A 72,089-nucleotide genomic window follows, 5' to 3' on the forward strand; every position below is an offset into this window, starting at 1 on the left:
GCTGTGGTCTCCCCATTCTATGTAAGAGAAGAAAGCAGTATTTCACATGGCATGAGCTTGTGTCAAGCCATTGTCAAATTACAACCCAAAGTTGCTAGATTTTGGAGTCAAAGGTGGGACTTAAGAGATTTGAATTGGTATATAAGCAGTAACAAACACACAATTACTATTTTTTAAAAAAGCTTCTGGATGATCATTTGGAAAGCCATAGGCACTAGAAATCACATGGAAATAATTAATTGTAAAAATGCTTTTCCAAAGATGCTATTAATATCAAAACACATTTAAATCATATTAATTTATTGAAGACTATGTATCAAGAATTCTTCTTAGGTCTTTACATATATTGTCACATTAATGTTCACAGTACCTCTAAAAATAGATATTCTTATCATTATGGTTCCATTTCACAGTTGAAGAAACTAAGGATACAGAAAAGTAAGGCAGTTTCCCCAGGATCATTCAGATAGGAGGCCCAAAACTAGAATTTGACCTTTTCCTGGATAATGTATAAGATTTAGTCCCTGTTAACAGAGGCCCTTATCCACCAGGACTTAAAGATCTGTTCCTCAGGGCAGTTGAAATGCCTTGTTCATTCCAGTGGATAGATGGTCTGCCAGAGTTGCTCCATTCAAAAGTAACTCCCTAATGCTGACCACAGATGGTGCTCAGGCCTCACCTTCGTCTCTTCTTTCCCTCGCTCAGGTGACCTTCCTTTTTTTTTTTAAGATTTTATTTATTTTATCTTAGAAGAAGAGAGTGTGATCAGAGAGAGGAGCAGAGGGAGAGGGAGAGAATCTCAAGCTGACTCTGTGCTGAGCAGGGAGCCTAGGGAGGGCTCTATCCTGCACCCTGAGTTCATGACCTGAGCCAAAACCAAGAGTCAGACACTTTACTGACTGAGCCACCCAAGGACCCTTCGGGTGACCTTCCTGTAGTGTCTCCTAGCTTCTTCCCTTGCTCCTCAGCAGGGATCCATTCACATGGTCACTTTCTTATGGTTTTCAAAAAAGACTTGGTAAATAAACCATAACAAAACCAAACAAAATAGAAGATTAAATATTCTTTTCTTTCAACATTATTGATATAACAATCTATTCTTCACAGGAATTATGGGTGCTGTTGACTCACTGGAAAAGGAAAAGCGAAGGAAAAAAAACAGACAGAAAGAAAAGAATTAAATCATCTATATTACAACCTACTATCATTTTATATGTAGCAGAATAACCAATTTCTACAAACTATTCCTTTAGAGTTTTGTCAAATTTAAATTTAGAAGCAAGAAAAGAATACGAGTGAGTTAAATGTTCATTGGCTAGCATAGATAATTTGATGTATCTAATGTGATGGTTCATAGTATAAATTAAAATGAGGCTCTACACAGAGATGTATGGCAGAGAGCTAAGAGTTATCTTGAGTCTTACCTAGAGGAAGAAGAATTTGCATTTCATAGACAGAAGCAAAATCCTTTTAAGTCCTCAAAGAGGAGTGTCGGAATATATAGTATTTGAGAAAGAAAATTCCTAATAGCTATGTTAAGGTTTGGTGTAAATTGAAAAATCAAATGACTGAAATAAAAGAAACAGATAGCTGATTTCTGTAAAGTAAAATATCAGTAGGTAAGGGATGGCAGATTTATTAAAGACAAAATTGCCAAGATTTATTAATGGGAAAAGTCATGAAATAAATGTATATATGTGATTCTAAGTCAAATATTAGAAAATCAAGACTTAGGCTGATAGAGATATTAGATGGTACTGAAAATTTTAAGGAAAATATGTGATGCACACTACTTTATTATTTTATTGTTCTAAATTTATACTATTACACAATTCAGTCCATTTTGGATTCGTGAATGAATCAATGAAATTATTAATGAGTAAAATAAATGACTCTTAGAAAACAGGAGAGAATATTGTATATTATCAAACCCAGAAAAAAAGGAAGGAAGGGAGGAAAAAAGAAACAGAGAGAGAGGAGGGAAGGAAGGAAGGAAAAAGGAAAGAGAAAGAGAAAAAAAAGAGAAAGAGAAGAAAAGAGAGCTATAAATGGCTGATCCCAGTAGAAAAACAAATATAAAAAGAATTTCATATAGAATGTTGATCACACTACAAGCCTTCAGATGTTTGTCAACTTAATGATTAAAGGAAAAAAAGGTAGCAGTGAAAGAGACATAAGGTTGCCAGAAATAGAATAGGAGAATCAGAGATGTTATCAATATAGAAAAAATAATGACATTGACATCCAATCCTGCAAAAAAATCCAAAAAATTATGGGGAAAAAAAATCCTTGGTGTGAAGTAATTTGGGATCATAGAATGATTCCAGTGACACAGAAAGAAAGAGCACCAGAATGCAAGAGATGAAGCAGGACATAGACAAATGCAATGGAATGCTACATCAAGGTAATTTTACACTAACTTAGGCAATGTGTTTTACCTGATTCATCTTTAAATCTCTCAAAATTCATTGTAAAGATAGTTGAAGAGAGCAAATTATTAAGTAAAGCAAAATGTTTTTACTGAAACAAAGTGAGCAAAATAAATGAAATATCTGATTATACTTCTCAAGGATGACCATAAAATATTAATACACTGTAAGACAAATAATATTCCTCAGTAAGGTTAATATGTTAAAATATATAACCAATTGATATATTAAGGAATTATAGTAGTTTGCCAGATAAACATGAAAAGTCCTTTATTTGTAGACTTCAAAACTTTAACTTTTAGACCAATGAATTTAAGATACGTAATTACATATGTAGTCCATTTTGCTAAGGAACATGACTACATGCATTTGAATAGATTTTTATCTAGTGAAAGTATTAACAAAGTGACAGCTATTGCCTGTGTCCTATGAATTGGAAAAATGGTATTGATGTTTTAAAACATACATTTTATTGTTGCTGTTCACTCAGAACTTTAAATATACTAAGAATTCCAGGCCTCTGAGAAGTATTATTGAGAAGACAGAAGTTATTATTTTAACATTTGAAGCAACTAATAAAAATGTCTATTCTAAACTGAACTTCAGGTCAGTTTAGGGCAGCAATATATATTACGGTCATGAAGGAATTACTTTAAATATGAAGCTATATGTTATTGATTGAGAAACTTAATATATAAAAATTAAAGATGTTGTTACATGCAAAAAATAAGATGGTCATTAGTTTAAACCACTAATCTTTTTAATATGGTTAAAATTTCATTTTATTAAACATCTATATATCATGCTTAAGAAGCATGTTGTTCAGAAAAGATTTATATGTTAAATACTTTGCTTAAGGTTTTAGTTATGACGATGAACGTCCTTGTTATTTTAAAATGTAAAGTTATTTGAACACAAACACACAATAGAGCAATGTTCACTGGTTGAATCATTTTTTTAAATTTGTTTTTGTATTTTAATGATAAAGTCGTAGGTGGTTGCAAGCAATATTTTTGCAATTTTAAAATGGAAAACTTTTACATTATGAATACTAAATGGTCAAGAACTAAACATGAAGGGATGAAAAAAGGAACAGCAGATGGGGAGGATGTGAAGCCAACCATACTTAAGGAGCTGAAACCAATTAGAAAGGTATCACTGAAAGCTATTCCACAGCTGACCTAAAATGGAGAGCAAGGATAATAACAAAATGCCATGGTTGATAGCTCCTAAGGCCTGTGGAATGTCAAGAAGCAGTAAGAGTGTAATGTTAGCACCTTAATAAGCAATTTATGAGTAATTCAATGCAAGACTCTTTCTGTTTTTGGAATCTAGATTGAGCATTGGATGAAATGGAAAACAGTTGGGCAATGCTATTAATCTGTGCACTAACCACATGTTCAGATAGCTTCTGTTGGGCTGATAATTGGCAACAGGTTAAAAATGGAAGATCATTACATGTTAAGGATTTAGAAAATGTAATGGTGTGTTCCTCCAGAGAAAGGAAAAAAATAAACCTATGGAAAAACTAAGGATTGCTGAATAAGTAGCAAAAATCATTTCATTATTAATTTGCTGTGGTAAACTTTAGATTTGTATTAAAAATTAAAGAATCAAATATACAGTTGTGAATTTTACAAGCTACTTTGAAGGAAAGAAAATATTTTTCATCTAATAAAAATCTTGTAAAACACATTTCAAATAATTTCTCAGTAGTTATCTTTGATGTAAATGAGTTCATATATTGTTTGGGTTTTAAACTATTTATAATGTGATTTGCTTTCAGTTTGTGTTCTAAAGCACTTTTGAGAATCATATAATAGCATATATGATGATTTTAGTTATACAGTATGGCTGATTTTATTGTTCAAGAAACTCAATCATTGTAAAGAAGTAAAGTAACAATTAAAGTGTTTCTCTCTGTTAATTATTTGAAACAATTTTAGTTTATTTAATATAACACTATTCACTTTAAGTTCTTCTGTGAAAAATTACTCTAAAGCCATACATTATTCAAATCAGTTGCACATCAGATGCTTTGAAGTATATTTTTTTGAACTATTTATAGGACTGTTACACATTCATATTCATCTACATAGATTGAACATTCATACGTGGAAATAAAACAAGGTAATTGAAATTTAAACATCATTATTGAAGAAACTGTGGGGAGAGCCAATTAGGAAAACATGTTCTGCCTTCTTTGACTTAATATATACTAACAATATATTAACCAAAGATTCTCTTGCAATGGAAAACTTGTCTGCATATGAAGATTTTGAAAACTCTGGGTTTACCTGGACACTCATTTTATATTGAGGACAAAAGTAAATTAATCACAAATGAATGTTAATTTCACACCTAGAACCTGGTCATTACTTTTAGGTTAATCAAGAACTGTATATATAAAAATTCTATATTATAATAAGAATAAAGTGTTCATTATTTTCCCTAAGTGAATACAGATATGTATGAACATCAATGTTTCTAAAACCAGTATTGAATATTGTCTACAAACTACTAAATTTTTCTTGCTTTCTACAAATTGTTTAAAATATAAAAATGCAGTTACACCTGGAAAATATGTATGTTATCACCTGGAAGGTTATGAATGATATTGTCTTTACCTTAATAGCCTAATCACTACTATTGCTTTCAATTGGAAAAGAAAAAAAAGATGTAAATAACATTAGAGTTAGTCATGTATAGTCTTTCTATTAACCTATATTTTTTTTCCTCACAGAAGAAAAAATATGTAAAGATAAGAAAGTCCATTATTCATCTTGGTTCTGTTAATAATTATGCATTTATCTACCTCTGAGAATTTAGACAGCCTCTTCGGGCATTACTTTTGCTTTTAGAATATCTACATTTTTCAAAAATATGTAAAACACAGCAAGTGATTCACCAGCTATGCTGGAGACAAGTGCACCAATTTAAATGGGGCATTATAGCACCGTAGAAATTTAAATGAGACAGAGAAAGCACCAAAAACCATAAGATACCTAGGAATAAACCTAACCAAAGAGGTGAAAGACCTGTACTCTGAAAACTATAAAACACTGATGAAAGAAATTGAAGAGGACACAAAGAAATGGAAAAACATTCCATGATTGTGGATTGGAGGAACAAATATTGTTTAAATGTCTATACTACCCAAAGCAATCTACACATTTAAAGGAATCCCTATCAACATACCACCAGCATTTTCACAGAGCTAGAACAAATAGTCCTAAAATATGAATGAACCCACAAGAGAACCTAAATAACCAAAGCAGCCTTGAAAAACAGAAGCAAACCTAGAGGCATCATGATTCCATACTTCAAGTTGTATTACAAAGCTGTGTTGATCAAAACAGTACTGGCACAAGAATAGACAGATCACTGCAACAGAATAGAAAACCCAGAAATGAACCCACAACTGTATGGTCAATTGATCTTCAACAAAGCAGAAAAGAATATCCAATGTGAAAATGACAGTCTCTTCAACAAATGGTGTTGGGAAAACTGGACAGCAACATGCAAAAGAATGAAGCTGGACTACTTTCTTATATCACATACAAAAATAAATTCAAAATGGATTAAAGACCTAAATGTGAGACATGAAACCGTAAAAATGCTAGAGGACAAGTCATAAGAGACTCTTAACTATAGGAGACAAACTGATGGTTGCTGGAGAGGAGGTGGGTAGGGAGAATGGGGTAACTGGGTGGTGGGCATCAAGGAGGGCACATGATGTAATGAGCCTGTGTGTTATCTGCAACTGATGAATCACTGAACTATACTTCTGAAACTAATAGTACACTACATGTTAATTAATTGAATTTAAATAAAATAATAATTTTTTAAAAAATGCTAGAGGAGAACACAGGCAATAACCTCTTTGACATCGGCCATAAAAACTTATTTCTGGATATGTCTCCTGAGGCAAGGGAAACAAAATCAAAAATAAATTACTGGGACTTCATCAAAATAAAAACTTCTTCACAGCAAAGAAAACAGTCAACAAAACTAAAAGGCAACTACTGACTGGGAGAAGATATTTGGAAATAACATATCTGATAAAGGGTTAGTATCCAAAATATATGAAGAATTTCTACAACTCAACACCCAAAAAACAAATAATCTAATTAAAAAATGGGCAGAAGACATGAATAGACATTTTTCCAAAGAAGACATCCAGATAGCTAACAAACATATGAAAAGATGTTCAACATCACTGATCATCAGGGAAATGCAAATCAAAACTACAATGATGTATCACCTTACACCTATCAGAGTGGCAAAAATCAATAACACAAGAGACAACAGGTGTTGGAAACGATGTGGAGAAAGGGGATCCCTCTCGCACTGTTGGTGGGAATGCAAATTGGTGCAGCCACTGTGGAAAATATTATGGAGTTTCCTCAAAAAGTTAAAAATAGAGGGCGCCTGGGTGGCTCAGTTGGTCAAGCGACTGCTTTCGGCCCAGGGCATGATCCTGGAGTCCCGGGATCTAGTCCCGCATCGGGATCCCTGCTTGGCAGGGAGTCTGCTTCTCCCTCTGACCCTCTTCCCTCTCGTACTCTGTATCTCTCATTCTCTTTCTCTCAAATAAATAAATAAAATCTTAAAAAAAAAGTTAAAAATAGAACTATCCTATATGGCCTAGCAATTACACTACTAGGTATTAACCCAAAGAATACAAAAATGCTAATTCAAAGGGACACATGCACCCAGATGTTTATAGCAACATAATCCCCAATAGCCAAACTATAGAAACAGTCCAAGCGTCCATCGACTGATGAATGGATAAATAAGAAGTGGTATATATATACAGTGGAACAGTCCTCAACCATATAAAAGAATGGAATCTTGCCATTAGCAATGACATGGAAGGAGCTAAAGACTATTATGCTAAGCCAAATAAATCAGAGAAAGACAAATACTGTATGATTTTATTCATGTGAATTTAAGAAACAAAACAAAGGAGCAAAGGGGGAAAAAGAGAGAGAGAGGCAAACCAAGAAAAAACTCTTAACTATAGAAAACAAACTGATGGTTACCAGAAGGGAGGTGGTGGAATGGGTAAATTGGTGATGGAGATTAAGGAATGCATTTGTTGTGATAAGCACCAGGTATTGTATGGAAATGTTGAGCTACTATATTGTACACCTGAAACAAATATTTAAAAAAAAAATTTAAAGGTTTTATTTACTTATTTGAGAGAGAGACAGAGAGTGACAGAGATAGCGAGAGAGAGCACAAGGGGGTGGAGAGGGAGAAGCAGGCTGCTGCCGAGCAGGGAGCCCGGCGTGGGGCTCAATCCCAGGACCCTGGGACCATGACCTGAGCCAAAGGCAGACGCTTAATGACTGAGCCACCCAGGCGCCCCAACCTGAAACTAATATTATACTATGTGTTCACTAACTGGAATTTAAATTTTAAAAAGTTAATAAATGAGATAAAGTCCTTTTTAGTCAAATGCCTCTCAGGGGAAAAGAAACATGTAGCTAGAAGAAGAACTTTGAAAAACCACTTAGGATAAAGGCCCATATGATCCCTCAATGAGCATAGTCAAATAACACCACTAGTTTGCTCAGCTACTTCTAAGAAGTTTGGATTTGGACACCTATGTGACATTTGTTTGGGTAAGTATAGTATGCAGGTTTGGGTCTATATTTACTTTGGACAATATACTACAAGCTGAGTACTTCTACTGGGAGCTCTCTCTCTCTTTCCCCCCTTCCTCTCATGCTCATAGTGCTTAGATTCTTTTCTCCATAAAAGAGATATTTAATAAATGCCACTTAAACAGACACAACCCATTATTAGCTTATTTGAGTATGTAATAGTTTGAATAGGCTCTGAATCATCTCTAAAATGCTATGGGTTGAAGATGTAATAAATGTGTTAACTATATCTCTCTTCATTTGTGAAACATCCACAATTGCCACAAAAGCATTAGATACCTAAAAGACCCGGCCCTGTCCTGATATTTATTTTACCAAATGATCAGATCAGTAAAGCCTGTCTCTGAGGGGCAGGGCCAGCCTCCCTGTGTTCTTCAGATTCTCCTCTCCCACCTTTACCCCGGGGTTAAGAAAAATGGAAACTTCCTGTGGATTTTAGTAGTTTCATACTCTGATTTCCAGAGCCAATCATATTATGCTTTGTTTTATTCTCTTTTTTATGATTTAATGTAAAAGTGTCAAAAATAATCCCTCATTTTTGAGTGCTAATTCCCACACTACTCTGCACATTCCCTTGAATTACTAGCACTAAATACTTACTATGAAGCTGTGTTTTGTATCTGCAATTATTGTGGAGAAGGACTACTGTTATTTGATAGCCTTCATTTAGAAATAATAGGTATACTTTGATTTTCCAGCCATCTGTGACATTTAAGATATTCATGAATTGGACTCTATGATTTACATATAAATATAAAGAACCTCAGATGTTTTCAGTATTCTGTGATTTTTCCCCAAGATTTTAACCACGCCATTCAAGGGAAGACTGCACTTTTTAAAAAATGGAACTTTACTAGAATTGTTCACCATATTGAAAAATTGGTTCACCAATAGCCCCTCATGCAGCAGTTGTCACGCAGCATACCACAGGCAGTCTGCATTTTTACCTCCTTTAGGATGATTCTCTGTAGAAATGCAAGCTTCTGACTCTTATATCTTGTAGTAGAATCATGTCTGAACATTTACATATTGATGCATGTTATTTAATATAAAGTATTTCCTTCTATTTACCCATATTACTCCTAGGATATTGCAGTGATTTTTAAGTTTTTTATATTTTCTATGAATTTGATTTTATAGTATTAAAGTGGTATCACATAATATTTGTTATAAAATGGGACTTTGATACTGATATGAGTCTTGAGAAATAATGCTCTAAATTTCTGTCATTCCCATTTTTCCTCCAAATGGTTCCCACTGTGTCATTTCTAAGTAAACTCCCCTGCCACTCCATAACATTTTTGCTCTAATTTAAATCTAGCTGTTCTTGAATATGCTATTTCATCTACATCCCTCTTAAATAGAGATTATTAGTCTCTTCCTTTCATATTTTATATCAGTGGCATAAAGAAAATATAGGTAAAACCTTGTTTCACATTGCTGCTTGCCAGTGGTCTCACATCCTTCCTTCTTAACATATAGTCCAGTCCATGGAAAGGTCATCAGAGTTCACTGCATTTCATCCCTTCATGTTATTGTCATTTACTGAAGTTCATTTATAAGTTCATTACCTAACTCACCTTAGCTTTCTACTCCACTACTCTTCTTATTGTCATTGATGACTTAAACCATCATATCAATGAACCATCCAAACTTTTAATTTCTATTTCTTTACTTCCTTATCTAGGACAATCTTTCTCGACAAAATCATAGGCCCCCAAAACACTTGTTTATTTATTTATTTTTTTTATAAATGTTTAGCACAGTAACTGGCACATGCCTGAGTAAATGGGTACCTATTATTTATGCCCATTTGTTTTTTTTAATGACTTTTTATTTATTTATTTGACAGAGAGAGACACAGTGAGAGAGGGAACACAAGCAGGGGGAGTGGGAAAGGGAGAAGCAGGCTTCCTGCTGAGCAGAGAGCCTGATGCAGGGCTCGATCCTAGGACCCTGGGATCATGACCTGAGCCGAAGGCAGCCGCTTAATGACTGAGCCACCCAGGTGCCCCTTATGTTTATGTTTTATCATTATTGATTTCAAATATTCCTCTTTTATCCATCATTGTCAAAAAGTGGAAATAACTTAAATATTTGTCAGTTGGTGAATGAATAAACAAAATTTAGTATATTGATAAAATGGAATATTATTTGGAATATTATTTATATTAATTAAAATACAGATACATGCTGCAATATAAACTTTGAAAGCATATGCTAAGTTAAAGAAACCAGACCCAAAAGACCACAGATTATATTATTTCATTTATATGAAAAGTTCAGAAAAATTAAATATTTATATATAAAAATCAGATTAGTGGTCTCCTGGGAATAGAGATGGGAATGGGGATTAATTGTAAAAGAACAGATGGAATCTTAGTGAAGTTCTTCTTTTTTTTTAAGATTTTATTTATTTATCTGAGAGAGAGAGAATGAGAGAGAGAACACAAGAGGGGTTAGGGTCAGAGGCAGAAGCAGACTCCCTGCCAAGCAGGGAGCCCGATGCAGGACTCGATCCGAGGACTCCAGGACCATGACCCGAGCCGAAGGCAGTTGCTTAACCAACTGAGCCACCCAGGCACCCATGAAGTTCTAAGAATGTTCTAAAACTGGGTTGTGATAATGGTTGTACAAATCGGTAAACTTACTGAAAAGTATTGAATTGTACACTTAAAGTGGGGGGAATTAGTTAAATTATAAATTTATACTGTAAATTATACTTCACTGGCCTTATGTGCCCCTTCCTTCTTAACCCAACCTAGAGCTAATTGTCATTCTCTATAACTAGCTGGGAAAATGTGGTTAGCTCCATTACACCTCTCCTCTCTGATGTGTTAATCTAACTTTTTAAAGCTGCTGAATGTTCTTAGAGACAATCACACAAAGTGTTAAGTATTTCAAAATTATGATGAAAAATGTCAAATACTTATCACCACTGCCAGACAATCATACTACACTTCTTTAGTAAAGTTACTTTCTAAATTTCTGTTTTACAACATCTGTTTTACATTCATCACATCTCCTCTAAGCCAACTCCCCCATCACTCTCTGCTGATACCATTGTCATTTCACTCAGCTTCCTGTACCTGAAACCACACACTATTCATTCACTCTGACTAGAATGGAGAAATAAGTGCTTGTCCCAATCTAAAGAAAACTTTTCTGTTTACACCTGTATTACCCATATTACCACCCCATGTTATATTACCCATCCCATATTACTAGCAAAAGCAAAACAAAACAATATTAATCAAACAAAAAATCCTCAGTCCTGTACTTGTATCAATTTTCTCCTTTAGCACCATTTTCTTCCTTTCCACAGAACCATTGCCATCATTATTGTCATACAATTACCATAGTCATATACCATTCCTTAGTGGTCACTACCCACCTAAAGAAAATTTTGTAACCTCCATTATTATTCAGGTTTTGTCCTCTCTCTCTATTCCCCTTTCCAGGGCTCAAAAAGTTGTGCCTGCCCATTGTCTCCATTTCATTTCTTAATTTGTCTTTGGTACACTATAATTAGGCTACCAGTATACTGTAGTTCTTCTTCCATTAAAATTAACAGCCCAGGGGCGCCTGGGTGGCTCAGTCGTTAAGCGTCTGTCTTGGGCTCAGGTCATGATCCCAGGGTCCTGGGATCGAGCCCTGCATCGGGCTCCCTGCATCGGGCTCCCTGCTCGGTGGGGAGCCTGCTTCTTCCTCTTCCCCTGCTTGTGCTCTCTCTTTCAAATAAATAAATAAAATCTTTAAAAAATATATTAACAGCTCTTATTAAGGCCAACATTAACCTATTTTATTTTGTGAAAACCAATGGCTGTTTTCTGTCTTCTTCTTACTTAGCTTCTAAACAGTATTTGACACTACTGGAAATTTCCTACTTCATGAAACTGCATCTGATTTTCAGAATACCATGTGCACTTAATTTTACTCCTATGTCCTGAGTATGCCATTTGAAATTTCAGTGCTGGTCCCTCTTATTCTTCCTCAATTGCTTCCAAATTTATTGGTGTCATAATTTTAAAAGTTGCAAAATAAATACCATTTTAAATATTTACCTTTAAAAATAAAACTATGCAAAAAGTAAAAATAAAAAATAAAACTATGCTACAATACATCCTTTAGAATATAACTGCCATAGATATTCAATATTTATCATCATCCCTTGAAAAAAATACATCACTAAGCTCTTCCTTACAAGTAAAGAGCAATTAAATGCTTTTTCTCCTTGAGCTTAAATGCTTTATTCCACTTCCTCAACAAAATTTTATCCTAATATATCACTTACTCTAGAAATTCATTTATTGATTTTCCTATACAATTTTCAGCCACAAAAATATGTGGATAAATTAAAAATCATTTTTGGGTGAAAGTTTAGGTTATCATAAATTTCTATATATTAAAAATATATCTTCCTGGAAAATTATTAGGTCAGAGTTACTCGAAACAATATAAATATATTGCACACTTTGATATGCAAGTTTGAAACAAAAAAAACAGCATTGTATTTACAACTCACTTCTTATTGAGATGGATGGATCTCTTTAATATATTGGATCATCTATCCATGGGTTAATTTTGGTTATGATAGGTTGATACAAGATTCTATTTTTATGTTCCATTTCTATAGAATTAAATACCAGAAAATTTTATTTTTTAAAAATAAGGTGGGAATTTGAGGAGTTTTTATTGGACACTGAAGTCTTTGAATTGCTTCAGAATTATATGACAAAAGTCACATTATGGCTAATATAAAAAAATAACATTATTTGGCTAATGATTATTTAGGTTTTATTTTAAGTGTTGAAATTAAAGAACTGGAATCCAAATCACAAAAATATTTGAAAACCCAATCATTTGACTTATTCACTTTCATAGTTTCTGGAAGTATATTGAAAAAGGCTTCATACTTAGACTCACCAGGTGACTTAATTTTATCTGTTACCCTTTCATTTATAGGCACATTTTTAAACCTGCCATACTCAAAAAGGATTGTGAAAATTAAAATATTGTTAATTTTAAAATATCTTTAATAATAACATGTTTGATTTAAAATGTTTTTATCTTTTCATGTGCTTTCCATACATTTTTGGCTGAATTTAAAAATGCAGATTTAGCTCTTTCAAGTTATGGGAAGTGTTTGTCATATAACCAAAATTATAGAAATGATCAACCAAAGCAGACTTACTTTTGCAATTTTACTGTTTAAAATATTATCTGACACGGTCTAGTTAGGGAAGATGATCAGGTCACACATTATATTAAACTGCAACTTCATTTCTAGAGTACAAAGTCTTCAGATTCCTTCTATTATACAGATACTGTTTTCTTTTTTATCTGGTATTATTAGGAGCCAAAAGGAGAGGTTGAGAATCTTACCTTCCAATTTAATAGAAATTTATTATATCCCCTGGTAGAAGGATTACTCCCTTGGTTACCAATAAGACCTCTTAAACCAGTAGAGCTTGAGATTCAGGGTCAGACTTCTTAAGCCAGCAGAGCCTCTTAAACCAGCAGAGTCGAGATTTTGGGGTCAGAAAATAAGCATTTTACAAGTGGTTTTTGGTTGTAATAGTGACATATACTACCCCCAATTCTATTCCTTAGTTCCTGGACTCATGTATTCTGGCTCTGGAAGAAATAGCATGATATATCATCCACTGTTTTGGAGCATATAGGACTGAAAACCCACTTCTTAAGGTTATGCTCACAGTAAGTACACTGAGTACTCAATTGGCTGTTGAATAGCTCTGTAATAGAGTAGTTGTTATGGAAAGGGTCTAATCAAATCACTATGCTACTAGATGTAATCCTGGAGTCACAAGTTATGATATTATGTCTAATGTACAACATTGGTCACTGCTTCTGTAAGAAAAGACACCCAGCACAATGTCACCCACCCACCAACCAGGATAGATTTGGTAAAAGGAGGCCATGTCTTTGAGTTCCTGCTTAAACTACCTCCTGTCACCATGGCTACTTTGTCCATGAATTCATGGCTGCATGCTACGGGCCAATTTGTGTTCCCCCGAAACTTAAATGTTGAAGTCCTAACCCCCAGTACTCTCAGAATGTGGCTTTATTTGGTGGTAAGACCTAAGAAGAGGTAATTAAGGTAAAATAAGGTCATATATGTAGCCCCTATTCTGATATGACTGTTGTCCTTATAAAACGAGAGAGATATTAAGAAAAAGAGATCTGAATACAGACAAGCTCAGAGATAACACTACATTACTGTAGTTTTCTCATTCAGGTTTTAACAGCACTGTTTATCCTGATTATATGTACAGGTCAATTACACATCTAATTCATTTCTAGGGAATAGATGATGTCACTGGATCAGACCATTTTTTTAAGATTTATTTATTTATTTGAGAGAGAGAGAGCACAAGTGAGAGAGGCAGAGGCAAGGAAAATCTCAAGCAGACTCCATGCTAAGTGCAGAGCCTTATGCAGACTCAATCTCACAACCCTGAGATCACGACCTGAGCCCAAACCAAGAGTCATATACTTAACAGACTAGAGCACCCAGCCGCGCCTGGATCAGACCATCCTGAATACCATTTCACCTTGCTACTTATGACAGTAACCTTATCCTTCCTGCTCTTATTAAATACTCCTAATTAGCTTCTGCCAATTAGAGAGCCTATTCCAATGGCAGCATCTTTCATTTTTATCATATATGGAAAAGATTCACTACGGTCATTTTTTTTTGAAATGCTGGTGCAGTATTCAACAATATATTTTTTCCAGTATATTTCTTTTAATGAAGTACTTTCTCTAGCCTGTATTTGAATTCCTGTGGTATACTATATATTATATGTGATAAAACACGACAATGTGTCTATTGTTGTAAGTCTTTAGACCTCTTTTTTCTACGTCTCACAAAGACAGGAGCAGCTTCCTGTAGTCACACAAGGACATGAACTCAGAAGGCCCCCACAATTGACTTAATGTTCTGCTGCCCAAGATAAATGCAGCATGCATGTATGCAAAGGAGATATATACAATATTTGTATTCTCTGCTCCTTACCTCACTGTTTTCATATAGCATTTGTGAGGGCCCATGAGCACAGAATTCCAGGTCACCCACAATTCATGGAATTCAATAAGACTCAAAGCAAGTACAAGGTAAGTTGTTACATCTATAAATTAAGTAAGCAGGGGTGCTAACTTTCTGTTCAAACTAAGACTTAATTCAAATGCTGAAGAAGGCAATAGCATTCTAAAAAACATGAATGACCAAGGAACCCTATCCCTTCCTATCTTGCATCTGTTACTTCCCCGTGTTTGCTGACAATTCATACTGAAAATGATGTCATTGAGGAATAGGGAAATATGGCATCATTCAGATTTTCCTTACTCATCAGTAATCCAAAGAAAGAGTGTGTTGAGAGAATGTGCAAAGTATCAAGAAATGAAATAAAAGCAGTTGAGCTAATCTTGTGCAGTGTTTCCACTGTTCTGGGAAAATGAAATGCATAGGTATCAAGAACAATGATATGCATTGAAAACTGGCATTTCACAATATAAAAATGAACTATAAAATCCATGCTAATAATTTAAAGTTTCAAATAGCAAATAAAAAAACACTACAAGTCAAGAGAGAGCCCAAAAAGGGAAGGTCTTTATATTTTAATAGGACAGTTTTTCTACTCTTTGAATGAGGGTACTTCACATTTTTATTTTGCACTGGGTACCACAAATCCTGTAGCAGGCCCTGCATCAAGGTATTTCTGGGATCTCAGCCATAATAGGCCACTATTGAGTACCGGTATCAGACAATCAACAAGCAAACAATTAGAACATAATCGGGTAGTTGCAAAAGGCACGTGAAGGGGTTCAGAGCATGATACCCCCAAATATGTCATTTTGACACAAGAATAATTTTGAACTGAAGGCAATTGAAAAGAAGCAGACACAGGATAAGCTCTCTGCCCTCCCCTTATCTGCTTGAAAGCAAAACATAAATTTCCCTTTAAAGGTGTCCCTCCCCTATTTCCTGTACCAAGATGGAGATAACATCATTCTCACCAGAGTTGAGATGGCACTGAGAAAGAGTTTATGTAAACAAACCTTACTAACAAGCCCTTATCTTCCATAGTTTTCCCATATATTTATTTCCCATGCCTTGCTGTCCCTAAAAGTCTAAAAGCCTTTACCTTTGTCTTGTCACCTTTCAATAAATTTATTGTCCTTTGCTAAGATGCTAATATAAGCCCAAGTTCTAACTATCATTTTGAGTTACTCATCACCAAGTTTTATCTGCTGATGAGCATTGCATGCATTAATAAACTATTTTTATTTTGTTAGTCTGTCTTTCGACAGTCTAGCTTGCAGGGCCCTATCTGGAGAACCAAGGAGAGTAAAGGGAAAAAGTGTTTACTCCCCTACACATATGAGCAAGACTGTTAAATATGTGCAATGACATGTTCAAACTAGTAATATTTTTTCTTATCTTGGTATCATAGGATAAGTATTTGTTCCTACATGTATTTCTAGAATTTTATGGTGATTATACAAAATAGATATCTTTATATCATATAGATCTATCTATCAAGTCTTTTGTTGCAATTTTCCTGGATTTGATTTTGTGTTCAACTATTCAAGGAGTGATAAAATCTGGCTCTAATCCTAAATTCAGAAACTTTAGTGAAGTCATTAGAATGTGTTCCCACCCCACCCCCATACCTCCCAAAAAGAAAAGCTTTATCAGATAGGAAAAAGCTATAATGACTTTTGGGAGCTTGGGATACTAGAGCTATTTGTATCTTCCCTATATCACCATTGCATCTTTGCATGTCCAGATGTTTCCCAGTCAACATTTCCTTCTACTACCTTCACATCTTTGTTTCCACATACAGGAGATTGGTAGTGAGTTACATGGGTTATTGACCCTGATCATCATGAGGATATAGGGCTACTATTACATAAGGGAGGCAGAAAAAATGCTTTACATACAGGTGATCTACTAAAGCTTCTCTTGGCCAAATGTAACTATAATGATCATACAGCAGCAGTGGCCTGCTAAAAGTATGGGAATCAGTATATAGTAGGTATGAAGAAGTAGCACCTAGTTCTCCCTTTAAGGAAGGTTTCAGGAAGTGTAGTTAGCAGATAGCCTCTAGCTGTTAACTCCTTCAGCATTAACTGCAGCTGCATAGAGTCACTTCTCCCAAAATTCCAGTCTTCTGGTGGCTGAGTAAGGCATAGTTATAGAAGGCTGGCCATTTTGTCCTGACAAAGGATAACTCCAACAGGTAGCCTTTGTCCCAGAACGCACTGCTGGGTTGGCCAAGACTTTATCATAACTACATTATGCTCTCTTTCTGCTTAATCCACCTTCTCTTCCTTCTTTCACAAAGGTTATCCTTAATATAAATCCTAGACCCCAAACTTCTTAACTTCTTTTCTGAAGAGCCCAACCTGTGACACAGAATCACTGATTTTTTATTGATGAGAGTCTGGGTCACTCCAATAGTTAAGCTACCTAGACCAGTAGAATTACTAGTTGGGGATCTAGAATGGGTTTAGGAAGGCAATGATGAATGTCAGTTATGGCCTTGGGACCAACTGCAGCATAAGAGGGCTATAGGTCATCTCAGTTGTACTCCTCTTATGCTGTTTGATTTTTTTTCTACTACTGTAAAGAAGATGACAGTAAAATTCCTTTTATACATATTCCCTCATGTGATTATTGAGGAGAAAATAAGTCCAAGAAAGAAAAATTATTGAATCAACTTGAAAAGTATTTATAATGGTTTCAGATTGTGAGAGGAGATATCAATGGATTATTCATTGTACTTACCCATGAAATTTTCTGTGGTTTATAAATATTTAGTTTTATTTTGTAGTACATTTATTAAATCAGTTTTAATATTTACAAATTAATGCAATTTGAATGGCTCTAAGAACTAGATTTTTCAATTGGTGTCCAAAGTAATTTATAACACTGGAGAAAAGTATGAGAAGTATGTAAAACACTTCTCAAATTAACAGAAATTTTGAGAACAATGTTCTTGTGGACTATTCTGAAATTAGGTAAGGTATTTCCAACTTTATGCTAAGAAATAATTTCTATTTTTTTAAAGTGTTGTTTGGGAAAAAAAAAAAGATGTAACATGTGCATTTATTTCTGAAAAGAAAATGCATTCAGTAATTGCCTAATGCAACACATCTCCAGAGAAAACATTGATTATCTTTCAAGGTTGTTATACTTCAAATGGCATGACCTTTAGCCTGGGAACTTGAAATGATCACTCTTTTGAGCAGCATGGGCATTGACATCATGTTCTCCCATTTGGAGACATATTAACCAGAATGATTCATCCATTTATTTTGTTATTATTTATGCATGCATATATTCAAGCATTTGTTAATCGTTTGCTTACCACTCACCTTGACCTGAGCAATGCTGTTGGTGTGGATATATTTTGGTGAACACAACAAAACAAAATATAATCATCTTGTTTATGCTTTTTAAGTAAAGGCTTTTTTAGTTTGGTTTTGTTATTTTGTTAATAAACAATTACTTAAATATGTGATTTACAAAAAGAAAGTTGATCTAACATCTTAATGGGGAAATTCTCTACAAGATCCTTCTCTGTTTTAACTCCTACTTACAAAAACATTAAGCTCTAAGTCTCTAATCTTACCACTATAAAACATGAAATTATTTCATGCTATAAACATCCAGGAGAATCAATCCAGAAAAATAACAGGTGGCAGTGAAAATGTATTTGTACATCTAATATTCAGCCATGGCAGTAAATCAAGACACAAATGTTGCCTGGTGGGAGGAAAGAGCATTCAAAGACAAAGACAGAAAACAGCAGTGTTGTAGACAGACTTCAAGATGGCCCCAGGATCTCTACCTCTTGGTGTTAATGCTCTTGCATAATCGCCACCTCTTCCACACCATCCTGACCTTGAACTTGGGCAGGACTTGCTTCTAACCAATAATATAGCAAAGGTGATGGGATGTCACTTTCATAAATAAGTTGCCTTATATAAGATTCTGTCTTGCTAGCAGACTCTTTCTAGTCTCCCTCTTTGTTGGCAACAAGGAAGCTGTCATGAATCTTACAATCACAATGAAGTGAATGCTGTCAATAGCCACAGAAGTGGCAAAGCAGAAACTTTCCTAGTCATTTCTCCAAATGAGAAACCAGACCTTGCCAACCCCTAGATTGAAGCCATGGGAGATCCTCTGCAGAGAGCATAGCTAAACAATGTCTGAAAGTTGACCCACAGAAACTCTAAGATAATACATGTGCATTATTTAAAGCTATAAATTTTGTGGTAGTTTGTTACACTGTATACAAAAACAATACAACATGTATGGCAATCTCTGAGCTTTCACCACATGAGCCACAAAAATGAGAGAAAGGAAAAAATAAAGGAGACCTGTTTTGTGCACTGAGAGCTGAGATATAAAAAATGGTAGCAAAAAATAAAGAAGGTCCTACTCTCCAAGTCAATGGTCTACCCAAGTAGACAATATCTCATCTTTATAAACCTAATTATGTTGCTCTTGTGGTTTCAAATTCTTACATGGTTTCCATTTATTTTTTATAACAAAATCATTAGAAAATTTCATAAAGGCCTGTATGGAGTTCTCACCCTATCTTATCAAGCACCCTTTGTGCTTCAGCCACACTTCTCTTTTCTCAGGTCTGAGAAAGAAAAAAAAAAAGCATACTCATCTTTCACAAGATCTCATGCTTCTATTATCTTGAGTTAGATTCTCTTTACTTTTCCTGATAAAATTTTACTCACTTTTTATACCTTTATAACCAACTTTTGCTTCTTAATGGATACTTTTTATGATCCTTAAGGCTAGGACAAATGCTCTACTTTAATTCTTATTACATCATATTTCTCTATGATATCTCTTCATGATATCTTGCTTTATAAAATCTGTATCTCATTGCAACATCATAGAGGGTAAGGAAATGAGTGGAAAAGCAAGAAAAAAAGCAAGGTCTTGAAGATTATTTGTTTATAGAAACTAAGTATCCAAGTATAACTCATTAGGTAAATATTAATTAATTATTATGTACTAAATAATGGCAAGGAGACTGCTTTTCACAGTGACAAACCTCTGGAGTCATTGGGAGATTTAGAACATGGAAATTTCCAAAGACTTCTGATGGCAACTCAAATGTTTCACAATCCATTTACTGTGGCAATCAGTATAAGTATGTCTCCAGAAAAACGTATTATATTAGTCATTCAAAATATTTAGGGTCATTTTAACATATGTTAAGAATATTAAATTCAAGGAAATATAAAACATGTATTACAATAGTCTGGTTTGCTTCCAGCACAGCAAATTATATACTTAAAGAAGTAATACAGCATTTTTAGACAGTTGCAGATTAGTATGATTCAGTGAAGTATCCTTTCTCTGAAACTTGTATTTTCCTTTTCTTTCTTAAATATATATAATAAAAACTGACCTTTCATTTCACAAATATTTTTCAATCATGTACTATGTTCTAAGAATTATGTTTTAAATTTAATTTGGTGCAATTCTGTTTTTCACAAAAATAGTATACCCACTGTAGTGAATGACAAATATTAAGAGAACTCCTTGACAATTGTGACCTGAGAATACAACCACTGACAAGTTCTACTTTTTGGGGGTGTATTCATTTTACAAAACCCATTGACTAGCTACTATTTGCTATCTTTTTACACTGCAAAGAGTAACTATTCCAACAGCTGTGCTTTTAAGTAATTTCTTTCCTTTTATACTCAGCTTAGTCTGAAGTATATGGTTCTTCCTGACTTCTTGAAATATGCTGATACAGCAGAAGTCAACATTTCTTGAACATTTGCAGATCTCACCATGCAATAAAAGCATTCTTTTTAAAAGGACCACTGTATATATGATTTATTTTTGTATTTTTATACTACCTTCCCAAGCAAAACCCACAAACATTTGTACATAAAATTTTAAACATGTAAAATATAAAAACAGCAAATGAAAAACCAAGATGAATATGAAAATATTATGCATTGAAGGAAAAAAATGAAGAAATAAGATGGAAGGAAGCAGCCTTGGAAAAATGAGTAGCTATTGCTTAGATTTCGTTCAAAAAATTGTATTATTATTGCCCACAATTTGGCATTTTAGCAAGAGTAAGTAAATGACTATTCTTAGAAAATTAAAATTCCAGGGTGCCTGGGTGGCTCAGTCGTTAAGCGTCTGCCTTCAGCTCAGGTCATGATCCCAGGGTCCTGGGATCGAGTCCCACATCGGGCTCCCTGCTCGGCGGGAAGCCTGCTTCTCCCTCTCCCACTCCCCCTGCTTGTGTTCCTGCTCTGGCTGTCTCTCTCTCTGTCAAATAAATAAAATCTTTAAAAAAAAAATTAAAATTCCAAAATAGTCAGCATTTTTATATGGTGTTCAACAATCCTGTCAGAGCTTTGTAGTATTTACTCTGTTTAGGTTCATATTTTCCATATTCCAAAGCCCATAATCAGGTAGACTGACCAACCTGGTCATAGGTGCGTGTAGTCTCTGAAGTTTAAACTTCATGATAAGAAAACAGAGATTAAGAATATTATAACTCTGTTTTTAAACTCTATAAAAATATTTGGATCTAAATCTAAAAGCTGTTTTCTATTGCTGTCATAACAAATTACCACTAATTTAGTGCCTTAACACTCATTTAATATCTCACATTTCTAGAAGTCCAGTGGGCTCAACTAGGATTTAGCTTAGTCTCCCAAGACAGAAATCAAGGGGTCCACTGGGCTATGTTCCTTTCTGGAGGCTCTAGGGGAGAATATGCTTCCAGGTTAATGAGGATTGTTGACAGAATTCAGTCCTAAGCAGTTGTAGAACTGACGTCCTGTTTCTTTGCCGGCCTTTGCCTGGGGGTCCTTCTAAGTTTCTAGAGGCTGCCTGCATTCCCTGGGTGATAGCCCTCTTCATGTCAGAACTGCAAAACTGCATCAAATCCTGTTACACTTCACATCTCACTGACCTCCCTTTCTGCTTCATCTCTTCTGAAGTGTCTCTCTGTCTGACTCTTCTACCTCTTCCATCTTTTAAGGACCCTTGTGGTTACATAGAGGCCATGGATAATCCAAGATAATCACACTATTTATGTTCAGCTAATTTGCAAATTTAATTCCATATGAAAAATCCCTTCTGACATGTATCTAATGTGTTCCAGTGATTTGGGTTTGGAAATCTTTGGGATGGGACATAATTTAGCCTACACTCATAAGCAAATATACCCACATGTATATCATATGTATATATAGATACATATACACTTAACATATAAACTTAATATTATTAGCCTTTTTTAAACAATGAGCAAGTATCACTTTTTATAATGAAAACATTTTAAAATGAAAATAATTTTCATTTAAAAAATTGCATAGCTATTAATAATTGTGGTTTATTCCATTTCTGATATTAAATCTAATTTAAGTAGAGTGCTTTTCTTTGCAACCACACAGAATCTTAATTATTGTGACAAATTTCTTAAACTACTTGTATCAGCAATATGAATTTCTCCCAGAAAATTTTACACCTGCTCTCCAACAACTAATTTCTTTACCTATAAACAATTTCACATTGAGTTTCTTCATGATATTAATGTAGATAAGCATGCAATTTTAATTGATATTATAGGCAACTTAACTTTAATAAACATTTTAATATTCAATCATTTATTTGATCACTGAATGTGAACAAAATACACTTAAAGTATATATTTGTGTTCTAAAGTATTGGAGAAAATGATGAAAAAAAAAGCTTTCCTCTCAAGAAGCTTACATTTTAGAACATCCATCAAAACTATAAAGTATGAATAAAGATTGATGGCTGGCAGTTTCAGAAACATTGATGAATATGTTGTTATCAAATATAGGCCAAAAGTAATGGATATAAGAAAAAACATACAGATGATCCAAATGGACATTCTTGAGGAAGGAAATGTCATAATCTAAAATGTGAGAGTGAAAAAATATAAAAATAAAATAAAATAAAATGTTAGAGTGAGATGTCTAAATTTGCTAAAGCTTAGAAAGTAGATTAGAGTCATACTGAAAGAAAAGGCTGGGGTTACGTGGGTGGCTCAGTCAGTTAAGCGGCCAACTCTTGATTTCGGCTCAGGTCATGATCTCAGGGTCATGAGATAGAGCCCTGAGTCAGGCTCTATGCTCAGCAGGGAGTGTGCTTGAGATTCTTTCCCTCTGTCCTTCCCCCTGTTGTGTGCTCTCTCTCTCTCTCTAAAATAAAATAAATAAATAAATAAATCTTTAAAATAATAAAAGAAAAGGCTGAAACTTCAGATCAAAGGTTAAAAATATTCTCTGTATATTGTTACTTTCATGCCTTTATAAAGTCTACCTAATAAATAGAAATGACTCTCCTGCCTCAGAAACTTATCTCTATGTTCTTCATTATACCCTTAATATTACATTCAAAACCCTGCTTTTACAATATGCACTCCTTTTCTCCTGTGTCATCAACAACTCTCTCCCCTTTACTTTTCAGAAATCTGGGATTCCAGTATCTACTTCTAGCACCACGATCATCTGCATATAAACTGAGCTTAGTCTTTGCTGAGATCAAGATTATTTGATATAAATTCTTTATTCTCCTAATTTCTATCACAATTCAGATTGGTCATTTTTTAATCGGTTTACACATTTGTTTCAATCCCATATCACATTAATTTTGCAAATCTGTAGCTGTGCTTGATTCATTGCACCCCACTTTTGAACCAATAAGTTATGGCCAAAGTGGCAGAATCATCTGATAGAAAATATCTTTGTTTAAACCACCCCACACAGCAGAGTTTGCAGGTGTGGACTTGTCCATAAAGAGGAATGTGCAAAGTAAAAGCAAATAATTGAAATTTGGACATTTCACCAGCTTGGCAATTAACAGTGTACTTGACAAATATTAAATGATGATGAATATTGGGACCTAGAATTTTTCTCACTGTTCAGTGGTATTCTGAATTGTTGAGAGTAGAGCAAAAATTTCTTTTCATGAATAGAAAGAAAACAATTGAAAAATAATAACACTTTTTTTCAAAGAAGCCTTTTCTTACTAACCAGACTACATTTTCTTAAAGATTTATTTATTTTTATTTGAGAGAGAGAGAGAGAATCTCAAGCAGACTGCCTGTTGAGTGGAGATAGTGATCTCACAACCTTGAGATCATGACCTGTGCCAAAATCAAGAGTTGGATGCTTAACTGGCTGGCCACCCAGGTGCTGCCCCAGCCAGACTACATTCTAAATAGATTATTTCATAGTTAGGTGGTTTTTGTGCACAGAAGTTATATTCATAATTATTGTTACTTTGTTTCTTAGTGAATGTATGAATCATTTTTTTTATTTTATTATGTTATGTTAATCACCATACATCACATCATTAGTTTTTGATGTAGTGTTCCATGATTCATTGTCTGTGTATAACACCCAGTGCTCCATGCAGTACGTGCCCTCTTTAATACCCATCACCAGGCTAACCCATCCTCCCACGCCCTCTCCTCTAGAACCCTCAGTTTGTTTCTTAGGGTCCATAGTCTTTCATGGTTCATCTCCCCCTCCGATCCCCCCCACCTCATTTTTCCCTTCCTACTATCTTCTTCTTTTTTTTTTTTAACATATAATGTATTATTTGTTTCAGAGGTATAGGTCTGTGATTCAGCAGTCTTACACAATCCACAGTGCTCACCATAGCACATACCCTCCCCAGTGTCTATCACCCAGCCACCCCATCCCTCCCACCCCCCACCACTCCAGCAACCCTCAGTTTGTTTCCTGAGATTAAGAATTCCTCATATCAGTGAGATCATATGATACATGTCTTTCTCTGATTGACTTATTTCACTCAGCATAGTACCCTCCAGTTGTATGAATCTTATGAATTAATTCTGTACCAATCTACCAGCCATTAGATCATTTTTAAAATATAATTTCACTTTTATATGATATAATATATGAGATTTTCTCATGAATTTCAGTATCTGAAACATAGGTCTTTTCCAGGATGGAGGTTTACTTTATATTTGCTTTTATATTAGTATCTGATCCATTGTGCTATAGTTATTATTTGATCTCATCTGTTCTTTTTTAACGCTTTTTTTTTTTAATTAGAAGAATCCTCTACACTCTGCTGGGAAATTGGGGCTTATCTGTGGAATTAGCTTTCTTCTAGGAACTAGATTATTTCATCATTTTTGAACTAATTATTGGATTATTTTCTGCTCTTTTCTACATGGATAATGATAAATGGCCACCAAAGCCAATGAATGCTATAAGTCTTAGCATATTACCTTCTTATTTAAGAGATTACTAGGTTTACTAATTAAACAATATTCTTTTTTCTCTTGTGAAGACTAAAATACATAAATATAACTTATCTTAGCTTTTCGGTAACTTAGAACTCTCTCTTGATTTTCTTGCAAGCATACTTGCTTTCTGGCAGCAACAAGATATCCCAGGCTGCTCTACATCGCAATAACTCTTCACAGATTGGCTTTAGCAGTTTAGAAATTGATATTGTCAGATTTTTTTAATTGTTATATTCCTACCTAATAATAACGGCAAAAATAATGCTTTCCAACTTACATAATAAGAATTATAGTAATAGACAAGAAAAGTATAAATATTCCTTTTAGAGCTCTTACTGTATATGAGACATAATCTAAGTGCTATTAAGACATAGTCACATTTGAATATCAGACCAGGCAATGAGGTAGATTAGAAAAGAAGCTCAAAGGCTGTCTGCAAAAAATTATTCAGGTTAAATAATAAAGAAGCAACACAATATTTATTTAGCAGAATTTCTGAGATTCCTAAGCAGTATAGGAAGAGCTAAAGTTAGTAATTACATGCTTCTTTTCAACACAATTTATTAAAATAAACTTAAGATTCTACACTAATTGTGTTAGTACAGGATTGGAGGGGCTGATTCATTTGAGGCCTGAAATTAATTAAAGGTTGATATTTGAAAAGTAAATGATTTGTGTACCAAATCTCTGCAAGTGTTCTTGGCTTTGCAATCTAACAGAGTATCCCTCAACTTATCATTACCTTATTAACTGATTTATTAATTTTACCAGAATATCTTTCATACTTTTCAAAATATGAGCTAATTTTGGCAACTTTAGTCAATGCACACACACAGGGTTCCAAATTTTTTTCATTCTTCATAATGAGATAAAAAATACTTAGATTCAGAAGGAAAGAAGTGAGGGGAGAGAGAGAGAGAGAGACAGAAAAAAAGGAAGAAGAGGAAGGAAAGAAGGAGGAGAAGTAGGAGACTAAATTTTTCTGTAAACAAGAGGAAGCTGCAGATAATGAACAAGACAAGAAGAAAAAATAAAAAATAGCTGTGCTGCTAGTGGCAGCCAAGATTGTTTGTGACAACAGAATAAGCAGCAAACAAGTAGAAGGTAGTTCAGAACGATGAAACAATATTCAAACAGTGGGGGCTCCTGGGTGGCTCAGTCATTAAGCGTCTGCCTTTGGCTCAGGTCATGATCCCAGGGTCCTGGGATGGAGGCCCGCATTGGGCTCCCTGCTCCACGGGAAGACTGCTTCTCCCTCTCCCACTCCCCCTGCTTGTGTTCCCTCTCTCGCTGTGTCTCTCTCTCAAATAAATAAACAAAATCTTTATATATATATATATATTTAGTCTCTCGGCCCAAGGAAAGAACGCAAGGCTGTATTCTCAAATGCACCCAGAACCCACCCTGTCAATCAGAGGAGAAAGGTGAGAATGTGAGAGCAGGTACTTGAGCTTAAACATTTACCAAGGGTCCAAACCTCTAGAACCACCAGACCTTGTCTAGTGATGCTCAATCAGAAGATTAGGAGTCATTTCCAATGGGATTAGTACAATGGCTATCTGATTATTCAAGTCTGTATTACATACTGTCTTCATCGACTTTAATACTATATTGACAAATGTGACACAAGACTGAATGAAGCAAATACAATTATGGTTTTACTTAATATTTTTGCAAGAAATATTAAAGTATTTAAAAAATTTTAGAAAATGCTAACATCCAAACTTACCAACTTCTAACATTTTATACTGGTAAAAATTTTCCTTTTTTTGAAAAGACTTTTAATTTAAACATTTATTCATACAGAAAAGCACACCAGACAGAAGAATGAAATTCTATGAAATTTTATAAACTTGAATAGCAAATATACCATCTCCCATCCACTATGCCTCCAAAGTTAACAGCCATCCTGACTTCCAAAAATACAGGTGAGTTGGATTGCTTATGCATATTAAATAAAAGCAATCACATAATATAGACAATTTTTTGTCTTGCTTACTTTGTTCAATCTTATGTTTAAAGGATTCACCTTTAGTGTTGAATGTATAAATAATTTACGCATTTTCATTTTTGTACTCAAATTTTACAGTCTTGTTTGAATTTCTACATATGTGGTGGTAGTAATTGAATTTCGTATCCCAGGTGTGGTTCAATGATATGAAAGTACAGTTGAACTGTTACCCACTGGTATATGTATATAGTTCATTTTTTAAATGAAGTGCAAGATTTTGGACATATCCCTTCATATTCCATGTATTTAAAAATAATCCATGGGTCCTGTATTAGTGACTAATTTATTTGTTCTACCTTTTACTTAAAAATAGTGTAAAAGTTTTCAAATGAGTAACAGGTAAACAGACTAATTTATATATTTTTTGAGTAAGATACCTGGATCTGAAATAGGTCCATTGAACTTGTGTTTTATCAGACTTCTGTGGAATGGTTGCTATAAAAGCATGGGAACAATAGATGAGGGATTAGGGAGGATGGACTATAAAACATAGATTGGCCTGATGAGCGTGGAGGCCAATAGATTTAGCAATCTATGATTGGTACAAAGAGCAGAATTCAATTGATTGTGGTGCCTGGTTGGTAAATCTGGAATTATGAGGGAACTAGGGAACATGAAACAGAGGCTAAATTCATAGTAGAGAAGAAAGGAAGAAGTTAGAGATGCACATAGTAAGTACACTGAAGTTAGAGATGATCCACCGAGAAAAAACAGTTCCTAAATTTTGGAATTGTTCATGGTATCTGAAATTGTCTCAAAGGAATAGTACGTACATATACACACACATATATACATATGAGCATGTATGAATACATGCACACGTGTGTATACTCACTTGTCGATGCAGTGATTCAAGAGACGAGACCTGTAATTAAAATGCGGTTGGATCCCAGCATAGCCACTGAGCAACAATAACTCTACCTTCAGCCAGGTCACTCTGCTTAGAACATAAGTAACAGTCAATAAGTGGTTAACAATCATTACCTTTATTATTTATTATTTTATTGTTAGCATAATTATAAATAAGTAGACCAAGGAATTTCAATTCTAGGCTTTTTAAAAAGATGAAAATCTTGATACTAATGTCATTAATGATGAAGCCTAGATGAAGGTAGAGATTAAAATTCATCTAATATCCCTGGGGAAGTTAAAACCCTTTGCTACACAAATATAGTCCAGAACCAGCAGCATGAGTATCACCTGGGAGCTTGTTAGAATTGCAAAATCTCAGGACCACACCAGATTCAGTGAGTTAGAATCTGCTTTATGACACGAATTTCAAGTAATGCTTATACACCTACAGATTGCGAAGCACTGAAATAGGTTACTGAATATATTTAACTTCATAACATGTAAAGATCCCTAAAAATATTATAAATTACAGAATTTATAATTAGAAAGATCCACAGAGATCATTTACTTCAAAGACTATGCTTTATGAAGAAATTGAGACCCAGAATGGTTAAACTATTGCTTAAAGCCACATGGCTAGCTAGTTATAACTGCTTTAATAATGATGGATTGTCCCAAGGTAGTTTCAGATTTTTAACTTTTAACATTTGAAAAGCATTGTCATATTCAGTATGAAACTTAGAGTTATACTATTATATATCATCTAGCTAATATACAAATAGAAAAGAGAAGCAATGCTATGATTTATAATATAGAGGAAAATCCAAAATACATATTTTTAATTGACTAATATGTTTAAAACCACCATATAAATGTGTAAAGTATATATATCTAGGTGAATTAGTTGCTAAGGCTGCCATAACAAAGTGCCACAAACTCTGTAGAATAAATAAGAGAAATGTATTGTCTCAGGTGTGGAAGCTAGTAGACTGGAATTAAGGTATTAACCGGGTTGGTTCCTGTGAGGGCTGTGAGGAAGAACCTGTTCCTAGCCTCTTATCTAGCTTCTGGTGATTTGTTGGCAATCTTTTGTGTTCTTTGTCTTGTAGAAGTATCAGCTCAATTTCTGCCTTTATCTTCATGTGGTGTTTTCTTTGTGTGTGTCTCCATCTCCAAATTTTCCCTTTTCTTTCTTTTTTTTAAAGATTTATTTATTTATTTATTTATTTATTTGAGAGAGAGAGAATGAGAGATAGAGAGCATGAGAGGGAAGAGGGTCAGAGGGAGAAGCAAACTCCCTGCTGGGCAGGGAGCCCGATGTGGGACTCAATCCCGGGACTCCAGGATCATGACCAGAGCTGAAGGCAGTCGCTTAACCAACTGAGCCACCCAGGTGCCCCAAATTTTCCCTTTTCATAAGGACACTAGTCATATAGCATTACAGGACACCTTAATGACGTCATCTTAACTAATTACATTTGCAACAGCCTTATTTCCAAATAAGATCATATTCTGCAGTACCCGGGTTTAGGACTTCAACAAATGAATTTTGAAGGGACATAATTCAACCCAAAACACCAGGTTTTAATCCCCTTGAGAAAAGGAGAAGACCTGTTATTAAACTTAAAATTTGAAATTATTATCAGTGCCTGCTAAAATAAACTGGAATCATGAAAGTTTTTTTTTAAATGAACAACATTCATTCCTATTTAAAAATAAGTATATTAAAAATAAGAAAACAATTATTATAAAAACTTTTGAAAATATCTCTTAATTTATCCCTAAAATATCTTTATTTATGTATGTAAAAGAACAATATATAATGAAGCAAGTGAAAGCAATTGTGACATAATTATTTAAAATTCAAGTTTTATAACATTTTAGCATATTTTGTAATCTGAAGCTTCAAAACTGATTACTCTAAAATTTCTTCTTCCTATAATAATTATGGTAATAAGAACATTCATTTCTCTACCTAACTCCTTGCTAAATCAAATTTCACATATTTCGAGAGGAACAGAGAAAGTATCCACCAACTAATAATCAATGAATAGATGGTAATCTTATGTATACATTTTCCTAAGGGATTTTAGGAGGCCAGCCACACTCCCTCTCCTCTCCCTTTCTTTCCACTAATATTTAATCAGTATCTAAATCCATATTAATTGTACCTCTTCACTTTCTTTCCACTTACACACTCTAGACCCACCATAATTCCCTCAACAATATTGTAACTCTTCTGTCTATGTCAGTTCTTTACCCCTCAAGTTTTTCTCTTCATTAGAACTAGATCAGCTTTCTAAAACGTAAATATGGTCTTGTCATCCTCCTGATAAAATCCTTCAAGAGCCTGTGGTATACCATTTAAGAATGTGGTTTACCTCTCTTTCTCTCTCTTTTTCTCTATGTTCATTTGTTGTCTTTCTTAAATTGCACATATAAGTGAAATGTTGTATGCAAGTGTTGAATCACTAAATTGTACACTTGAAACTAATATTACACTCTGTGTTAACTAACCCGAATTTAAATAAAAACTTAAAAAAAAAAGAATGTGGCCTGTGAGAAACAAATAAAACTTCAGCTTTTGAATCTTAGCTTTAATGCTAATTAGCTAAATGAAATTGACTTCAGAGATATTTATTTATATTTACCATGTATCAGTTGTCTTATCTGTGAAGCAGTGATAAAAATATTACCTGCCTTATGGGGTTATTGTGGGAAATAACCCATGTAATAGGTATGACTTATTGAAGGACTTTATAAATGTCATCAATTATTATTGTCACTACTGAAAACTTCATGTAAAATTTACTAAAAGGATGTGATCAAGGAATTTTTGGATCTTAGAGCAACAAATTTAACATCAGACCTATTTCTGAAGGCACAAGTTCCCTGTTTATTGAAGGTAGTCCTACTGTCACTATTCTTCAACCCTAATTGTTACTAACACCCACTTTTGTTGTAAAAAGTGTCTCTGTTTAGGTAATAAAGTATATGGTGACCCTATTTATATACTCAATTGTTCATACCACAAGGATTTAATACACATGTACTTAAGAATTTAAGGACAAATTCATTAGCTAGGGATGATGTGATAAATAATTTCAAAATGAGTTCACCTAATCTACTTCTCAGATCCTGAAATAATAGGCATAGCTTAAATTTAAGTTGAGTCTGCTTCACCCTGTACTCCACATACTGTTCAACATCTTTACAGATGCCAATTAATCTAATTATCACAGTAATCCAAGGATGAAATATGTGCTATTATTATCTCCATTTTATAGAAAAGGAGTTTAAATAATTCAAGTCTCATAGGCAGTCATTTACAAAGCCAGCCTTTGATCCCTGCAGTTAACTCCTGAGTCCACAGACAATATGCTGCTTCACTACACTGTCTGTGTAAATGGTTTACCACCTAATGTTCTCTACCTAAAAGTAGTGGTCGTGGATGCCAGAATAGACAGTCTCCAATGACCTTAGCCTTGCCAACCCCTTCTATCTCTTGATCCTAGTTCCAGAGATGATTTACTCGGTTTCACATAACTTCTGTATGGTGTGCCTCTTCAGTTGTTAGAAATTGTTTATTTCATTCTCTTTTGGAAACCTATAAATTACTTTTTGAATTCCATATAAAATAAGCATATAACTTAATTATTAATAAATACTTGTTTTCTATGTTTCTCTGTAAATAGCACACCTGGTGGGTATATAATCTCTTCCTTGACTGCTTCAAGATATCTAAGACTTGACTGTCCTTGCCAACTGGCATCCTTCATTGCTTTTTCCTAAAAAGCAAGAAAGATCTATAAACCAATGAACTGAGAATAAAATTCAAAATCCTCACATGACTTCCAAAATCATTTATGTTTTGTCCCTGCTTACATGTTCACCCTCTTTTCTCAGAGCTACTTCTCATCATGTCCCCCACAGGATCTCTTTTCAGTTCCTTGATGATGATGCTCTTTCTCTAGCCTCTGACAGTTTGAGCTGTTTGCTATCCTTGCAAAACTCTCTTGCACCTTCTTAGCCTGGCTAACTCCTTTTTTATCTAAAGAGTTCTTAATGTATGATTTGTTTTGTGAATCTGTTGGGTCTCTGCCAGATGGCTCCCTCAGTGCTACATAAGTCAAAAGGACCACAGTCCATGACTCTTCTATGTGATCTTCACTTCCCAAGCATTATCAGAGCAATCGCCTACTAACTTGTTTTGCCCCCTTTTATATATGTTAACCTTCACTGGGAAGTAACTATGTCATGTTTATTACTGAAATAACTCCTATTAGTATATTAACCAGTAGTCAACAAATGTATACATGGCTTACTCTATCTGTCATGCAGAAACATGACCAATGATCTCTACATTTATTGTTATTTATATACAATAATACAGCGTAATGATAATCAATGGAAAAATATATTCAAGTAAAATTTGCAATTAAAATAGTCATGCTAACGAACCATTGTAATTGCTGCTACTTTTATTTAGATAAAGAAAGGGGAGAAGATAGTTGACTAAGAAGATGCTTTGAAGATTCCTAGTTTACTTTTTCCCTCTCACACATCCTCCCCTAATCTAAAACTGTGTTTCTTTGGCCTACACTTAAGGCTGTCCAAAAAGTGGTACTGAGGAGAAAAAATAAGAAACACATTATTCTAAATCCCAGAAAAATTAGGAAAGAAAGCAGAGATGTAGAAACAGCAGGGAATAGCTCACGAGTCTGCCTCTTGTGATTTCTGTGCTTTTAATCCAGTTTTAATTTTAATCAAAAAGTGAACACTCAGAGAATTGGGAGTGGATAGAAAGGAAAATAGTAAGGCTTTTCCTGTTGGGCAAAACTGATTCATATTAAAGGAATGACAAATTGATTGTGAGTAATATATGTTTGAGAAATAAAATACAATCTTCTACTTCCTTAATTTTATATAATTTGGAAAATATTTATTAGATTATTAGTATGAAAACCATTATAGAATAATATTATTTCATCAATAACTCATAATAACTATAGTAGTTATGGATTAATATCAAAATTCAAAATGGTTTTTAATAATAAATGAAAATAGCTACTAATCTCACTGTTAAAAAGGAGCGTAATCTTCATAGTGTTTAAGTCAATCCTTGGACAGGTCTAGAAATAGGTAATAACCATTTCCCGTTTGCTTGATTCTTATTAGGGTCCCCTTTTTAAAAATATGAGTATACTGAGGCTTAGGGTAGCCATATGAAAGGTAGTAAAATCAGATAGTAGAGTCAGGATTCAAACTGAAGTCTCTTTGTTCTCTTAACCACTAAACCAAATGTGTCTCTTCTTAGAATTTATAAGGTACTTGGAGTTTTTGCAAAACTGAATACAAAAGTTGATACATAAATATTTTCCTTTAAGTAACACATGTCTAACTAACAAGGCTTTCCATTTATACTTCCCACAGTATGTACAAATTAAACCACATTTGCTCCCGTTAGTTAATTTCGGTAACTTGGCTTACTGTATACTTTTTTTCCAATATAAAATATTAATTACAAAGACAAAAGATAATGAAATGATTTAGCTCATCAAGATAATATCAAACAACGTTGAGACATAGAAGCATAGCAAGATGATTGATATATAAGGTAAAAACAATGCTTTGCATCCAATTGTGTCAAGAAGGTAAGGGGGGGGGAAACTTTGTGGTTATCTTATTTTCTTGAAGAAACTTCAAGTTCCAAATAACAAATGCAAATTAAATTACAATAAATGATTACTAGAGAAATTTAAAATGAAATGCTTAAATGAGGATTTTCTTCTATCACACTTCAAGTTTAGTGTCAAGCATATATGGTGCAATATAGAAAGTTCAACTTATTTTTATTAATTCCTAAGTAATTTTTATGACTGCAACCTTATGGATGTGTTTCCAACCAGTAGAAATATTTAATAATGGTTTTGGAATTTAAATTCAAATACCTCCAAAATAAGAATATTAGCCACTGGCACAAAATTAAATTACTTTAATATCAGTTAATTACAGATTACACATATCCCCAGCCCCACCTCACTTTTCTCTAGAAAAAATATGTAAAAAAAAAAAAAAGTTTACATTGGTAACTCCTAGCTCAGTGGAGCAAAAGTGGATTCTTCTGTGAGAATATCCTTAAGCAAATCTCTCTGGATCTTTCAAAAGAAATAGCTGTGAGACAATATTAACCCAGAAGAGCATAGTCTCAGGGGTTACAATCACTTCTACCAATCTGCTCTATCCCTGAGTTATCAGTCAATTATAGCGACATTGTTTCAAATTAATTTGAAATGCCAAAACAGAAAAAGAAAGAAAAAGAGAGAAAGGAAGAAAAAAAGAAAAAGAAAGAAAAACATCCATTTTTTTTAAGTTTTTATTTAAATTCCAGTTAGTTAACATACAGTGTAGTATTAGTTTCAGGTATACAATATAGTAATTCAACATACAACATCCAGTGCTCATCACAAGTGCCCTCCTTAATTCCTATCACCTACTTAACCCATCTATCTACCCACTCACTTCCCCTCTGGTAACCATCATTTAGTTCTCTATAGTTAAGAGTTTGTTTCTTGGTTTGCCTCTCTCTTTTGTTTCCCTTTGCTCATTTTGTTTTGTTTCTTAAAGTCCACATATGAGTGAAATCATATGATATTTGTCTTTCTCTGACTGACTTATTTTACTTAGCATATTATCTAGGTCCCTCCATGTTTTTGCAAATGCAAGAGTTCATTCTTTTAATGGCAGAGTAATATACCATTGTATGTATATACCACCTCTTCTTTATCCATTCATCAGTTGATGGAAACGGGTTATTTCCATAATTTGGCTATTGTAGATAATGCTGCTATAAACACTGGGGTGCATGTATCCCTTTGAGTTAATATTTTGGTGTTCTTTGGGTAAATACCTAGTAGTGCAATTGATGGATCATCATCCATTTTTTATATTCTTTTTCTGTCTCTCTTTCTCCCTTATTTCCTCTTCCTTTGTTTCTTTTTTCATTCTAATTTTTTATTTTTCATTTTTTCTGCTCTGTTTCTCTTTCTTTTTACATTTATCTTTGAGTGATAAGTGACAATTTCTCTTTCTGTTTTGTATCGGTTTGTCAGAAATCTGGTTATGAACTACATTTCTATTAGATGCTAGATGGAATGGGAGAAAAAAAAACAAGAGATTAAACTGAAACACAAACACAGTTTCTTCATTTGGAATTTCTATTTTCTTTTTCACATGTAAAATCCCACACCACAAACAAACCAAAAATCTATGTTTTTGCTCATGAGGTGTATTTGCCTGTGTTAGTTTTTCTTTCTGTTAATCACAGAACTGACTCTGAGACCACAGCATTTTTTTGTATGGTCCCCCAGAAAACGACAAAAGATAGTATTGTTGACATTCTAGGTTTACTGACCCAGGATGTTTATTGTGTTATTTTTAAGTTATTTGAAGTTGGTGGATCAAATTTGATTTACATATGATAATAAAGATGGGCTATTTTTTTATTCATGGGATACAAGTATCAGTGAAATAGATATTAAATAAACTTCTATAAAACATTTATTTTAGGGATACCTGGGTGGCTCAGTCAGTTAAGTGTCTGCTTTCAGCTCAGGTCATGATCCCAGGGTCCTGTGTTCAAGCCCTGCATCAGATTCTCTTAGCAGGGAGTCTGCTTCTCCCTCTCCCTCTGCCCCTCACCCCCACTCACACTCTCTCTTTCTCTATCTAATAAATAAAATCTTAAAAAAAGAACATTTATTTTATTTCAGTTCATCAGTTAATAGAGTGATGCATATGTTTTTTTTTCCAATTGTTCTTTTTGTTTTTATTTTTATTTTATATTTTTTTCTTTTCTTCTTATTTTTAAAGATTTTTATTTATTTATTTGACAGAGAGAGACACAGCGAGGGAGGGAACACAAGCAGAGGGAGTGGGAGAGGGAGAAGCAGGCTTCCCACGGAGCAGGGAGCCCAATACTGGGCTCGATCCCAGGACCCTGGGATCATGACCTGAGCCGAAGGCAGATGCTTAACAACGGAGCCACCCAGGCACCCCTATTTTTTCTTTTTCAAGTTGTTATTTAAGTTCTAGTTAGTTAATGCATATTGTTATATTAGTTTCAAGAGTAGAATTTAGTGATTCATAACTTACATATAATACCCAGTGCTCATCACAAGTACCCTCCTTAATACCCATCACCATTTAGCCCATCTCCCCCACCTCCCTCCATGAACCCTCAGTTTGTTCTCTATGCTTAAGAAGCTCTTATGTCTTGCTTCCCTCTCTTTCTTTTTCTTTCCCCTATGTTCATCTGTTTAATTCCTTAAAGTCCACATATGAGTGAAACCATATGGTGTTTGTCTTTGACTTATTTTACATAGCATAATACACTCTATCTCCATCCATGGTGTTGCAAATGGCAAGATTTCATTCTTTTTGATGGCAGAATAATATTCCATTCTCTCTCACTCTCATATATGCCACCTCTTCTCTGTCCATTCATCAGTAGATAGAAATTTGGTCTCTTTCCATAATTTGGCTATTGTTGATAATGATGCTATAAACACTGAGTGCACATACACTTTCAAATCAGTATTTTGTATCCCTTGGGTAAATATCTAGTAGTGCAATTGCTGGGTCATAGGATAGTTCTACTTTTAACCTTTTGAAGAACCTCCATACTGTTTTCAACAGTAACTGCACCAATTTGCATTCCCACCAACAGTGCAAGAGGGTTCCCTTTTATTCCCATCCTCACTGACATCTGTTGTTTCCTGTGTGGTTAATGTTAGCCATTCTGACAGGTGTGAGGTGAAATCTCATTGCAGTTTTTCATTTCCCTGACGATGAGTATGTTGAGCATCTTTTCATGTGTCTGTTAGCCATCTCTATGTATTCTTTGGAAAAATGTCTATTCATGTCTTCTGCCCATTTCTTAACTGGATTATTTGTTTTTTGGGTGTTGAATTTGATAACTTCTTTATAGATTTTGGATACTAACCCTTTATCAGATATATCATTTGCAAATATCTTCTCCCATTCCATAGGCTACCTTTTAGTTTTGTTGATCATTTCCTTTGCTGTGCAGGTTTTTATCATGATGCAGTCCCAATAGTTCATTTTGCTTTTGTTTCCCTTACTAGAAAAACAACAGACAGGTGCCCCAGAGAGGAAAAGACAGCAGGAGGAATGTATTTCCTCCAGAGTTTGAGATCCTGAAAAACAACAGGTGGCATCTGGTGTGCTGTTCTTGAGTTTTAGTTCGGGATTAGTTGGGTTTCAGCCTGGATTTTGGAAGAGAGGAAATGTTACCAAAGTTACTACCTCCCTCACTGTGTCTCTCTCTGTCAAATAAATAAATAAAAATCTTTAAAAATAGAAAATAAAAAAGAAAAAGAAAAAATATAAAATAAAAATAAAAACAGAAGGAATAATTGAAAAAAAGCATATGCATCATGATGCACTCCCAATAGTTCGTTTTTGCTTTTGTTTCCCTTACCTTTCGAGATACGCCTTGTAAGAAGTTGCTGTGGCCAATGTTGAAGAGGTTACTGCCTATATTCTCCTCTAGGATTTTGATGGTTTCCTATCTCACATTTAGGTCTTTCATCCATTTTGAATTTATTTTTGTGTATGGTGTAAGAAAGTGGTCCAGTTTCATTCTTCTGCATGTTGTTTAGTTTTCCGAACACCATTTATTGAAGAGACTGTCTTTTTTTTCCATTGGATATTCTTCCCTGCTTTGTTGAAGATTAGTTGACCGTATAGTTGTAGGTCCATTTCTGGGTTTTCTATTCTGCTCTACTGATCTATGTGCCTTGATAGTGATCCACACTGTCTTGATGACTACAGTTTTGTAATATAGTTTGAAATCTGGAAAGGTGATGCCTTTGGGCTTGTTTTTCTTTTTCAAGATTGCTTTGGCTATTTGGGTCTTTTGTGGTTCCATACAAATTTTAGGATTGTATTTCTAGCTCTCTGAAAAATTCTGGTGGTATGTGGATAGGGATTTCATTAAATGTGTAGATTGCTTTGGGTAGTATAGATATTTGAACAATATTGTTCAATATTGTTGTTCTTCCAATCCATGAGCATTGAATGTCTTTGCATTTCTTTGTGTCTTCTTCAATTTATTTCATTGGTGTTCTATAGTTTTCAAAATACAGATCTTTTATCTCTTTGGTTAGATTTATTTCTTGGTATCTTATGTTTTTTGGTGCAATTTAAATGTGATTGATTCCTTGATTTCTCTTTCTGATACTTCATTATTTATGTATAGAAATGCAACAGATTTCTGTACATTGATTTTATATCCTGCAAGTTTGCTGAATTTGTGTATATGTTCTAGCAATTTTTGGGTGGGGTCTTTTGAGTTTTCTACAGAGTATCATGTTATCTGTGAATAGTGAAAGTTTGACTTCTTCCTTGCCCATTTGAATGCATTTTATTTCTTTTTTTTTTTTTTGTCTGCTGAGGCTAGGACTTCCAGTACTATATTGAACAACAGTGGTAAGAGTGGACATCCCTGTCATGTTCCTAACCTTAGGGGGAAAGCTTTCAGGTTTTCCCCATTGAGGATGATATTAGCTGTGGGTCTTTCATATGTGGCCTTTATGATGTTGAGTGATATTCCTTCCATCCTTACTTTCTTGAGTGTTGTATCAAGAATGAATGCTGTATTTTGTCAAATGCTTTTTCTGCATCTATTGACAGAATCACATGGTTCCTATCCTTTCTTTTATTAAAGTGGTGTATCACATTGATTGATTTGTGAATTTCGAACCACCCCTGCAGTCCAGGAATAAATCGCACTTGATAGTGGTGAATAACTCTTTTGATGTAGTGTTGGTTTCGATTTGCTAGTATTTTGTTGAGAATCTTTGTATCCGTGTTCATCAGGGATATTGCCTGCAATTCTCCTTTTTAGTGGGATCTTTGTCTGGTTTTGGAATTAAGGTAATTCTGGCCTCATATAATAACTTTGGTATGTATGCTTTTTAATAAAATTTGATTATCATTATACTGAAAAGTACATTTCTTTATAATACTATGTTGTTTTTCTAGTAAATGTGTTAAGATTAAGATATTGCACTCTGGGAGAAGGAAGTCTTCCACAAATCTATTTCTTAGAAAAATATTGTAGTTACACTTCATGGGGTGCTTTTCAGTGAAGAAATGATAAAATAAATGTGTTTCTGTACCCGCCTGGGAATAGATATTTCTTGTTGCTGCTTTTGTTATTGTTTGATTGATTTTAATGTAGGTCTATACACTCATTAAAAAAAATCTTAGAGAGCACATAATATAAAAAACTCATATGTAAAGACACTGACTTTTAATTCACATAGGAGACAAATTTTTTCAAATAAAAGTGAAAAACCAAATAAATGCCTTCTATAGATCTTTTCAGAAATTTCTTCTGTCAGGACATTGAAACAAAATACTCATTGGGCGCCTGGGTGGCTCAGTTGGTTCAGCGACTGCCTTCGGCTCAGGTCATGATCCTGGAGTCCCGGGATCGAGTCCCACATCGGGCTCCCTGCTCGGCGGGGAGTCTGCTTCTCCCTCTGACCCTCTTCCCTCTCGTGCTCTCTCTCTCTCATTCTCTCTCTGTCAAATAAATAAACAAAATCTTTAATAAATAAATAAATAAAATAAACTGTTCTTTAAAAAAAAAATACTCATAATGGCAAAATTAAATTGATTGTAGATGTGCTTTTACAAGAATCAGAAGATAAAAATAATCTCTTTTGGAAGGGTTGTGAAATATATGTGATGTGACCTAGTTGATAAAATTTTAGAGATTTTTGTTTTTACCAATACTTCCTAAAGACTACTTCATATATATTGTAAATTTGAAAATACTGTTAATAAGCTTTCTTTTTTAAAAGAGATTATCCTGAAATTAGAAGTTTATAACAGCATTATCAACAATAGCCAAATTATGGAAAGAGCCCAAATATCTATCCACTGATGAATGGACACACACACACACACACACACACACACACACACACACACACACACAGAATGCAATGAAATATTATTCAGCCATCAAAAAGAATGAAATCTTGCCATTTGCAACACCATGAGTGGAGATAGAGTGTATTGTGGTATGTAAAATAAGTCAGTCAAAGACAAATATAATATGACTTCACTCATGTGTAAACTTTAAGAAATTAAACAGATGAACATAGGGGAAGGAAAAAGAAAGAGAGGGAAGCAAGCCATAAGAGATTGTTAACTATAGAGAACAAACTGAGGTTTCATGGAGGGAGGTGGTGGGGGGATGGGCTAAATGGTGATGGGTATTAAGGAGGGTACTTGTGATGAGCACTGGGTATTATATGTAAGTTATGAATCACTAAATTCTACTCCTGAAACCAATATAACATTATATTTTGACTTATTAAAATTTAAATAAAAACTTGAAACAAACAAAAAAGTATATATGAATATCCCTATCATCTTAATTCAATGAAAAATAACCCTCTATTTCTGGTTTTAAACTTGCTAAAATCAATTTCCCTAATATATTCATACAGTATACTTATATACTTGTTATCTTAAATTTAAAGATAATTTTATTATTTATTCCATATGGGAACAAGGTCATCTTTTAGAAACTACGGATTTATTCTACTGACTTTTGAATAATAAGCATATAGTTTTTCTAAAAATTAAGTTGAGTTTCTATTTTAACAATACTAGTTCAATCAAGAGTATTTAACAAAATAATAATGTTTCAGGAGGTTTTGATCTAAATCTCATAATTAGCTGAGATTTTATTGAAAAGAATTATTAAGTTACTATCTTACATAATTAAGCTTTCTTTTATAACATAATGATATATATGATATATTGATATATAACTACACATGTAAATGTATATTTTCATATACAACTATGTATTTAAATAAATATTATTAAGAAAATATACCTTAAAGTCTTACAGTAAATAAACTTTAACTACATTATAAGAGAATGTAGTATTTAAAGTAAGATTGTATACATCATTATATCTGACATTCTTGTGTGATCAATAAGATTTCTATAAAAATATTGCTTTAAAAAAATGCCATGCTTAGACTTATATCTCACATTAATAAGTAGTCACTTTACTTATTAGATCTTTAAAGCAAGTAAATTTTTAAAAACTAATGAAAAAAGGCACAACTAAATTCAATCAGAAAATAAAAAGCAAAACATATTAAGGAGAGATTGACCTGTGACAGAACAGTGTGAAGAGTTCTGCTGACCTGCTCCAGAGTACAACTGATGAAAATTAAAATAAAGCAACCTTTAATATCTCTGGTAATAGTTCCAAGAAGAAACAGAAAATAAACAATTATCTATTTAAGAAAATCTCCAAAAGTTTTGTAAGAAAATGAGAGTATATAGTATTTGAACCAAGACCACTCTCTCTCTCTCTACCATCCCGGTATAGTGAAGCTGAGCTGGTACTCCACTCCTGACTGCTGCAACCAAGAATCAGTTTTCCCTCTCTCCTCAGCTCCCATCCAGTGGTTTTATTCTCAGGATGAGTAGGATGTCAGTGTTACATCCTGTCCCCAGCTACTTATTGCCAAGAGTAAATCCCACATGAGTGGTTGAATGGTTGGAACATCCTTCTTCCAACTCTCTTCATGGAATGGAGACCCCCAACTTGTCACAGTATGTTGGGAATCTTAGGGCTCTGACAGCTCTTGCCAGCCTATGAGGGGGTGGTTTCACTACAGGAGAGGAAAGCTGAGAAAACCCCGTTGTCTAAACCCACTCACTAAACAATCACCTTTTAGATCTGGGACATCAGAGCAAAGCTTGCCATTGTCCCCGTTGTGGACTCCAGAGCACTGAATTGGAAATTTTGCCTGGGGGAAGAAGAAAATCATAAAACGGATAGCTCCTAATCTCTTCCCCCAAAACTAACTTCATTTGCAACAGAGCCCAAAGAAATTCAAGACTAAGCACACATTTGAATACAGTAGAGATGTGGTGAAAGGCATTTGGGAGGACATTCAAGAGAAACACTAAAATGTAGGCCAGCTAGTTCTCAGGAGAGAACCTGGGCATAAAGCAGATGGGAGAAGCCCTCCTTGGGGCTGAGCAAATATCAAACACTGACCTGAAAAAGCTATTCCTTCAAAGGAGACAAAATTTGATTGGATTAGTATGTAGAATGATTCATGCTCTAGGGGACTATTGACAACAATAGAGAAATCAGCAGGGAATTAGTGGAATTCTGTAGCTGGTGCAGTCAGGAAAAGCACTACCCAATCTCCTGCCACCTCAAGATTCAGGGTGACTGTGGGAGTACCCCATAGGCTGTCTCCCTAAGGAGCACAATAGGAGGGCTAACAATGTATGTAGGGGGGCTAGGAGAAAATATCACAAAAATAATCTGGCCAGTCTCTAAACAAATAAAAAACATAACAACAAGAAGTGCCAGAGATGGGGAGCAGTGAATAGTACCCAGGGTTGCAACACTATATTATCTAAAATTTACAGTTTTCAACCAAAACTTCTGAGGCATGTATTTCTGTGATACATTTTCACAGAACTAAAGGAAACTATGATTAAAGAAGTAAAGAAAGCTATGTTGCCTATATCACATCAAATATAAAATATCAATAAAGTGATCAACATTATAATAAAGTAACAAATGGAAACTCTGGAGTTGAAAGGGATAATAACTGAAATAAGAATTCACTAGAGTGCCTCTACAGTAGATTTGAAATGACAGAAGTTAACTTGAAGAGAAATTGAGGAAACTCACCCAAGTTGAAGAACAAAGGAAAAAGGATAAAGAAGAGCCTCAGAGAAATGTGGGAAACTGTTAAGTACACCAAATGCATAGCAAGGATACCAGAAGGAGAGAGGCAAGAGCAGAAAATTTATTCAGAGATATAATACCTGAAAACTTCAAACATTTACTGAAAAACTATAACCTACAAATCCAGGAAGCTCAATGAATTCCAAGGACAAAAATTACAAAAAAATCTACACATATCATATTAAAAATGCTTTGTTCACTCAGCCCTAGAATGGGCAGATGCTTCCTGAAGTTATTATCTTTTGGGGGCTGAGTAGGATGCTACAAACTGCTTAACTACTGTAGGAGCAGTATTTAAAATGTTTGGGAAAATCTTGGGGCACCTGTCAGTTAGGCATCTGACTCATGATTTCAGCTCAGGTCATGATCTCAGGGTCATAAGATCTAGCCTTGCCTTCAGGTCCATGCTCAGCAGGGAGTCTGCTTGAGATTCTCTCTCTCTCCTTCTCCTTTTGCCCCTTTCCCCACTTGCTGGCAAGCTCTCTCTCTAAAAAAAAAAATAAAGAAAGAAAAGAAAAGAAAAGTTACAACTGAAATTCTTAAGGCTTGTTTAAGATTTGTTTCAACTGTGTACTCATGAATCCAAAGCCAATGGTTCAATTCTCATGCCCTCTAGTTAGTTTTGCTGTATTTTACAAGTATAAACTGGTTTTAAATCAGAATAATCTTTCTAAAAATATATATTTACAGTCACAACCAATTAGAAGAAGGATACCAATGAATCAATTTAAATATAATCTATAAATATAAATTGATCAATCAGTTAAACTTCCAAATACAATCCTTAAGAAGAGGAGGACTATCTGTGGAGAATACACTACCCATTAATATTCATTAAGAATAGAGTCTCCAATTGTGTTTTAATCATGTTTTTAATTATAATCCCAAAGAGTAACTGAAAGAAATTCCTCAAAAATGCAAAGCCCTACGAGGAAATAGAAGCCCAGCTAACACTTGGTGTTCTAAAGCTGACACAGAACAGTGAGGTCCTGTCCACACGTCTAAGGATATGGATGTTTAACTCACCACTTTACCTATTGTCTAACGGAACTTCAATATTCTATAACAATTAAAAAGAAAGAAAGAAAATTGAAAATAACCTAAAGGTCCATCAATAGACAGTGGGTCATGCAGTTATTAAAAATAACTCTGTGTGTGTATGTGTGTGTGTTGTCTTGTTGGTATTCATGGCATATTCTTAAGTTTAAAATTTGGGTGAGAAGAACATCTACATATAAGATTTCACTTGGGAGAATATATCTATCTCTTTTGCATAGGTCAGAGAAGTCTGAGCAAGAATACAAAAAAAGTTAATAATAGTTATCTGTTGAAAGGTTTTCTCTTTCATTATTTTCTATTTTTCCACCTATATTTTCTCTTATTTTTATAAGTTAAAACGTATGTAAACTTAGGTAGGCATAACAAACTGTCAGTTCTAAAATTTTGTGCCTGGACAAAGGGTACCTTCATTTACATCTTTTAAATTTTAATTACACAGAAATCTGTATAAAACTATTAGCCAACAAATCTCACATAAGTAAATACCTAAATATATGCATTTTTGTCACCATATCTTACATTAGATCTTCAGATCTTACTCATTTTATTGCTGCTAAGTTTGTACCCTTTTTACCAACTTCTCCCTATTTCTCCAAAACTCGCAGCCCCTGGCAACCACTTTTCTACTTTCTGTTTCTATGAGTTTGACTTTTTTTTTTTTTTTAATTAGCCTGTAAGTGATACAATGCAGTATTTGTCTTTTAGGTTCTGATAGTCCCCTAGGTTTCACTTCCTGCTAGAAAGACTAGATACTTCCTGCAGCTATTTCATTTCCATCGGTGTTCCCTATTACTGTTACTTCTAACACCTAAGATTTTAGGAATTTAACCAATTCCATATCATTAAAACCGTTCAGTTAAAATAATGAGTGTAGCAGCTATTTTCCTGAGTAATGCTGAATGATATAGTCAATGTATTTTAAATTATATTTTGCTATTGTCCAATTGTATGAAATGTTTGGAATAAATTAAAGGTAAACAATTCTAAAAGAATATTATACTTTTTTTATATAAACGTATCAGAGAAAACATTTAATGTGGTCATGCCACACAATAGAGGTCATTGTCAATGATAAAAAAAATCACTGTAGAGGCCACATGTTTTATGATTATTTAGAATCATAGTGCCAAATGATTACATATTATACATTAGAGTTGTATTATACTTTGTGAAGACTTCCCTAAATATTCTCCTTTCTATCTAAAGAGAAGAGATCTTATAGTTCAACAGTCTCTATTTTCCACAGGACCAGAGTACAAGATTAGGGTGACTAATCTGCTGCTATGTTTTGTTAACTGTAGACAAAACAAAATGCCTTTACTTTCTCTATTTCTGTAAGTCATTCATATTCATATGAATATGAATTCCCACCAAAGTGAATCTTCATCATGTCATCTTCTATTCTCAAATATATTTAATAGGTATAGATCAAAGGGTATTTAATTACATATTTCTAGGGGCCAAGAGAAATCTATTAGTTTCCTAGTGCTGAGATAACAAAATTCCACAAACTGGGTACCTTAAACAGAGAAATTTATTTTCTCACAGTTCTGGAGGGTAGAGCTACAAGATCAAGGTGTCAGCAGGTTTAATTTCTTCTGAGTCCTCTCTCTTTTGCTTGTAGATGCTGCCTTCTTGTGTGTTAACATGCTTGTTTCTGAGCGAACATGTGTCTGGTCTCTCTCTCTCTCTCTCTCTGTCTCCTAATCTTGTTTTATAAAGACCTCAGGCATATTGGATTAGGGACCACTCTAATGAATGTTCTTAGTTACCTTTTTCAATTCTTTGTCTCCAAATATAGTCACTGTGAGGTACTGAGGATTAGGGCATTGACATATGAATTTTGAGGAAATACATTTCAGCCCATAACAAGAGAGAAATTATCCAAGAAATGATTTGACAGATCTTAAAAGATAAAGAACCTGTAAGATTACTTCTTGTTCAACTCAGGTTTATTGAGATCATTGGTGACAGAGCTTATCCCAGTACCTGGATCCCCACACATCAATTTCAAGATCTTTTCCATCTCACCACTTTATTTCCATGGTTGTATCAAATGCACTACTCTGAATTAGGAACTTGCAAGTAATATGGTTGGCATAGTAAAAGTATTTTCTACCTTTTTGTTATTTTACTTATTATGATTTAACACTACAGTAAATTTTGTAACTATCCACTTTTCATTGAGATTTATTGAATTGGTATGAAACTTATGAATACACTAACATATTGGTTTTCATTTCTTTCTTTTTTTTTAAAGATTTTATTTATTCGACAGAGAGAGAGCACAAGCACGGGGAGCAAATGGAAGGCAGAGGGAGAGGGAGAAGCAGCCTTCCCGAGGAGCAGGGAGCCTGATGTGGGACTCAATCCCAAGACCCTGGGATCATGACCTGGCCAAAAGCAGATGCTTAAAAAGGCTGAGCCTCCCAGGTTCCCCCATATTGGTTTTCAATTAACATTTTATCCTCCATGATTTCTAAGGATTCCTGTGTATTCTCAAAGAGCTCAGCAGGTAGTCTAGAAAGTTTCACATCAGAATATTGCCAGATGTCTCTAGATATGTAACATGAAAAATAACAATACACATGTATATTTTACAAACCTATTTGTAAATCACTTGAGAGTTCACAGCAGATTTACAATACTATGAGAATAAGCATGGGGCAAAAAATAAGTATAGATTTAGTCTAGTCTAATTCCTTTAAAAGTGGTTCTATGAGATAATGCCTAAATCATGACATTTTCTAATGGAATATAATCTGATTAAATCATGCAAATGACAAACTGCTTAAACATAAATATAATCAAGAATAAATTAAAAGGGTTTAAAGCCAAATTGGAGGGAGCCAATAAAAATGAATCCAAACTATCTATGTATGTTTTAGGTTTTGGGTTGGAAATAGTAAGCATGCTATGATTCAGAATATTTATAAATAAGTGTCATCCTACATCATACTAAATTATGCGAATCACATATTTAATTGTCCTTTCTCTAGATCACAAAAGTCATTTTAATCTTCTGGTAATCTCTATAATACAGACTTTCTAGTCTATAAAACAAACTTGCCAGTTTAACATCATTAGATCTGTGGTGCCATTATTAAATAGCTTGAATAAATAGATCTCTCAATAAATGCATTCTGCAACAAAGACATATAAACCCAATTACTTGCCTCATTTTCTACAGAATTTTGATCTTTCAAAAATGCTTATTTCTTCACTTGGAACAAGCCTCTTGAATTAATAAACATTAGGAAACCATATGCCAGATCTACTTGAACGTAAAGCATAGTGTTTTATGGCAGTTGGCAGATGGACTAAAACAAGAATGTGTACATATTCAAAGGTCTGATTTGAGAATAGGGTCAAAGCTTTAGGTGTATGCTTCCAAACAGACTTTTGAGACTAAAAACTGATTTATAGGTATATAGACAATACCTGGCATTATCACCATAAGTTAAAGTTCTAAACCAAAACCTAATACCCATATGTCTATATGACCAGGGCCATGGAAGGCAAGCAGGGAAAGACTGGGTAATTATTCTAGAATGGCATCTCAGAAGTCAGATAATCTGTATTGCGGTGTCGTTAAAGCGAAATGGAATCTCAATGGAAAAATTTAAATGATAAAACTTAAGGACAGATAAATATTTATGAGGACATGAGTAAAAAGACAGAGCTCGGGTACAATCAGACCTTTGATATATTCATTTGTTGTTTGACAATGTAAATAGACTTGTGTCTCATTGAATATATATGACTTATTGCACACAGGCCTTCTTGGGCTCTCTGCTGATTGAGATGTCACAAATGCTGTAAAGGTTCAGAAGCAATAGGGGCATTCATCTTTAAAACTCTTTCATCATCATGGAGGGAACCAAACAAATTATCTCTCTTGTTCGTGAAGCCAAATGTGGTGTTAAACCAAACTGCTACAGGGTCAGAAAATCCTTTCCAACAAGAATATTCAAAAGGTAGTACTTTCTTTCAGATTGTCCTAACCTTGCAAAGATGGTGAAAGAGCATATCAAAACAATGCAGGACAATCGTTAGCCACTTCTACTTGATATATCTGGATATACTTAATTCCTACATAATGATGACCACACGGCTAAGACTCATTGTCATCAATTCCATAGTTGGGGAACCAAGTATACAGCGGCTCTTTAAGTTAAATTCTGACACCACATATAATTCTTCTAGTATCTGCATACTTAGATAATTTCATTAAAGGCTAATTTCTGACCTACAATTTATTGTGATTCCTAACAATAAACACTGTTATAACTTCTGTAGTCTGTAAAATATGAATTAAGTGAAGTCTTTAATTTCACAAAGTTTAGGCTCTAATGAATCATAAGGTAGGCATTCTTCTCAGGGAAAGTAAGGAAATGAGCCAGGGATTCAAACATAGAGAAATTTCAGAAAGATTTATTCCTGTCTCCTTTATCACCTTCTACTTCATCTTCACTTTTTTTCAACTCAATCCATATATTTTCTTTGACTAATTTGGTTCACACTTTATGAATCAGAGATCTAAAACTTTATTTTGAGCTCTTGCTAGACATCTTCACCCAAATGAGACACAAATACAAACTCAGAGTGTCCCCAGATGAACTCATCACTATGTCTCCTTTCCATTCCTCAAACCAGTTTTTCTTCCTAAATCCCCCATCTCAGTCAGTGGTTCCATATGTTTTTCTACAAGCTTGAAAGTTAAAGACATCCTAGATCCCTTCCAGTCCCCATTCTCCAATTCTTGTCACCCAGAATTTTTTTTCCATTAAGAATATTGTTCTGTGAATTCCTTTTGCTACATCTCCCTTGCTGTCCTTTTCTATAATTTCTATTTTCTATTGGTTTTATAATGTTCTCCTTTCTTTTATTTCACTTTATTCTAATCAATGCTAAACTTACCAACCGTTTTTCTTGTGTTATTTTATTTCTAAAATGCAACCTGATCCTTTCGATATTGAAATCAAGTTCTTTCAGAGTTTTTCACTCATGAACATATGGAGCCCTTCACAGGGACTATATGATTCATTGTGTAATGTGGCCTGGTCCTGCTGTCCAAACCTAGCTGCCCTGATAACTCTTCTGTATTGTATTTAGCAATATTTAACCACAAACTTGTCCTGAGCTCACATTCATTGTCAGCACTTTGCATATTCCCTTTGCCCTGAATATACTCAGACTCTGTTCCAACATCAAATCTATTCTTCTCTGTTAAGGTTTCTGTAACACCCTCAGGCAGGGACATGATTTCTTTCTGTCTGTTTTTACTCTTTCTGTATGTATTTCCATTAAAGCAGTGACTGCCTTGTATTGAACCAGTTCATTTGTATTTTTATCTGCTTTGTCTCTAGAACATAGGCTCCTGGAGAACAAGGACTGATCTTACTATTATTGTGAATAAGTAACTTAACATTAAGCCCACTACTTAAATGATATTCACCAAAGCACTCAATGCAGCTGGATGTTTCTGACAGATTTTAAACTAGTGTCCTTTATACCTCTTCTCTCTGGAACTAGGATAACTTTAAATGTGTGAAGTTAGTCAGTGAAGTGGGCTAAGACTCAGATCATCCAGTTGTAAGCATTAGGGAAAAGAAAATTCTATGAATCAGGATAAGCTAGGTTACATTAAGGTGACAAACAACCTCCAAACCTCTGTAACTTAATAATTAATATTTATATTTAACTCACCAAATCAGCTGTGAATATGAGTGTCCTTCTAGGGCAATTATTTTCCATGTGACATCTTAACAATCCATATTAAGGGAGAATTCAGATTACTGAATTCTCTATTTCCATAATCAAGATGACAAAACAAGAGAGACTGGAGAATATTCTATTAATTCTTATGTAGTTCTTCCAAGAATTGATTTACTTTTCATTGGTTTATTTTTCATTGACAAAAACGTTAGTCATAAAACTACACTAAACTACAAAGGAACAGAGAAGTATAATCATCCCTAATGCCTAGCAGAAGAGAAAGCAAGAAATACTGCCTTCTACTATAATGATACAGGAACTAAGTAACCACCAGCAATTATTAAAAAGAGGCTTTAATACTAAATATTTACATGCCACTTTTGCACATTACAGTGAAACCATTTCATATTGATCAGCTATCAACAATGATACATTTTATTTTAAAGATTTCATTTATTTGAGAGAGAGCATGAGCTGGAGGGAGAGGGAGAGAGAATCTGAAGCGGATTCTGCACTGAGTGCAGAGCCCAATGCGGGGCTCAATCCCATGACTGCAAGATCATGACCTGAGCCAAAACCAAGAGTTGGCTGCTCAACCAACTGAGCCACCCAGGCCCCTGAATAGTGACATGATTTTAAAAATATGTGGTTTGCTAATTTGTGCTTCTAAGTGGATAATGTCTGTTGGGGTTAGCTGATATTAAAAAGAAATATTGTGATTTAACATGTTCGGACAGCTACCTTTAAAAATAAGTTGACTATGCACCCTAAAACATCTGGGTATTATGAAAATTCTAAGTTTAAGCACTATAAAATGTATTAAATATTGGTATTAGTTCATATAATCATTAATTATACATTTTAATTTTTTTCACAATTTCAAAAACTGTATTAGAATATGTGTTTATATAGTTGTTACTTAGAAGGGACAGACTTTCATTATGGCATGATGTTAAGCCATGTAAGTATCATTTTTTCTACAAACAGCATAAATGTTTCTATATTTAAGATACTGTATTTTAAAGCAGTTAATGATTGCTACATAAATTAATACGCAAATAGTATATAATTTCTAACGGAGTTCTATTGTCTACATTTTTGTGTGTTCTTAGTGATTATGTTGTTTAAGAACTGCTTCAACACACTTGGTAACTACAATAAAACTGCCCTTTTCTACCATCTAAAAGAACCCAAATAAATAAATAACCTTCTTTTTGTCAATGTCTCTCTAGATTGCCCAGCAGTCAATCTTTTGGTGGTCTTCTACTTGGTATTAATTCATTTGAATAACTACTAAACCATCCATTTCCCCAAACACTTTGATTTGTTAGGATGACAGCAGATGTTCTACTGAGTAGAAAAATCCCTCCAGTTTTGTTTCTGCATCTTCTCCCTATTTCAGTCACACATCAAATACTCATGACAGTTAACTTTCTTTCTCAGAAGGTGACTTGAGTTTTCTCTTGCCAGCTTCTTTTAAACAATTCTTTATTTCTTCCCAAAGTTGATGGAATTACAAATTATCTCTTTCTTGTTTCCCTATCTTCTGATTTAGGATATTCACAAATAATGCCAGTGTGCACTGTAATTCAGCTCTGCATTTCAAGCTGAGGGAGAACTAAAGTAGGAGTTGGAAGAACCTCTCCTTTAGGACTGCTGAGAAATTAGAGTCTCTGGAGACACAAGATCACAAAATTATTTTAGAGTGATTCTCTGTATGCTTCTCTTATTCTGCCTATTATTTATTTTTCTTAGGCCAATTTCTCCTTAGCATTTAATTTTGAATATGTTACTAGGCTACAAAATAATAATTTCACTGGCCCCTAGCCGGCCCTAAATTTAGTAAACTCTTTGATGTGTGGTAAATTTAGTTACTATTTAATACTGGGAGAAGCTTTTGGGACCCTGGATCCAACTGAGGGAGATTTGCAATGGGGTCAGCCAGGAGTGTTATCTGACTCCATCAATGCACTTTCACTAGGACCTGTCATTTTGGAACATTGTTAGAAAAAAAGATCCTAGCATCCTAAAGTGCCTGCTTAGAGATTTATTTTATTTATAATTATAATTTTCCTTTTATATCAAGTGTTACCAAAACACATAAAAATAAGTTACTTATTCTTAAATTTGCCTTGGTACTTTAAAAGGAGATGCTGCAAGATTTTTGTATGCTCACTATTTTTATTATTAAATAGAAGATATAGAATAGAAATAGCTTTTATTTGCAAACAAATTAATATGAGCATGTGCACGTGTGTGTTGTATATACCTATGTATTCACAAATTGATATCTTTATTGAAGATACAGGATTTTTGCTCTTTTATTAATATTAACCAAGAAAAATCATCAACTTATAGTCCCATGACTATCTCCCAAATCAAAATTAAATTCTCTCAACTGAATTTCTAAAGAGGTTCTACAAAACTTGGACCTAATCATTAAAAATACTGACTCAAAAATTGCCATTCCTAATATCCACCTAATGATATAATTTTACTGATTGCAAATCATTATATCATTGATTATTGCAAAACACCAGTAAAAGGAAAACTAAAGGGGGTATGTGATTATATATATATACATGAAATTTAAAATTTTCAGTTAGTATAAGAAAATCTTCCAAGTTCCCACTTTTTCTGTGAATTAGAGCACAGTTAAATCTAGATTAGATTTTGCCCTGGTGACCTGTGTACACTTATCCCAAATTAATATCCCACTGCAACTGATTTAACTAGTGAAAGTAAACATTCATTTTAATAAAATTCAATAATAATTTTGAAAAATAATAAACAATAATTAGCCATTTAGTCAACATTTACTCTGAACCACAAAATATGTTAACGCTTTATTTACATTAATCCTGTGAGATAATAACTGTTCTACACAATTTTCATAAACAGAAATATTTTTAAAAACTGATTCCACAATGTCAGCCTGAAAAGGACTGTGAAAACTAAGATTCCATTGAGGGTAAAGGAAGGGGTGCATTATCTTCTGTAACAATTTATTTCTTTTATCATAACAGTGTACTAGTAGCTAACATGGCACCCTGCACATAGTATAATATTTTGTGTTTTTCAGTACTGAAACATTTCATGCTTATGAGAAAATCAAATTTATATTTTGATTTTCTATTTTCTTCATGGTTAGCTTTTTCAACTTTTGAAGTATCATTTCAATTAATGTTTTCTATTTTATTTTTTTCTAGGTGATAAGATTAGGCTACAGATAATACACTTTTTGTGATAAATGTCTGTCCTATTTTTTTTCCTAAGAAAACTATTATGACATTGCTGTATTAAGGACTGTAAATAAGATTTTTTTTAATTATTTCAAGATGAAACCCTTTTTTAAGGCATCCACAGCATTTCTTTGTTGTTGATCTTTTTTAGTTTTTTGTGATCTTTTCAAATATATTTAGGAAAGCAAAAGGTCTATTATGCTATGTGATTTAATTTATTAAACTTTATTCTAACACTTGGCTCTGCTCCCATAGAAACTACATCTATATAGACCACTACCTTGACCAGTATAACTGAATTCAGTGATTACCACTCTGCTAATAAGTGGTCAATAACTCAGAATGTTTGTATTGCTTGCATGTATGCAAATTAAGCTTCTATGTACTGTAGTCTTTTGCCAGAAAAAGTTTGATAAATAATTATGTTTGAATGGATGAAGTCCAATTTTCCACAGATTATGAGATTTTTGTGGTCTGGAAGCTGCAAAATGGCAAACATGATTTCAGTAAGGACACTCATTTTGTGGTTCTTATTTATACAGTTCATATCATTTCAAAAGCAATATTATGAAGAAAAAGAGGACAGGCATATGTGGTTTTCTTCTTAAAATAAAAATGTACTGAATTTGGAGTTTTTAAATACAATTCCAACTGGATCTGAATCAGCATTAGGCAACTTCTCCACAGTTTGGCACAGGCCCGCAGAGCTGGCGTCCTGAGCTCTGCAAAGGCCCAGATCTTGACAAGGGGTTTTGGATGGAGGTGTAGTGACACAGCTGTTTGGGAGAACCTGATGGGGAGTGTGTCTAAAATATTTTTCCAGCCAATATTAACTACTACTTTTCTTTTTCTTTTTCATAAATATTTATCAAATTAGAAACAAGCAAATATAAAGAAAGAAAGTGAAATTGCTGGAATTGATACATTTATTTTCATTACAGTTTTAAAAAGAACATTATGAATATCAGTATCAGAAAAAAAATAAAAAGTAACATCAACAAGAAACAATATAAAGTAAAACAAATAGGATGGTGATTCTGTGTGTGTGCTTGGAACTTTAATTACACTTTATAGCATTTAATTTTCCCCCCTGATTTTCTGGTTAAAGTTAAGGTCACTTTTAAAATGTTTCTATTCACTTTATGTAAAACCAAAGGAAAAAAAAAAAGATAGAGTGAGGCTCACCCTTTCTTACCATCCCAGTTATTAAAGGGGTTGAAATAAAATCAAACCATTTAAAACATATTAATTATCAATAAGCAGGAGCATCAGGTAATTGAACATATTCCTTCAACAATAGGTAAATGTTTAAATAGGTATATGTGGGCAAAAATAACTTTGTAGCATTTTCAACCTGTTTCCTAAATTTTTTTGGAAAACTAGGAGAATGATAGAAAATTTAAACAGTGAAGAAAATTTTAATTTTAATAATTTCTGTTGGCAAGTTTGAATATAATCATATGGCAGTTAGTGCTACCTTACTGAAACTTTTTAAATTGTGGTTAAAATAATCAACTTCGAGGGGTACCTGGGTGGCTCAGTTGGTTGAGTAACTGCCTCCAGCTCAGGTCATAAACCTGGAGTCCCGGGATCGAGTCCCGCATAGGGCTCCCTGCTCAGCAGGGAGTCTGCTTCTCCCTCTGACCCTCCCCCTTCTCATGCTCTCTCGCTCTGTCTCATTCTCTCTCTCAAATAAATAAATAAAATCTTAAAAAAAATAACCAAGTTCGATTTTTAATACTACTCATAATATTGACATGAGAATAAAGGTACACAAATTTATTTGTAAAGAAGAATCATATTTGTTTAAAATCCCTTGAAATAAAAAATTAACACTTTTTTTAGTGCATTGGCAGGATGTCTATTGTAACAGAGTATAACTTGTATATTAATTCAACTAGCATATTCTGAGCATGCACTATGTCTATGGTTCTGCATTAGTTACTAGAGATATAAAGATGACAAGAACTATGTGCTTGCTGCCACTGAGATTGCAGTCTAGGGACGACCTGTTAAATTAAAATTTTGAGATAGTTGTTGTAATAATGAAAATATAATTATGCCACAATAGTAAAACATAACATCTAAGCACTAAGAAAGGGCAACACCTAGGACACCTGGGTGGCTCAGTTGGTTAAGCATCCGACTCTCGTTTTCAGCTCAGGTCATGATATCATGGGTCATGAGATGGAGTCTCTGCCTCAGGCTTTGGGCTCAGTGGGGGGAGTCTGCTTGATGTGTCTCTCCATCTGCCACCTGCCCCCAACCCCCACCAAATCTCACACCTCTGTGCACTCTCTCTCTCTTAAATAATAAATAAATCTTTGATTTTTTATTTCTTTTAAAGATTTTATTTATTTATTTGAGAGAGAGAATGAGAGAGAGAGAGAGAGAAAGCATGAGAGGGGGGAGGGTCAAAGGGAGAAGCAGACTCCCCGCTGAGCAGGGACCCTGATATGGGACTTGATCCTGGGACTCCAGGATCATGACTTGAGCCGAAGGCAGTCGCCTAACCAACTGAGCCACCCAGGTGCCCCATAAATAAATCTTTTAATAAAAGAAAAGCAACACCTGAAAATGAATGGGATTTAGTCAAAGATAGAATCAAAGATAATAATAAAATTAAGAGAAAATAAACTTATGGATGGCAGATTGCCAAAATGTTCCTGACACTTCATTTTTTCCCCACATCCACATCATTTGTTGTGCAAACTTGCAGTACCTTCTCTGGACTCTGGGCCAACCAGTCATGTGACTTTCTTTTACCAGTTGTAGGCTGTCAGCAAATCATATGCAAAGGGAAACTTATAAAAGCCCTGGCCTTTTCCTATTCTATTTCAACTTTTTGAAATTGCCACAAAAAGAAGCACAGTGACAGAATGCAAGAGGATGAGAGAAACATGTGGAAGTGTATTGATTTCTTGAGTGGCTTAAAATAACAGAGATTTATTCTTTCACAATTCTAGTATCCAGAAGTCTGAAATCAGTATCACTGGGCTAAAATCAAGCTGTTGGCAAGGGTCACACATCCTTCAAAGGCTAAAGAGAGAATCTATTCAAATTTCTTCTGGTTTCTGGTGGCTGCCAACATTCCTTGGCTTGTGGCCACATCACTCCAATCTCTGCCTCCATGGTCACATTGTCAACTCTTCTGTGTGTCTCTGTATAATCTCACTCTGTTTCTCTCTTATAAGGACATTTGTGATTGCATTTAGTGCCCACCCAGATAATTCAGGATAACCTCTCCATCTCCCCAAAATCTTTAACTCAATCCTATGTGCAAAGACCCTTTTTCCCAAATAAGGCAACATTTACAAGTTCGGGGGATTAGTGTCTGATATCTTTTAGTGCAGTTTTTTAGTCTACCAGTTTTTCCTTTGGTCCAAAAGATTCACATCCATGACACATGCAAAATACATTTACCACATCCCAACATTCCCAAATGTTTTAATTAATTATAGCATCAACTCCATTCCAAGAGCTCATCAAAATATCATCAGATCAAATGTCTCAAATCTCATGATTTAAATCAGATATGTGTGAGACAGTGTATGATTCATCTTGGAGCAAAATCCTTCCCCATCTGTAGACTTGTGAAACTAGAAAACAAGTTATATATTTCCAAAATACAATGGTGGGACAGGCATAGAGCAGTTGTAGATATTCCTATTCTAAAAGGGAGAAAATGGAAGGAAGAAAAAGATCACCAATCCCAACCAAGCAACTTCAAATCGGCCAGCAGGGCAAATTCCATTAGATCTTAAGGCCTAAGAATAAACCTCTAAGGCTGGAGGCTCCAGCTTCTGGACTCATGGTTCTACCCTCTGGAGCCACAGCTCTGGCTTCTCTTTTATAAGAATATATATTATTACATTTTAGATCCACCCAGATAATCCAGGATAATGTCCTCATCTCAAAATCCTTAGTCATATCAAGATCTTTAATTATATCTGCAAAGACCCTATTTCCAAATGCAGCAATTTACAAGTGCCAGGGATTATGACCTGACATCTTTGGGGGGCCATTTTTCAGCCTACCACGTGCAGTTATCCCAGGCAGATCTGTTACAGATCAGTAAGTGCATTCAACTAACACCAGCCTAACTCACAGATTCACAGACTCAAGCACTAATGAAACATTTAGCATGGAGGCCACAAAGAATTTGTGATTTTTATGGAACAATATTATTGTGGCTATAGATACTTGATACTCAAAGACTCAAAGCTTCATGAAAATATTATATGTTCTAAGAACTTGAAGGGATTCAGTATAGTTAGGACCTAGAATTTATAGAGTGGGGTTGGGAATAGAGCTGGTAATTGGCAAAAGATGAGACAGGAAAGTAAACAAGAGGGGCACCTGGGTAGCTCAGTTGTTAAGCGTCTGACTTCGACTCAGGTCATGGTCCCAGGGTCCTGGGATCGAGCCCCGCATCAGGCTCCCTGCTCGGCAGGAAGCTTGCTTCTCCCTCTGCCCCTCCCCCTGCTTGTGTTCCCTCTGTCGCTGTGTCTCTCTCTGTCAAATAAATAAAATCTTTAAAAAAAAAGGGGGAAGTAAGCAAGAGCTAGATGTTAAAGGACCATGTGAGCCATATTAAGACATTTCAAATTTATAATTATTACCAAGGACATTGGGAAAGCATTGAGGCATCTGAAGCAGAAGAGGAATTTTAGATATTCTTTCAAAAACCAGATCAGACTAAGCACTAGCCAAACCTCATAGACTGGTAGTATGAGAAAAACAGGCCATTGGTAGCCTTGTGGTCAAACAGAGGAAGTTGCATGGTGGTACCTGAGGGTCTGTAGGGTGCAGACCAATTGTTCCATACTGCACAGTTTATCCTAGAATTTTAACTTTTTTTTTTTTTTTTTAAACCTGGTCCTATGAGCTTTCTGAGCAGGTGGCATAGCAACTGAGAAACCAATTTCCTTGAGAGCGGTGCTTTTGGAAGAAGTCTTTTTATACTTGAATGTTACTCATTCATTATATACTGAGGTATGCCATAAGTACAATGAAGCTATCACTTCAAATGGCAGCTTTTAGAAGTTTTTTTTTTTTTTTTCCTCCTCGACAATATGAGGAAGAACATGTTTCCAGCATTTCTGGGTAGGCCAAGGCATCCTACGTGCCTTGTGTTAGATCTACAGGGTGTCTGAATGGTGTTAACTGAAAGGATGACAGAGCTTGTGTGGCCAGTTATGATAAAAGCTAACTTGGTTGGTGTGGTTCAGACAAGCCAGCATGCTTACATGCTTATTCTGACTGTTTGCCCTAAGAAGGAAGTGCTTTTCAGGACCCATTTTGAGGTTTTTAAATTTATGTCTGATGCTCCATTCCAACAATTTAATGAAGATCTAATAAAATGATAAGTTTTAAGTTAAAAAAAAATGGGAGAAAATAAGACTGAAGTTCGGAAGACAAACTTACAGGGTATGGTAATAATGTAGGCTAGGCATATTGGAGGCCATAAATCTGGTAATATTAAATGGATGCAAATATTATTTAGGCTAAGAAATTGACAGCATTTAATAATTTAAAAAAAGAGAAAATTATAGAGAATTATCTTCATTTAAAAACAAAAAAACTGTAATTTATGGGATGTAACATTAAAGATGAGAGAAATAAATTTTTCAAAACAAAGCAAAAACAAAAACAAATAGCTAAATTTTGTGTATGCTGGGTTTGGGACACCAGTGAGATTTCCAAGTAAAGATGGCCAACAGACACATGAAAAAATGTTCACTATCACTTGGCATCGGGGAAATCAAAATCAAAAGCACAATGAGATAACACCTCATACCAGTCAGAATGGCTAAAATTAACAACTCAGGAAACAACAGATGTTGGCAAGGTTGAGGAGAAAGGGGAACCCTTTTACACTGTTGGTAGGAATACAAACTGGTGCAGCAACTCTGGAAAACAGTATGAAGGTTCCTCAAAAAGTTTAAAATAGAACTATCCTACAACCTAGCTATTACACTACTAGATATTTATCCAAAGGATACAAACGTAGTGATTCGAAGGGGTATATGTACCCCAATGTTTAGAGCAGCAGTGTCCACAATAGCCAAAATATGGAAAGAGCCCAGATGTCCATTGACAGATGAATGGATAAGGAAGATGTGGACTATTACTCAGCCATCAAAAAGAATGAAATCTTGCCATTTGCAATAACATGTATGGAACTAGAAGGTATTATGCTAAGCAAAATAAATCAGTCAGGGAAGGACAAATACCATATGATTTCACTCATGTGGAATTTAAGAAACAAAACAGATGAATATAAGGGAAGGGAAGGAAAAATAGATGAAAATTGAAAAGAAGACAAACCATAAGAGATGCTGAACTCTAGGAAACAAACTGAAGGTTGCTGGAGGGGAGGTGGGTAGGGGAAGGGGATAATTGGGTGATGGGCATTAAGGAGGGCACTTGATGTAATGAGCACTGGGTGTTAAATGCCACTGATGAATCACTAAATTCTATCTCTGACATTAAGAAAAAAAATAGATGACCATTAGACTACTGGATATTTGGTCATATGTTTAAGAAAGACTTGTGGGCCAGAAAAGATTTTAGAGATTCATCAGTATATGGAGGGTAAATGAAGCATTGAAATAGATGAGCCTGTTCAGAAAAATGTGTGAAGTGAGTCAGGACAGATTCTGATAGCATTAAATTTAACAGAATAAGTAAGGATAAGAAAAAAGATCATTAGAGGAGATGAGAAGGAGTGTGAGACAGATAGAAGGAAAGCCATAAATATGTTTCCAAAACAGTTGATAGAAGATACTTTTTAAAGAGGAAGGAGTGCTCACAGTCCTCTGGGTATATGTCCTCAATTTGGTTACCAAGAGAGCCCAGCAATTCTTCTGTTTCCTTAGATTATTCTTAACCCCATTTTTTTCTAGCAACTGTTTCAAACATTTACATCTACTTTGAACTTACCATTCCTAAACCTCCATGCATTTCATAACTCATTCTCAGAGAATGCTACCAGAGAACTTTTTTCAGGTTTCTATCACTGATTAGGGTCTCTGTGAGAGTTCGTCTTGCTGGGTATTTATTAGAGATCAAGATTTATTGAAGGAAGTGGGAGAAAGCAGGATGGAGCAGAAAGAGAATTAGAACTGTGATCTTGGACAATCCTGTGAGAACTCCAGAACATATATGCCCCCACAGAGTTGTCCGATATTTTGGGAAAATATGCCTCAGCTTCAATCAGTCACATATGTGGGCTGTCCTGGGAAGACCATTCCCTTGAGCAAGGTGGTTCTCTGTAGCTGAGACCAATGCTGACACCCAGACGACAGCAATGAATGCCTCCTTGAAGGCAGATCAGAGCAAGTGCATCTCCATGAGCATATTAGGAAACACACCATCACACTTACATACACATCACTCTTTCCTTTCTTCCCATTATATGGAAGAGATCTCCTCACTTAGGCTAGTTTCCTTTTCATTAACTTTGCACTTTCAAGTTTTTTTTTTTTAAGCTTTCCTTTCATGTGAGCTCTTTCCTAAACATATTTAATAGGTTTTATATATTTAAAAATTTTTTAAAAAGAAAATCTCACTTATCTACATTTCCTGTCCCAGTCACAACCCTTTTCATTAGAATAAAATACAAAACCATTACATACTTGTAAAGTTGTATGTGATCATTTTTCATGGTTCTCTCTTTAATCCCATCCTCCCCTTTTACCTAGTGCTTATTTCTGTTGCAGTCATATTGGTCTTTGTTTGCCATTATTTATTTGTTTTTTGTTTTGTTTTGTTTTTGTTTTTGTTTTTTGAGAGCTTGCCTTTTTGTTTCTTTTTCTGGATTGTTTTTCTCCCAGACATTCATATATTATTTACGTTCTCCTTTCCTCAAGGTTGAAAGAGGACCTCATCATTTCTGCCCCCAGGGCATTCTTGATTTTTTGACTCTTCTATTTTTCTTTGGAGGATGAATCTATACCTGATATAATGTATCTTTATTTGATTATATATTACGTTTATTATCCCTCATTGAGTGCGAGCTCTATAAGAGAATAACAGTCTCATTCAACAGTGTACCACAAATAGTAACATAATAATTCATAATACATGTTTTTACTTAAATGACTTGTTAAGTCATTTAATACCAATATCTCATATTTTAAATATATAAAAGGAAATTAATAAATGTAATAGATCTACCCAACAACTATATCTACTAACTACATACTCTGTGGCAAGATTCTGAATTACAAAACATATACAGTGTAGACTTCATCAGAGAATTCACAATCTCATGGATATAGATACATAAACAAGAAATTGCATCAGAGCATATATATTTAAAAATATACTCATTTTTACAGCAGGCAGAGTGGTCAAAGAAATTAACTCTACATTAATAATCTATAGTATGTTCAAATGTCCTAAGGTCAGACTTCTTTTTTTTTTTAAGATTTTATTTATGTATTTGAGAGAGAGAGAATGAGAGATAGCACAAGAGGGAAGAGGGTTAGAGGGAGAAGCAGACTCCCTGCTGAGCAGGGAGCACGATGTGGGATTAGATCCCAGGACTCCAGGATCATGAACTGAGCCGAAGGCCATCGCTTAACCAACTGAGCCACCCAGGTGCCCCTAAGGTCGGACTTTTAACCAACTAGCTTTGTAGCATTAACACTCTAAAAAAAGACAAGAACACATGAATAGTTGAGACACATAAATAGTTCTCCTAAAGCCCAACCTAAACCTATGTATACCTTAGAGTAGTTTAGAGACTTAATGTTTAGACTATAACTCTTATAACATGAAGGTGCATCCTTCAGATAGAAAAGCACAGGACTAAAGAGGGGAATCAAACCATGTGCTGCATCTCTTGATCAGAACATGGGACCATCTGGCATCTGGTGCCATTGTGAACCTGAAGTTAATAGTATTATGTCCTGGTCTCACATCTGTAGACTCCCTGGTGGAGATCCTAGTGAAAATGACCATATGGGTGGACAACATTTAACAAAGGAGCAGTGACAGCATTCACCAGCAAAGAGGAGCCAAAGCGATGTTATCAACAGAAATAGAACAATGATACAAAAAATTATCACAAGATATAAATGGCAGGTAGCACAGCATCTCACAGTGTTAAGACAAGAAGAGACTGAATCTTGGGGCACCTGGGTGGCTCAGTCAGATAGGCGTCTACCTTTGGCTCAGGTCATGATCTCAGAATCCTGGGATTGAGCCTCATGTCCAGCTCCCTGCTTAGTGGGGAGCCTACTTCTCCCTCTCCCTCTGCGACTCCCTCTGCTTTTGCGCTCTCTCTCGCTCAAATAAATATAATCTTAAAAAAAAAAAAGAACGGTTCTTGTACCCCTGGTCTCCAAGACCACAGAGAAACATCTGCATAAATTCTTATAAATTACTCGAAGAATTATTTTAAAGGCATTTACTTATTTCTTTATTTGCTTGTTTGTTTATTTTAGAGAGAGAAAGAGAGTGCAGAAGGGAGACAGAGAGAGAATCTGAGGCAGACTCCACACTGAACGCAGAGGCCAATGCGGGACTTGATCTCACAACTGGAGATCACGACCTGAGCCAAAATCAAAAGTCAGACGCTCAACCAACTGAGTCACTCAGGCGTCCCAAGAATTATTTTAATTTTCTACTTAGTATTATAAATAATTTAAAAGGAAAATACAGGAAGAAATCACATCTTATAGAAAACCAAAGTGAATTAGATATAATAATTCCTCCATCCTATCTTCCACAGTTCAAATCATAACAACCCATAATAATTAGGAATTATGAACAGATGTGATATTTGAGAATTAGGTAACAAACTTTTCAAGTAAGAAATATTTTCTCTTGAAAACCTGTTTTGAAGAATGCTAGGAACCTTTGAAAAATGAAAACTACATTCTGAGGCAAGGGAAACTGAACAGCTGGGAGCAGGCCTGAACAGTACATGGAATTAGCAGCATGGAGAAACATTTGCCCAGACAGCAGCCCAAGACTGCCTAGGGGTTTGGTTGTCACATGCAAATGAGCTAATTGTGCTGAATTCCTATGGAAGAAGGGAAAAGAAGAGTTTATCAGTCTATAGTCGTACAGCTTTACCTGATATGCATAGGTGAAACATGATTTATCGTCTATTCCATATCTGACTCCAAGTATACCTACACCCAAGTAAAAGAGCAAGAGAGTAAAAAAAACAAAGCAAAACAAACAAATAAAATAACACATATTTTAATGTGTCAAAGTTCTTAAAAACTGAAACACATTTTCTTGAGCTGTATCTTTCTACTTTCCAAGGCATTTTTGATTCAAAAGCTGTCATACTTTCTTTCATCTTTTTCAGGAAAATCTTTTTCAAATGAATCTTAGCAGAAATGATAAAAGAAAAAAAAAGAGTTCCCTACATGTTGGTTTTCTGTGAAAGATTTTTACTCTGTTCTTGATCTGAAAGAACAATTTTGAATAACCCAGGGTTCATTAAAAAAAAAGAAAAAATCTTGGAACTATTGGTATGGCTCTATATTCAAATATGTGAAAGGAAAGAAAAGCATATGGCCATGACTGAGAGACCTCAGAGTGGAGCACTTAAGGAAATCAGCATGAAAAATAAAATGCCCATTACCAAGTGATGATTTACTGTATAATTTATGAGAGGGTAGAGTATGCTTGAAACTGCACTTAGCACCTGGATGCCATGAAATATAAATTGAGATGAAATGTGTTCATGAAATTCCATTAATAAGAAGTATGATGTTGGTTTCCTTTCTATTTTGTTTCTAGTGTAACAGAGAACACTGGTAAGCCTAAGCAATATTCAGTAGCTTCTACTTGATTATTTCGTAGATGCATTAAGATCTTTGTTTTCAGAATTTAGAGATTATCTAGTGTCTTTCTTTCTGTCTCTTTCTCTGTGTGTGTGTCTCTCTCTGTTTCTGTTCTCTCTATCTTTCTCTCTCTCATCATTCAACATCCCTGACATATGCAAACCTAACACATCAAACTGTGTTATTCACATTATACACTTGTGTAACTCTCCTCCCACCCAAAAGGATGTTGTAAGAATGACTGTGTGTAACCTCCAATAATAATAGGTCATAAAAATACATCGTGACTTCCACTTTGTGGTCTCTTGCATCACTTGCTCTGGGGGAAGTCAGCTACCATGTGAAAAGGCAATGGAGACATCCACATGGTAGGGAACTGAGGCTTCATGCCAATAACCAGCCTAACTTGCCAGGCGTGTGTGTGAGCCACATTGAAATAGATTGTCTCACACCATTCAAGCATTCAGATGACAGTACTCTGCACAACATCTGACTTTTTACTACATAAGATGTTTAGTTTTATTTGTCAACTTGACCAGGCTAAGGGATGTCCAGATAGCTGGTAAAACATTATTTCTGGGGATATCTGTAAGGATGTTTCCAGAATGGATTAGCATTCAAATTGGTGAACTGAATAAAGCAGATGGCCCTTCCCAATGCAGGCAAGCATCATCCGGTTGGTTGAGAGTCCAAATATAACAAAAAGGTGGAAGAAGAGTGAATCAGTCTCTCTCTGCTCAATTTGAGACATCCATTTTATCCTCTGTCAGACATTGTCATTCCTAGTTGTTGGGCTTTTGGACTCACATCAGGACTTACACTGTCAATTCCAACCCTCCCTCCGATTATCAAGCCTTTGGACTCAAACCAAATTATACCACTAGATTTCTTAGTTGTCCAACTTGTAGATGGTAGATCATGGGACTTCTCAGTTTCCATAACCACATGAGCCAGTTCCTATAATAAATCTTGTATGTATGTATGTATTTAGGTCCTATTGGTTCTGTTTCTCTGGAGAACCCCAACTAATACACCAACATAAGGAACCCAGGGCCAGTACCACTTAGCTAAACCACTTGTAAGTTCTGGACCCTCAGAAACTGGGAGATGCTTATTTTGTTTTAAGCCACTAAGTTTTGAGGCAATTTATTACACAGCTCTAGAAAAATAATCAGTTTAAAATTGTATTCAGAGCTCTTTTTAGGTTGTCCAAGCAAAGATAGTTTCCCATTTATGGATGATAGAGGAATGTTTCAGCTCCTTGCTTTATGCAAATAACCTCCTCTAGCCCCCTGTTTCGTGTTAAACCTATGTTCTCATTCCCTGCCTCTACATGGGTTTTCAAAATCTAGCTTCTATGATCTAGAACTCCTAGTAGCTTGTGCTTGTTCATCAGTAGCAGTTTCTTTTTTATTTCTAGAATACAATAATTTTCTATTTTTGTATATAATAAAACAGTCTGGCATCCTGGAAAAGGAGGTCAGGTTTTATCAGAATATTAAAAAAATAATTTTCTCATCAAGCCAAAGATAAGCAGAAGATTAAAACAATTTATGAATCCACCCTCTGTTAATACAAATCCTCCAAGTTTGAATGTCCATCTTTTTAGTGACAAAGTAAACTTGACATAACATTGCATATAACATTCCATCAATGCCAGCCTTATCACTCTGTGAAGGCCATGTTCCAAAATTACTTTTACATTTCCAGAATTAGGATTTTGATTCTGTCAATCTTCCTGAGTCCAATGGAGAATATTAGGAAAGTGTTTGCTGAATGAATAACCTCATTAAAAGGAGTGAATGCTTGTTTTGTAATACTGGTTAATGGGGCTCCAGTCCAGGCCCACAAAATTAGGTTATTCTATTTCTTGTGTGTCATTATCATGGGGTTTTAGCCGAAATCATAATGTATTCTGGTGCTATACTTTTAGAGAGTCTAGTTTAATAAATCTGAGTGAAAGCCCGGAAATCTGCATCTTAACATCAAGACAGGATTTTGATAAAACTAAAGCTAATGACTACTCTGAGAAATATTGTCAATATTGTTTCTTGTTTTCATTGATATATTTTTTCTTTCACTTCTTTCCACTGATTCTTTAAAAGCAGCTTTTTTTTTTTTTCCTGGTTGGTTTTTCTTTGCCTGTTTGTTTTGTTTGCTTTTATATGGCTTCCATGACTGTGGTAAAAGGTGTTATGGTCATGAAGAGTAAATAAATAGAAAAGAAGCAGCAGTAATGATTTATGGGTAAAAACATTCACAAATCATGTTTTTATGAGACAGAAGCAACTGTGTAATATTTCTGTGAAAATGCAATTAAAATGAATATAGCACAATACAAAAATATTCTAAGATAAATGGTAATATAAACGGTATCAGGCTTTTATACTTGTCTTTAGTTAACTGCCAGATGCTAACTATATTATAAATATTAACAAAAAAACTGATATCAGGATCGGGAGTTTTGGGAATGTTTGAGGTAAGACGAAGATTTTTGGTTGAGGTTTGAGGTTGGAAACCTGCTCAATTTATAAAAGCAATTACGCCTCTTAGGGCACAGCAAGGCACCTCATGTTCATTGTAAGAAATGTAACCTATTTGATAGGCAACTGCAAGTCCATCAAGACCTGATTTGATGTGAAACTCTTAAAGAGACATATGCATTTGTTTTTCTTTTATCTTATTGATATTAATTAGTTTATGGTCCTCATAAAGAGAGAGAGGAAGAGATATATTCAGGATGAGAGAGAGTCCAACTCTTCTTTCCAGAGAAACATTCAGAAAAAATAATAAAAGAATATACACACTATCATGTGTAAAAATTTGAAAGAATACATTTAAATAGCATGACATAGGTAAATCTTACAGAAAATTATAATAGAAGAATGCAGTGAATATTCTGTTGTGCTTATAATTTTTATATGAAATATAATGAAATTCTTATATTGATTTTGATTTTTAATAGTCTGCTTATGCACTAATACATTGAGATACCAAATAATTGATTAATGAAATTGGATTTCTCTTTCCTTACTATACTGAGAAGAAGATAGGATTTTGAGTAGGATTGTCATTCAAAGTACACAATTACAGTTTCAACTATCTGTGGTAACCTAGAAAGTTTTTGACTTTTCATAGTAGTTTGTGATTTTGCTGAGGTTAGGTAAAAAATTTAATTGCTTATGTTTCAAAGCTGATGTGCAGGAGAAAACCACATAGGAAGGGAATGAACATATTCTGCAGAGCATATCATCAACTCAAACTGCTCTTTTGGCCTCTATTAATTATGAAGTATACATTACATGGGGGTAATGAGTTTGGATATTCTCAGAGGTTTTAAGACCATATCTTGGTTAATATTTCCTCCGTTCTATAAGAATCTGCCTGAGACTCAGTTTCCTGTTTAAAACAATCCAAATATTAATAAGATCTAATTTCAGAAGACTCATATGAGGTAGAAAAAGATAATATATATGAAAAAATAACTCATAGTCTCTTATTGCTTTAAAAAACCCTTTAATAATACGATGATTTAGAAACATCATAATGATAATGATTCATCAGTAACGCAGTTGCAAAACATTTTCAATTCTTTTATAAACTATTTATAAATAAATAATGATTTAAGCAATAGAAAAATAGATTTTAATTAATTAAAATGTCCTTATAGAGTACCAATACAGTGCCAACGTGGGAAGCTGAAATTAGATCAAATAAGACAATATATAAGAATGTTATTTTACTTAGCTAGAATCTATTGTAAGTATAAATAATATATGTTTTAGAAATAATTTATTTTTCCATATAAGCATGGATTTAAGATGTCAGTAGCAAGAATGCCTCAATTATTTTTCAAATTAACACATTTATATTTTATAGAAAAGAAATACTTAAAGTGATAGTTACAAACATGAGTTGATCTCAGAGCAGTAAACACCTCTTAACATATAGTTTTGCCTTTCACCTATTTTTTGGGAACCTGTTGTATCTGGAACAAATAATGCATTTTTTGAAAACTTCAGATTAATACATAGCAATATCTTTCTGAATAAAAGTCAGCATTTTTGAAGTACCTACTATGTGTTAAATATTAAACAGATAACAGATATATTATGACCAAGTTTATCAAATAAACTTAGAGAAAAAAAGATGAACATTCATGCAAAAAACACAATTTGCCAAAACTGACACAAGAATAAATAGAAATCCAGTATAATCCTACACCCAATAAAGAAAATTAACACAAAGAAATATCTAAGCCCGGATGGTTTTGTTGGTTGAAATTATTCCTTCATTTAGGAATGAAATTACACTAGTTTTTAATAATTCTTCCATATATTTACATTTCTCAACTATTTTATGAGACCAGTATAATCCTGATAAGAAAACCCTAATAAGAGCACAGCATGAAATGTTGATTATGGGACCATCTCTCTCATAAACACAAAATCTGAAATTTAAATGATAACAATAAAGATTCAAACCCAGCAAATTACAAGATGTCCAACACTTAATTAACAAGTTGGATTTATTTGAGGAATGTAATATTATTTTAATAAAATTAACCAAATAAATCTACACATCAGTAGAATAAAAGAACTATATCCTTTTCAATGGATGCTGTAAAAGCATTTTATACAATTCAGCATAAATTTAATGATGAAGATAATGCATATGCATTCTTAATCTGATAGAATGTATTTAAACCTTCACCCCAAGAATAGGAATGAGGTGAAGATATTTGTTATCACTATTTTAATTCAAAATCATACTTGAGATCTTAAAGGATCCAAAAGGGGAAAAAAAAAAGGAGTGAAAAACATAAGCCTGGAAAGAATGAAATAAATTTGTTATTAGTTATTATTTATGGTCAAATGATTGTGCATATACACAATCCAGACAAACCTAAAGAAATATTAGAATTAAAAAGCAAATTCAATGGGGAGCCTGGGTGGCTCAGTTGGTTAAGTGTCTAATTCTTGGTTTCAGTTCAGGACATGACCTCATGCGTCATGGGATCCAGCCCAGTGTCTGGCTTCATGCTCAGTGGAGAGTCTGCTTGAGATTCTCTCCCTCTGCCCCTCCCCCCACTTGTGCATGTGCACTCTCTCTCAAATAAATAAATCCTTTAAAAAATAAAAAAAGTAAAAAGTGAATTCAATAACTTCACTTCATATTGGGTAATTAAAAATAAATGACATTCCTAAATAGCATCCAGGTAGAGTTAATTGAAAAAAAAACTTTAAAATGATGTAATTTAAAATGGCATAAAGCTAATCCAATAGATTTTTTGATTTCCAGCTATGGTGCAGAAAAAAGATTGGCAAATTGTTCCTCTTTAATATGAAAATACAGGTTAAAAACTGGAAAATATGCCTCAAAAAATCTCACAATTTCCCATCTCTGGAAATTGAACAAAGACCAATTATAAATCAGTGTTTCTTTAAGAAAATGTAGCCAACTCTATTGGAAACAATGGGGAAATCCCATGACTCTGTTACTCTGGGATTAGCATCTCTGTTGGGTCAGTGATAATCTAGCCAGAAAACTGGTGGGGAATCTTTGAAATTAGAGAAACATAGAAGGATATATAACTTTCCCATATCCTTGGCTGAATAGGAAGCTATGTTCGCATGCAGTGGACAGCAGAGGGCGTGAGGAAAGCCAATGCTGAGCAGGAGATGAAATTATCCTCAACTGTGAATATGGTCTCTAACCTACATATAGATTTATTGGCAGATATTGGAATCATATAAAATCAAATTGTTTAAGCACAATTTCTTTCCAATTCCGGATTAACCACTAAGCTATGCTGAACTTTGACAATAAGGAAGTCAGAATAAAAAAAAGTAAAAAATGAAAAAAAAACATCAGAAATGGTATAACCAGCCATACACTGCAAGGGAGACAAATTCCACAGATAAAGTCCAAGCAAGTTACTGAAATAGATAAATAAATACATAAATTAATAAAAATTTAACAAGCAACAGCTACCCTCAAGGGAGGAAGGGTGGCAAAATCCAGAGTTGCTACAAAATAGTAACTGAAATGTTCAGTTTTCAACAAAATTTATCAGATTTGCAAAAAATAAGAAGGTATGGCACAAACTCAGGAAAATGATGTTGACCAGGAACTGACTCTGAGTGGATCCACGTGTTAGATACATCAAACAATATCTTTATTCAGATACTGCAAATAAATTTTAAAAATTAAAGGAAACTGTATTCAAAGAAATAATAAAAATTACAATTATACCTCAAAAATAGGATATATCAGAAGGAAAATAAAAACTATAAAAATTAATCAAATGAAATAATCAAATGAAAATAACCAATTTATATTGGAATTGGAAAGTACAAGTAAGAATAACAATATGAGATTTACAAATATGTAGAATCAGAATGTCTTAAAAAATAATGCAAAGTACTTTAAGGGAGAAATGAAAGTACATTTGAAATGAAAGTAGATTCAAAAAGCTGAAGTTGAATATTGTAAAATGAAACAAAAGATGCACATTGTAAAATATAGGCATACACAGCTAGTAAGCCCATAGAAGAGACAAAATGGAGACTGACTACAAAGTACACATTTAATTAAAAAAAGGGAAGAAAACTCACACAAAGAAACAGTGAGACACTAGGCTTAAAACCAATTATATTACTTTCCTATAGCTGCCGTAACAAACTAACACAAAATGCGTGGCTTGAGCCAACAGAAATTTATTCCCCCACAATTCTGGACACTAGAAGTCCCAAATCAAGGAATTGGCAGGGCCATGCTCTCTTCAAAGGCTCTAAGGAAGACTCCTTTCTTGCCTCTTCTAGGTTCTGGTGATGGTCAGTAATTCCTGGCATCCCTTGGCTTGTGGAAGGGTAACTATAATCTGTGTCTCCATCTCCACGTGGCCACCTTCCCTCTGAGTGTGTTTCTATGTTTAAAAATTTTCTTCTTTTCATAGGGACACCAGACATACTGGATGTGGTGCCTACCCTAATCCTGTCTGACTTCATCTTAACTCAATAACATCTACAAAGATTTTATTTCCAAATAAGGTCATATCCACAGGTTCCAGGTAGGCATTAATTTTGGGGGAAACTACTCAGTCTAGTATACCAACTATACCTGTAATTACATTATAGATAAGTGATTCAAATACTCCAAGTAAAGGACTAAACATGTAAGAAAGGATAAAAAAAAAAAGCCTAACTATCAGCTGTTTTTAGGTAACACAATATAAAATTAACTATACTAAAATACAATCATAAAAAAGCTGAAGTGGCAATATGAACATTAGACAAAGTTGACTTCAGGAAAAGGAATATTACTAAAGACAAAAGGGACATTTTTAATAATAAAAGCTTCAATTAATTAATCAAACATAGTAATTCAAAATGTGTATGTTTATAACAACAAATTTTAATAAGATACGAAGCAAAAGGTGACAAATCTGAAAGCAGAAATGGACAAGTCCACAATCATAATTGGATCTTTTGGTGCTCTTCTGTTAGCAATTGAGAGAAAAAGCAACAGAGAAAATTCACAAAGAATATAGAAAACTTGAACGATATTAATCAGTTTCTTGACCTAATAGACATTTTAGAGCATTACAACCCAAACTACCATAATACACATTCTATTGAAGTACATATGAAATGTTTACAACATAGACAATAGAAGGCCATAAGAGAAATCTGAAGAAAATGTAAATGAATTGAAATCATAGAGATTTCTATGGCTAAAACACTAAAGTGTTTTACTCAGCAAGAAAATATTAAATAAAATCATAATAATATGCAACTACATACCAACTAGAATTCCTAAAATTATCAAGTATTGCTGAGGATGTGGACTGGAACTCTCATAGAACACTGATGGTACAATGTGAAATGATGGGACTACTTGGAGAACTTTATGGTAATGTCTATAAATTTAAAAATAAATTTATTGCATGACTTAGTCATCCCAATCCTCCATTACCCAAGGGTTATAAAGTATATGTCTGCACATGTATTTGTTACATATTTATTAACAGGCTTATTCTTAATAGCTCTGAACTGTAAACAACCCAAGTGTCCACCAACTTGTGAATGGTTAAAAAAGAAAAAATCCTGTAGTAT

The sequence above is a fragment of the Zalophus californianus genome, chromosome 1, assembly GCF_009762305.2.
Source record: "Zalophus californianus isolate mZalCal1 chromosome 1, mZalCal1.pri.v2, whole genome shotgun sequence".
NCBI lineage: Eukaryota > Metazoa > Chordata > Mammalia > Carnivora > Otariidae > Zalophus > Zalophus californianus.